This window comes from Telopea speciosissima, chromosome 4 (assembly GCF_018873765.1).
Source record: "Telopea speciosissima isolate NSW1024214 ecotype Mountain lineage chromosome 4, Tspe_v1, whole genome shotgun sequence".
Taxonomy (NCBI): Eukaryota; Viridiplantae; Streptophyta; class Magnoliopsida; order Proteales; family Proteaceae; genus Telopea; species Telopea speciosissima.
In genome coordinates this window covers 20408251-20479242 of record NC_057919.1, presented here as the reverse complement: position 1 = coordinate 20479242, position 70992 = coordinate 20408251, and the positions used below count along the sequence as shown (strand labels likewise).

The 70992-nt window shown below is 38.8% G+C and overlaps 5 protein-coding genes across 7 annotated transcripts; 2 read left to right on the top strand and 3 right to left on the bottom strand.

Annotated features, from left to right (window-relative positions):
- Window positions 1-4026: 4026 nt before the first annotated feature.
- LOC122659061 (patellin-1-like) lies at window positions 4027-5375 on the bottom strand. The gene is made up of 3 exons (XM_043854216.1): window positions 5280-5375; window positions 4327-5088; window positions 4027-4221 (listed from the first exon to the last, which is right to left on the bottom strand). The coding sequence occupies exons 1-3, from the start codon at window positions 5373-5375 to the stop codon at window positions 4027-4029; spliced, it is 1053 nt and encodes a 350-aa protein (XP_043710151.1).
- Window positions 5376-10217: 4842 nt separating this feature from the next.
- LOC122660124 (kinesin-like protein KIN-4C) lies at window positions 10218-33397 on the top strand. The gene is made up of 28 exons (XM_043855304.1): window positions 10218-10263; window positions 10530-10697; window positions 10916-11062; window positions 11153-11305; window positions 11385-11635; window positions 13759-13940; window positions 14036-14160; window positions 14974-15010; window positions 15123-15214; window positions 15299-15415; window positions 15502-15615; window positions 16032-16118; window positions 16193-16391; window positions 16590-16690; window positions 20051-20149; window positions 20230-20343; window positions 20413-20529; window positions 20613-20693; window positions 22311-22382; window positions 22500-22593; window positions 22680-22711; window positions 22917-23002; window positions 26649-26720; window positions 26839-27066; window positions 27518-27662; window positions 31459-31551; window positions 31764-32366; window positions 32854-33397. The coding sequence occupies exons 2-28, from the start codon at window positions 10539-10541 to the stop codon at window positions 33175-33177; spliced, it is 3924 nt and encodes a 1307-aa protein (XP_043711239.1). The 5' UTR covers window positions 10218-10263; window positions 10530-10538; the 3' UTR covers window positions 33178-33397.
- Window positions 33398-37036: 3639 nt separating this feature from the next.
- LOC122658478 lies at window positions 37037-42294 on the bottom strand. Its single transcript, XM_043853454.1, has 6 exons — window positions 41959-42294; window positions 41781-41876; window positions 40166-40206; window positions 39902-40019; window positions 39069-39149; window positions 37037-37292 (listed from the first exon to the last, which is right to left on the bottom strand). Exons 1-6 carry the CDS (start codon window positions 42139-42141, stop codon window positions 37236-37238), a joined length of 576 nt encoding a protein of 191 aa, XP_043709389.1. The 5' UTR covers window positions 42142-42294; the 3' UTR covers window positions 37037-37235.
- Window positions 42295-47529: 5235 nt separating this feature from the next.
- LOC122658477 (argininosuccinate lyase, chloroplastic) lies at window positions 47530-63311 on the bottom strand. The gene is made up of 7 exons (XM_043853453.1): window positions 62874-63311; window positions 62521-62784; window positions 61674-61790; window positions 60647-60795; window positions 49809-50100; window positions 48711-48875; window positions 47530-47873 (listed from the first exon to the last, which is right to left on the bottom strand). Exons 1-7 carry the CDS (start codon window positions 63216-63218, stop codon window positions 47622-47624), a joined length of 1584 nt encoding a protein of 527 aa, XP_043709388.1. The 5' UTR covers window positions 63219-63311; the 3' UTR covers window positions 47530-47621.
- Window positions 63312-63550: 239 nt separating this feature from the next.
- LOC122660278 (F-box protein SKIP22-like) lies at window positions 63551-65419 on the top strand. Of its 3 annotated transcripts, none has more exons than XM_043855513.1 (3): window positions 63551-63853; window positions 63971-65195; window positions 65247-65419. In XM_043855513.1, exons 1-2 carry the CDS (start codon window positions 63551-63553, stop codon window positions 65189-65191), a joined length of 1524 nt encoding a protein of 507 aa, XP_043711448.1. In that variant the 3' UTR covers window positions 65192-65195; window positions 65247-65419. The 3 variants fall into 3 exon arrangements, with proteins under 3 accessions (XP_043711448.1, XP_043711449.1, XP_043711447.1); XM_043855514.1 differs by having other exon boundaries at window positions 63971-65200; window positions 65253-65419; XM_043855512.1 differs by having other exon boundaries at window positions 63971-65419.
- The last annotated feature ends 5573 nt before the right edge of the window (window positions 65420-70992 follow it).

The window sequence follows — 70992 nt, the reverse complement described above, 5'->3', positions numbered from 1 at the left end:
AACAGAGGAGGAATTGTTTCACTTGGGTTTATCAGAGAGAAATTCCCAAGAGTGATGTTGCTCCTCTCTTTTCAGGATTTAGTTTGTCTACTGGGAGGCGTGAGCAACAAAGACCGTGTAATAAGAGAGGATAAAAATTAGCGCCCGGGTGTCGGGGGGCATCCAGGTTGGTGTCTTTGCACACATCTCGGCACATGCCTAGGGATGTGTGCGGTAGAGCCAACGGTGGCAATGCCTTGGGCATTCCCTGCTCCCTAGAGACGATCCTAATCCCTCTCTTCACCCCTTCCCACCATCAATGACTCCTTGTCTTGTGATAAAAGCTAAAATCATTAGCAACGATAAAACCTAATCAATAAGACTAGGGGGTGTCAACGGTAACCAAGCTTGAAGCTTGCACTATGACCACCCATTTATTGGGTCGAGCCTCGATGGGTTCGATCGGTCTCGGGTTATAATCGGGTACTAGAATCAGGCCTTAACTAGGGTGTGGGCCTGTTTAACTCTAGACTATCTTTGAACGGTGTAAGCCTAAAATTGGTCTTTAAAGTGGATTGGAGGGAAAAATAAGAAATGGTTGCCTATAAATTCTCATTTTGTAGCACTCATGGGTTTTAAACGGGCTCCCATGCCCTAGTCAAGAGCTGGGTTTCATTCAGAAATATAATTTCTGATATGTTCTAAATCACTGTATCGTGTAACTCTATTAACAATGACATATAAAATAAGGGGACTAATCTCCACAAAATAAAGGGAAAATTACATTGCCACCCCCTAAGGTTTGTATAAAATACAGAGCGACCCCCTGTGTTTCAAAATTATACAGTCACACCCCCTAAGTGGACGGTGAGCGAACAATGTTAAATAATACATTTTAAATACCAACTTTGCCCTCTACTAATATCCTCTTAATACTCAGTGAGAAATTCCAACTTTGCCCTCAGTTTTACATGGCTGTTCTTTGGAATTTCTAATGAAACAGAAGAGAGTTTTGACTTGGACGTATCTTCAACGATAGGATCATAAAAATCATCTTCAAGTTCATCCCCCCTACCAATGAAGTCACCTGCTTTCTTGGCCATTCTTCTTCATCTTCGCTTGCTGAAACTGAAAGAAGGAAAAGAGAATATATCACTTAAGCATATAGAATTGCAAGTTTTTCTTCAGCATTAAATTGGAAGTTTAAAACAAATGGACATAATAAAATATCTTTCTCCTCAGCATGCTGCTGAAGATTTTGTTGAATTTCTTCAAGGGTCAAACAAAAACATCCAAAATACTAGATGAGCACAGGCAGTGTATGGTGCCACATGGAAATCTAACTATAAAATCTAGGCAGTCCACCAACAAGTTCAAGGAAAGAAATTGATAAACCCAAAATCACACCGGTCAATCGTGAGCCACCACGTGTCCTGGTCAAAGTAGGAAGGGCATCCCAAGCCCGGCCACCTTACATCTCACTTGACTAGCCCGAAAGACAAAGGATCAACAAGGAAGTCCAAGAACCAAGTCCAAGTACTACACGCAGGCTACTGCCACCAACAACAAGATATACATCATCTCATGGGTAGGGCCAAAGGGGTACCACCTACCAGAGACACAGTTCCAGATGGACTCATGCACCAAGGACCTTATCCAACACACAAAGACATATAAATGTCTATATACCAGGAACATCCTCCGTACTGGGACTCTATCTCTCGTAGGAGAGCAACCAACCAAGAGAAGAATCCTACTACCTAGGAACGTCTATCTAGTACGAGGGTTACTCATCATCAACTGAGACTCTTCACACCGCCACACTCCACTATAAATACGAAGGTACTCTACCCCATCAACCCATCTTGAATTCATTCATTTGTTTGGTCAGAGAGATCTAATTTAGGCATCGAAGAGTCTTAGGCCGGAACCACACCAGTTCTCCCTTATCACCCAGGTCCTTTTGCAGGTTACGACACTCGAAGGGACCACCAGGCGATTTCTTGACGCAACAAAAATATATACATTTCTATCATTTTCTCCTAAGTCTCAACGACCAACACTATACTTCCCTGCTCTGCAAAGGGTGTGAATGAGAGGGACTCCTTTGTTCTGCAACGGAGATGGAGTAACGAGAGGATGGGAAGGGGGGAGAAGTAGTGAGGGACTCCTTTGTTCTACGAAAAAACCCTAAATCGAGATGGTTGGATGCAACAAATAAGAATCCTAACAGAGTTTCTTGCTACCATGAAGCTTCATAAATGAAAAAAAAGGGGATTACCTCCTTGTCGTCGCAGGTCGTCGTCGTTTGTCGTAGATCTCAATCATGGTCTTAGCAGATCCCTCGTCGCATTAGTGATGGTCTCAGTAGATATTGCCGGTACGGTGGTCGCAGTTCTCGGTTTGTGTAGCAGGCAGGGGATGGCGTTGAACACTGCCTCAGAAGATCGCCATCTTGAGAAGTTGCAGAGGACCAGAACCCTAATCTAATTCGAGTAACAGGGCAGGGAAGGGGGTGGGAAGGGGATGGTAAGCTCACACCCCTAATAGGGGTATATTAGTCATTTTAAGTCATGTATTACCAACACCGTACCACTTAATGGGAATGATATAACGGAGTGGGGCTGACTGTAACAACTAACCAAAACTCAGGGGGTGTGACTGTATAATTTTGAAACACAAGGGGTCGCTCTGTATTTATACAAACCTCAAGGGGTGGCAGTGTAACTTTTCCTAAAATAAAAAATGAATGAGACCAAACACAATAAGTGTTAGCATTAATGGCACATCTCATGATTATTGTGTTGTGTACTGTTCACAATAAAATATAACAGTGATGACCTATTCCCTTTTTCTAATTTATTTTAATAAGTACAACAACAATCACTGCCTTATCCTAACTTAATGGGGTCGGTTACATGGATTCAAACAAATAAAATAGAGAAAACATAGATATACGCACAAAAAAAAAAAAAGGAAAGAAAAGATTGGAGAAGAGGGATGGGGAAAGCGATGACAAAAGACAAAGAAAATGACAAATGTAAGATTACAAATAAATAGAAAGATGAAAGCTAATAAGAGGTAAAAGGCACAACCCAACACGTTCAAGATAATCTCAGCTAAATGGGGTCTGCGACATGGATCCTTGCCCTCCAATAGGCTCTGTTTGAGGTCATACTTGGGACCAGACCTAGATTATGCATGTCCTTCCTTATGTTTTCTCCTATAGTCATTTTAGGTCTCCCCCTAGCTCTTTTAGCTCCTTCAATCTGAATCATATCACTCCTCTTTACTAAGGCTTCCCTAGGTATCCTTTAAATGTACCACCTTAAGCGACTCTCTCGGAGTTTGTCACTGATTGGTGCAACTCCCAAGTCCGCTCTTATAAGTTCATTCCGTACTTTATCCTTCCTTGTTTTTCCACACATCCACTGTAACATCCTCATCTCTGCTACACAAAGCTTATGAATATGACACTTCTTAATTCCAACATTCTGCCTCATATATCAAGGTTGGGCGAACAACAGTCCTACAAAACTTTCCTTTAAGTTTTAGAGGAATACATCGGTCACACAACACTTCGGACGCACCTCTCCACTTCATCTAACCCACTTTTAATAAATAAATAAAGGAAAATTTACACATACCCCCCTGAGGTTTAACGAAAGGATATTTTCACCCCCCAGGTTTGGAAAATTCTGCGTACCCACCTGAGGTTTGCAAACGGTAACAAATAGGTCCATTCCGTCAGTTCATGACTAACACTACTAAAAAATAGACTTAAACTGACGGAATTGCCCTTCTAAGAAGAACCCCCAAAACAAAACAAAAAAAAAACCTGCAACTCATCTTCCCCTTTTGGGGAAGATGAGTTGCAACCATCCCAGCCCCATTGATTCGTTAATGAAAATGTTTGCCACTCAATCACTCCTCTTCAACCTCTTTGCTTGAACCAAATCATTTGCTCCGGCAGAAGGAAAGCAGCAAGCGTTCTCTTTCAACTATTCCAGTGTATTATTCAGAGCCACAAACATGGCCTCGTTCTCTTTAGCGACTTTTTGCCAAGTTTGGTTCTCCATTTCTACCCTTCTCAAGCATTAGCTCTATTGTTCTTTTGGCCGCTCTTACAATGTCTTCATCCTTCCGTTTCAGTAAGCTCAACGCCTTTGATTCCATCTTTTTTAGAAGGGTAGCCATTTGTTGATTCCTTTGTTCATGTAAAGCTGATCTGAGTATCTCATTCTGTGTTTTTTCCCAAAATAAACAGAACTGAAACATCAAAATAAGATACTGTAATCAGTCATTTACAGAACAATCAATAAAAAAATAGATGCAGTTCCTTTTTACCTGTAATAGAATAAAACGATCAATCTCCAATGCTTGCTTATCAATCTGAGCAGCTAAACCTAGGTCTTCCTCAAGAAGGGTCTCAATTCCAAACTCTTTCCTCCATGCCACCGTATTCTTGATCATGGTGAATGCGTCCTTCACCTTGAAATCCCTGGCATGAAGGAATTTCAGAAGGACCACATCGCTCCGCTCGTCGGCAAGCAAAGGGATTCCCCATATTGACACCTCCTCTAGTGGTGGTGGCAGCGCAGCAACGTTGGTTATCTCTTCTTGTTTTGTTTCAACAGGTGGTGCGGTGGCGGCGGCGGCGGCCTCTACCTCCCCTTCCTTTTTCGGAGACGCCGCTGCAGTTTCCTCAGCTGGTGCTGCAGGAGCAGAGACGGCTATGATGGTCTCTTCAATGGCTTCAACAGTCTTAGTGCCATCGTCATCAACGTAGGTTATCTTCTCAACCACCTCTGTAACCACCACATCTGCTAGTTCCTCAACTTCGGGTGCCGATGCCAGTGGTGTCACTTCACCTGGCTTCTTCGATGGTGCTTCTTTCTTCTCCTCCACCATGTCCGAGACCAGTACCGGCTCTGCAACTTTACTAGCCTCCGTCTTCGGGGGCTCTTCCGTGATCGTCAATATCGGCGTTTCTTCAACAACAATTGGCTTTTCCTCTGCAAGGGCAAAGGCTTCTTGAATCTCAGCCTTCTTCTCTTCCTCCTTTGCCGCCGGTGGAGGAGCAGTGAACTCGTGTTTGTTAAGTGCTTCCTAGATAAGCTGCTTTAACTCTTTAAGGGCTTTCTTCTCTGGGTCAGTAAGATTGGAAACGATGTTACTCTCCTCCTTAAAAGAAATAGATTGAGCAATGGTCTCCTCCTCAGCAACCTTTGGCTTCTCAGCCTCCTCGGTAGCAGTAGCAGAAACTTCTTCGATGAGGGTGTGTTTGGTTGACCCATGACCTCCGGCACCGATGGTGGTGCATCTTTCTCAATCGCAGTTTTCTTTGTCTCAACCACAACGACTTCCTCTGCTTTCATTTGGGTTTCCTCTGCCATGGTTGAGAGTAGAGAGTGATGGTGAAGATGGTGATGATTCGGTTCAGGCAAAGAGGTTGAAGAGGAGTGATTGAGTGGCAAACGTTTTAACGAATCAATGGGGCTAGGATGGTTGCAACTCATCTTCCCTTTTGGGGAAGATGAGTTGCAGGGTTTTTTTTTTTGGGGGGGTTCTTCTTAGAAGGGCAATTCCATCAGTTCAAGTCTATTTATTAACAGTGTTAGTCATGAATTGACGGAATGGACCTATCTATTACCGTTTGCAAACCTCAAGGGGATACGTAGAATTTTCCAAACCTGGGGGTTGAAAATATCCTTTCGTTAAACCTCAGGGGGGTATGTGTAAATTTCCCATAAATAAATAAACATCTATATATATATATATAACAGTGATGAGCCATTCCTTTTTCTAATATATATATATATATATATATATATATATATATGTTTATATAAATATATTTAGTTCACAAGGTTTCAAAACCAGCAAGTAGGTCGGGCTTTAACCACATGGGCTAAGTCGGGCTTTAACCGGGCTGGCTAAGTCGGGCTCATAATTGGTCGATATGGTTGGGCACTAGATGGGCTAGAATCCCACACCGAAAACAACCAATTATAAATGTGTCGGGCTTAAGCCCAACACGCTTAATAATCAGGCCGGGCGGGGCCAGGAATTAACACCCCTAAATAAGACGAATGATGATAGGATTATATTGGAGATTCTTCATAAGTGGGAGAAGTTGTTTCTGCTCCTCTCATCCTCAGGTTCGTCCATCTTCTCTTTCTTGTCTCTTGCCCTCTGTGCTCTCTCTCCTCTCTCTGGGGCACTCCAAGTCTCACCCAACCAAATGACCTGTGATGGGATGATGTAGTGAATTTTCCTCCTTTATTTTTCTTGCCATCTCACCCCATTACACGTGGAAATTCAAATCTCTAACTATCTCATCCTATGTGTTGGGCTCCTCTGTAGCACAACAGGGAGTGTAGCACACATCCAACGGCCCATAGTGCTTGGGCAAGCAGCCCAACACCCCTGTGTTGGGCTGCGTGCCCAAGCACTATAGGCCGTCAGATGGTGCGCTACACTGCCTGTTGCACTACTGAGGAGCCAAATCCCTCATGCTATGCTCTTTCTACTTTTTTTTTTTTTTTTTTTTTTTTTGGGTAAGAAGGCTCTTTCTACTTGGTCCGTCTGTTTAGAAGGGTTTTGATGGAGTAAGATTTAAGAAATGTAAAAATTATACTTAATTTTTATTACCATGGGAAATTGAGGTGTTTGGTTTGTTGACAAATTCATTTTTCTTGTTTGATCATTGATGAGGTGTCTTCCATTCCACCCCCCTTTCAAAGTCCCACTAAGTTGGTGAGACACTTCATTGTTCATAGAAGGGAAAAATGAATTTAATGGGAAAAAATCCTCTGTAGTGCCTTAATCTTGCGGTGCCTTGCAGTTCGGGTCTGAGAGCTCGACACGTGGATGATGCGACATCCAACTGTGCTGAGCTTAAAAAGAAAAAAAAAAAGAGATTAATCAAACTCACACCGTTGGATGAAGCATCTTCTACAAGTTGAGCTCTCAGGCCTACACAGCAAGACACCACAAGATGAAGGAATTGCAAAAGATTTTAATCCGAGTTTATATTCTCTCTTCCCATTTAATCAAATAAACAATTTGCATTGTTCATGAGAATGGATAAGTCTACTTTTCCTCTTATTTCCCATTCTTGTCTTTTACCCGAGCAACAAGTGTGACCTATTTGTTTGGTTTTCCCATTGTATTCCCCTCTAAACAATATGGGCCCTCTATTACGGCAAAAACTGTGAAAGAGAAAAATCCTCCATACTTGTATTGGATACTCAATGAGGGGAGAGTCTAACTAAAAAAAAATATATAGGGCAATTTACACATAACACCCCTGAGGTTTAACGAAAGTATAATTTTATTCCTCAATTTTGGATAATTCTGCGTATCCCCCTGAGGCTTACAAACGTTGACACTTACATCCATTCCGTCAATTTATGATTAACAACGTTAAAAATGTGATGTACATTGACAAAATTGCCCTTAGCAATTGGGTTACAAACCCTTTCAACCGTTTAGGAGTTTAGGGTTTGAAATTAGGAAAAAATCCCAAATTGCATCTGCAACTCATCCCAAATTGATGAGCTTTCCACAAATCTTCTCAAAGAAATAAAGATAGTATCGATGCCATGGGAAGAAAAGCCATGAATTGTGTACTTGGATTTCTAAGTCTGGGAAACCAATCTGATCGTAAGCATCATCACAATAAGCATAATGAACGTTAGCCTGTTGCATGAAGCTTCTTGGGTCGTTGCTTGAGAGAGCTTTCATGAGTGCGATGGCTTTAGAGTACTTAGCAATGTACTCATCGTCCACCAAGTGAGCTGCTTGCCTAACCCTCATCGGTGACGATTGCGGTGGTGGAAGCTTGAAATTAACAATCTTTAACTTCTTTGGTGGGCAGCAATTGATGGGTTTTGCACCTTCAGGCAAGTCTGTTGCACCACATGTAGGGATCACGAAAATCATTGTGTTGAGTTTGATCAGTTCTCTTCTTCAGATCTGTTTTTATAAGGGACAAATAATATCTCATTCACCTTTATGTGCCTTATTTGAAACCTTGAATTGAATTTCTCCTCGTGCATGGATTTATGGATTTCTGGCTTTTTTCTTTTGTTGGTGTCTTATGAGTTGCAGGTTCTGATTTGGGATTTGTTGAAGATGAGTTGCAACTGCACAAAGGGTTCTGATTTGGGATTTTTCCCCAATTTCAAACCCTAAACTCCTAAACGGTTGAAAGAGTTTTGAAACCCTATTTTGTCAGTTTATATCATATTTTTAACGTTGTTACTTGTTAGTCATAAATTGATGGAATGGATGTCAGTGTTAACATTTGTAAACCTTAGGAGGGTACGCAGAATTATCCAAAATTGGGGGGTAAAATTATATTTTCGTTAAATCTCAGGGGTGATATGTGTAAATTATCCAAAAAAAAAAAAAAAAAAAAGAATGAGGGAGAGAGAGTGATATTCCTGCTCAAAAAGAAAAAAAAAGAGAGGTGAAGTGAAGAGATCGAGCACGAGTGCATTCACCAGCTATTATTCAAACGGTTGCTTTATTAAATGCCTTTAATTTGGGGATTCAACAGGTGGGTACATCACTTAATGCCTTCTCCGCCCATTGTAGCGTGTAACCTCTGCCTTGCCGACATGGATGTCGACGCCGATGCCGACGATGATGATGCCGATGACCATGGCACAACACCACCCCTCCTGGGCTATCCCTCACCTTCAAAGGCCACTGCTCACCCTCTTCCCCACCCTCTCCCCCCGCCCCATCATTTCAAGTCTTCAAGTTGCTCGTGCATTCACCATCTGTTATTCAAACGATTGCTTTATTAAATGCCTTTAATTTGGGGGTTCAACAAGTGGGTACATCACTTAATGCCCTTCTCCGCCCGTTGTAGCGTGTAACCTCTGCCTTGCAGACGTCGATGACGTCGATGACCATGGAACAGCACTGCCCCTCCTGGGCTATCCATCACCTTCAAAAGGCCACTGCTCACTCTCTCCACCTTCACCCTCTCCCCCCAGCTCACCCCCACACTCACTGCAAAACCCCTGCGCGCCCTATCCCTCGGCTCACCCTCCTACTTATGCTCAACGTAAACCCCTATTCACCCTCTCCGTTGTGCTCACTCTCTCTGGCGGGAGTTGCAATGTTTATTTTGAGCTTACCCCCACTGCTCCCCCTGCTCATCCTCACCACCTTCATCGCACCCCCTGTTCATCCTCACTGTCCTCAACAACTCAACGCACCCCCATCCAAACTCCTACTCTGATTCCTTATTCCCACCTTAGCCCCCAGCTCACTCCTGTCCATCCCTATGCATCAGCCTGGCTCTGTTTTTCCTTTTCTTTTTTTGTTTGTGGCTATGCAATTTTTGCAGGTTCCGCGTTAGTGGCGTCTTGGATTTGGCCTGAATTGAAGCTCTTCCCCCTTCCGATTGGGTGGTCACTGTCGTCGACGATGGTGAAGCTACTCGGAATGTGTGCCCTGGAATTGATGCAACGACCATCAAGAATTTCATTGGGCCACGTGCATACTGTGACTTTCTCTGTCTCTTAGGGTTGTGTCTGGCATGCAGCATAAAAAATAATGTCTTCTTTTTGTTTATTGCTGATGTATTCTTTCTTTATGGCACGTTCGTGCATGCGCTTCATTATGTAAGCTGTGTCTACAACGAGTTTTCTTGAAATGTAGGTGTTACCCATTCCCTCCCCTGACCGGTCCCGCCTATGACATGTATGTCAAGACCATATGTCTCTCTCTGGTTTCTGAATATTGTTAATTTTGAAACCTTCTATATCACATGTCAACTATCTGCGTTATGTATCTTGTTTTCCTTCTTTTGGCATTGGACGCGGATGAATCAATAACCCTGCTTTCTACCAAAAAAAAAAACAGAAAAAAGAGAGAGAGAGAGAGAGAGAGAGGAGACACCGAGAAGCTACATGTACATGTATTGTGTAGTAAGTAGTCTGGAACGTATATTTTACCAAAAAATTTTGTCTGGAACGTATTTGATATTTCACATTCGCAAATGGATTAAGGGCCGTTTGGTCTTCCCACGTGCAAACACACGACCACAAGTGTCATTTATTTTTGAATTCAGACCCGGGCGCCTTTTTTTTCCATACGAATTAAATTTAGTTCCTCATCTGTTGCTGGCTTTCGTCTCCACGAGACCTGAGATTCTGAGAATTCCTTACCCCTCTCTTGTATTCCCCGCCGTTCCTCACTTTCGCTCTCTGAAGGTCTCTGCGATTCTGTTTCGATTTATTTATTCGCTATCACATCTCAAAGGTAATTTCAGATCTATTTATCTTTTGATTCCTATATACACCTTATTTCTTCAATTATCCAACAAAAATTTCGTTTTTTTTATTTTTTTTTTTGTATTTTACATTTTTCAATTTTTTCTGGTTATAGGTCGTTTCTTCTTCTATTCTAACGATTTTTGGTACAAGGTATTATCGGCAACAATTTTTTCCCCCTTTTAAGGTTGATCTGTTGTTTCTATGTTAAATTAGGATTTTTGAGATTCTCTCTATCCGTCGGACTGTTAATAGGAGCTCGATATGGAGAATGCAGAGGGGAAGATAGTTTCAGGTGGAAACTCACATGACAAGGACTCGTCGCAGTGTATTAGAGTTGCTGTTCATATCAGGCCTCTTATTACAACTGAACTTATGGTTGGATGTACGGACTGCATTTCGGTTGTATCTGAAGAACCGCAGGTTTGTTTTTCTTCTTTAGGCCCCTAATTTTATTTTTGGTTTTGGAGCTTGTAATGCATTCTATGACTCATTATAATCCTCATTTTGTTTTGAAAAAAAAAAGAGATATTTTAAAGGTGAGGGGTGATAATTACTTGATTTTGATTTTAAATGTTGTTTGGTAATTAAAAATGTTTACTTAATGTTCTCACTGTTTGTTTGGTGATTGCTACGCATAGGTGCAAATTGGATCTCATACATTCACATTTGATCATGTGTATGGGAGTACTGCCTCTCCTTCCTCTGCAATTTTCGGTGAATGTGTTACTCCACTGGTTGATGCATTCTTCCATGGCTATAATGCCACCGTTCTTGCATATGGCCAGGTATCACATTGTTATTATACATTTTCTCTCACGGATTCCATTCTTTTTTACTAGTTTAGTTGATTTTTTCCCCCTTTCTTGTTGATGCAGACTGGTTCGGGGAAGACTTACACAATGGGCACCAATTACTCGGGGGAAGCAAGTAGTGGTGGAATTATACCAAGAGTCATGGAAACTATATTCTTAAGGGTAGAGGAAAGGAAAGAAACCGCGGAGTTTTTAATTAGGGTGTCATTTATTGAGGTTAGATAATGTCCAGTTCCTATTTAAGTTGGAAGTTGCCAAAGTGCGTACACATAATTGTAATATTGTTGGTTTGCAGATTTTCAAAGAAGAAGTTTTTGATTTGCTCGATCCAAGTTTGCTGTCTTATTCAAAAGGTGAAGGGGCTGCTGTAAAGCCTGCTGTCCCTGCAAGACTCCCCATTCAAATTAGAGAGACAGCAAATGGAGGGATTACACTTTCTGGTGTTATTGAAGCAGAAGTGAGAACAAAGGAAGAGATGGCATCATATCTTTCCCGAGGTTCTTTGTCTCGTGCTACTGGAAGTACAAATATGAACAGCCAGTCCAGGTTGGAATTTTGTATGTAGTACTGAGTTATATTTGAGACTTGTCACTTCTGCTACTCTATTTATTTTTTGTTAATTATAATCTTTATATATCTCAATTTGCAATTACCACTTTTCCTGCATCTTAAGAATTTCTCATTTTCAACATTTTGGTACAAAAAACAAAGCAAATTCAGTATCTATAATTTGTTTCTTCTTGTATTCTATGACCTCGAATAGAGCTGATTGGAGGCCAGGGTTCCAGTAGCCGACCCCATTTAGTTGGGATAAGGCTGATTTGTTGTTGTTGTTGTATCTATAACTTGTTTCTTCTTGCATTCTATGACCTTGATGGTATTGCTATGTGCCCAAGGCCTTCAGTTAGCTTAGTTTTGTTGGTCCCTTGAACAAACAATACGTTTTGAAGATGAGTAAGTTCAAAATTTTAAATTCAGCTCTAAATAAAAGCAAATAATGGAATTGGTATTGTATGAGCCAGAATACCGTGGGGGTATTCTGGACTTTTTACTTATTTTATGATATGTATAGCCATGTCGGCTTAGTTAGGGACAGTTCTGTCCATGTAATATTTGCTATTGATTATAAATATATGGCTTGGGGTCTGCCTTAGATTATCCAAGCATTCAGCTCTAATTTTATTCCTGTTAACATCCTTGTTAGTTTGAATATGCATTTAACTGTTTATGAGGTTCTAGAAAGATTACCTTGTGCTATAACCAAGAAAGAAAAAGATAAAATTTGCAAAGGAAATACTGTTATGAATTTGAAAAACAATAAAACTCTTGAGTATCTGATGAGTTAATTTTTTCATGATTCTTTAGTCTAATAGTGATTATAACCTAATTAGACCAAGACACTGGTTCTTGGCAGATGTTAGAAGAACAAAAGGGAAAGAAAGAACTCAAAGTTAACAGTAGAACAAAGAGAATTTGAAAAAACAGGAGAATTACTGGATGTTAGAAGCTTCTTCCATCCACGTGAAGGTGGGGCGGGAAAAGTAAGTAGTAAATGATTGTTTTGACAGAACAAAATTTGTTGATCCAACAATCGGCTACCAATACATATATGCAATCTGCTGCACTAAAAAGAACCTAAAGGAGGAAAATTCCCTAACAAATAGAGAAAAGGCAAAAAGATTAGAAGGATGAGAGATACGGAACATCAATTCTTTATGCTTGCTTGAAGAATTACACCTTACATGATTAGCAAATAAGAAAACAAAATGGTTGAAGAAAGTTTGAAATTTCTAACATAAAGGGAAAAAGTTGTTGATGACAATAATTCCTTTTTTCCATTAATAGTGTTTATGTAAATATTGATTGATGGGGAAGACTATTTCAATCACTGAAAATCTAGGTTTCTGATAGAAAAGTTGAGAAAATTTCCTTCAGGTGCTGATTTGGGAAAACAAAGACTCATGAATTCAATAATCAGAGATATAAGATATTATGGTTCCAGTTTCCTGAATATTTTTAGAGCACCGATCTCCAGGCTTATTCTGTCTCTGTGCATTTATGATATAAATCACATTACAAAGAATGTCATAAGTTCTTCTCATTCTTCTTGGCTTGAGAAGAAATAGCCTTAAATTCATTTTGCATTTTTTTAGCATCTCTTTGAATTTTCCTGAACTAATTATAGGTGAAAGGCTAGGCCTCCCTAAAGGTGCTTTTTTTTAAGTTCCAAGCTGGAGTTGTTGTTCCCAAATTTCCTTTCCCATAATCTGATCACAATAAATTTAAAAGACTGTTGTACCACTTGATTTGAAAGTTTCTTAATTTGGATTTTGTTTAACTGACAGTTGATATTTAAACACGTGGTTTGTGCTAATAAAACCCCATAAAGACTCTAGTTATGTTGAGTCATGATTCATTGGAGAAATGAAAGGAAAAGTGAACTGGGGATGCTACATGCCTCAATAATTTCTGTTGAGCTTTTATTCTTTCTATCATCAACTTGCAGGTTATGCATACATTATGTTGTTTGATGATTAATTATCGATTTAGTAGAGTATTCTTGATATCTTGCTGTTAATTCTATCTATATATGTCATTCTGTAAGTTATTGGATGTTGGATTGCAAGCTAATCTACTTCGTTTGGTTTCTAACGTGGTTTTTGTTGTAGTCGTTCACATGCAATATTTACAATATGCATGGAACAAAAGAAAAGCACTCGATGCACTAGTACGTTGGTAGGTGATGATGATGATAGTGATGATATCTTATGTGCAAAGCTTCATTTAGTGGACCTTGCTGGTTCTGAACGTGCGAAACGAACAGGAGCAGATGGGTTGCGTCTGAAAGAAGGTGTTCATAAATTGGACTATTAGATCATTTCATTATGAATTTCTAGTCTGCTAAATAGGGTTACTGATATATAACACTATATATTTGGAACTCAGGAATTCATATTAACAAAGGTTTATTAGCTCTTGGCAATGTAATAAGTGCCCTGGGAGATGACAAGAAGAGAAAGGAGGGAGGACATGTTCCGTACCGTGATAGCAAGTTAACACGCTTGTTGCAGGCAAGGAAGCCTATCTATGCATTTATTTATTTTTTTATTTTGGTTGGGGGACGCTATCTTCTGGTTCAGGCTGGAGTGTTTTTTGAAGATGTAACTTGCTCTTCCCCCTAGTAGTTAAACTATTACACTTAGGTTAGTTAGGTATAGACAGTTGAAAAATTATTCTTATTTGAATCAGATTGTTCTAATCAGAACTAATGTGGGTGATGAAAGTGGAAGCACTTGTTACAAGACTGATGAAAATCTGTCTAATTTTGAAGGATAAGTGCTTCTTGAGATTAGTTCCATATGTGTCCTAAAAATTAGGAATTATTCATTAGATCAGTCCTTGCTTTCTCTATAAGCTCACGAAAACGACATTTATCTAAAGAAATAATTTTATCTCCTCTATAATTTGATTGAAAGCTTGAAACTACATAAGGCAGAGCATCAAGCCTTTAAAAGTGTGTTGTATGTCTTAGCCTAGTTAAAACACGTTTGGTAAATAAATATATCCTACCAATTAAATATTGAAGTTGTTTTTTTTTTCTTTTAAATGAATTAAATAATTAGGAAAATTGATAATTAGTGTGTTCAATTTATGTTTTTCTTTAATTGTTGGAACCTGAAACGCGATGGTTGTGTAAGAACTAGATTGATATATCGAATTGGTTTGCAATTGATTTACCATTTGTCATTTAGCAATATATGAACTTGAGTATTTTTTCAATGTGGAATGTGATAAAGGCATATAATAAATTTTGAGGTACTTTTAGTTTACTGCAGATGTAAATTGTATGGTCTCGGTATTGATTGATAGCTTTTTATTCACAGGATTCTCTTGGTGGAAACAGCAAAACAGTCATGATTGGTCAGTTGCTTTTTATGATTTTTAGTTCTCTTCATTTTTTTTTCATACATGTATCCTTATTTAGAATTTGATGTCTATTGTTAATAATTATTTTCATGCATTTTGATTGTAGCTTGTGTGAGTCCTGCTGACACCAACGCTGAAGAAACATTAAACACTTTGAAATATGCCAATCGGGCTCGCAATATTCAGAACAAGGCCATTGTGAGTTGCATTTTTTAGTACAAATCCCCCAATTTGCTTCATTTGCTAGTGAGTAGTGAGTCTTAACTGCTCTTGTTCATGTAGATAAACCGTGATCCATTGGCAGCTCAGATGCAAAGAATGCGGAGCCAAATTGAACAGTTGCAAGCCGAGCTTCTTTATTTCCGCGGTGAAGGTGGCACACCTTTTGAGGAACTTCAGGTACAAAACCCTAATAGATATTGTTGTAGGGATTATTCTGTTTGTTTCAATCATACTTATGAAATCAATATTTTTCTATTCATCAGATTCTTAGGCACAAAATCTCACTACTTGAAGCAAGCAATGCAGAGTTACACCGACAGCTTCAAGAACGCCAAGTCACTTGTGACCATCTGGCACAACGTGCTATTGATGCTCAGGTTTGTTTGTTTTATTTCAGCAACTGAACGATTGTTTCTTAAGCTTCTTGAAACAAGATTCAATGCAATGCTTCCATTATTTAACAATCTTTTATTTACCTTAGAACCCGTGGAGAGAGAATTTGAAGTGACAGTTAAGTTTGACAACAAAAAGAGAAAAAGTTGATTCCTTTTTTCCAATGGCATACACAGTGAAGAAATTACTCTGTTTATATACTATATTAGAGAAAAAGTTGATTAATTTTTTCCAATGGTTTACAAAGTGAAGAAATTTCTGTGTTTATATACCCTGATAGCATCTCTGATTCAGTTTTTAGTATTTGTGATACCCATGACAGATTAACATTGTTTATGTTAATATCAGCTTACTCATGTTGATTTAGTTATGATACTAATTGTACATGAATTGACCTTAGGTTGAAAAAGATAAACTGATTCTTAAAATTGAATCAACTCGCGACGGAAAACCCTGGGACAATATTGACTCTGTTGCTGTAAATCAGGTTTGTCTGAACTCTGAACCTGCTCTTTCATTGAATCCACTTAAATAGTTGAACTTTTTTGTTGGCTTTTGCAGGAGTTTGATTTAGTAAAGACATATGTGTCAAAAATTCAAGAGTTGGAAGGAGAACTTATGCGGTTGCAGAGCTTGAATAATTCTAATCGTAATAGATTTATTGATTCCCTTGATCTGGAGGATGATGGGCTACGTTCAAAAAGCCCCTATCTTGATGATTTACCATCTGTTTGTGATGGCAAAGCCACCAACGTTTCTGGTAAACTCTTGCTCATGTATTGCATCTTGCAATTGTCTTTATGCATTGGTGCCTTTTTGGCTACATGGATTGTAAGAGATTGCTTGTAGATGGCAGTTTGGTTTTAGTTACATGTTTATAGTACAATTGAAAGTTTTTTTGCCTTTCTCATCAAAGATTTTGAATGAGATGTGTGTGGTCTTGGTTGTTATTATACAGGTGAGATGGAGGAGGTTGAAAAGGAGCTGGAACATTCTTCTCTTCAAGATAAATTGGATAAGGAACTGAAGGAACTTGACAGACGGCTTGAACAGAAGGAGGTAGATTGTTGCTACTTTCCTGGTACTCGATAAAAAGAATTTAAAAATTTCCATTTAGAAAAGATGCTCTCATTTGGACATACTTTAAATCTCCGAACCCTTGATGATTGTAATAGTTTTTAGCTTGATTGGGTTGTGCTAAACATATCGGTTACATAATACAGAAATTTCTGTAAGTTTAAAACGTCATGTGTGTGTGTGTGTGTTGGGAGTTTTTGTAAATTTCCTGATCAAATAATCTATCTGCAACTTTATTCTATTTATTTTTTGTATCATGTAATTTCGTTAATATTTGTATTTGGTATGTATTTCCTAAGATCGATTTTTTGTTGCACGAATTTTTTCCATGGGCACATAAAGTTAAATTTTTTTGTTTGCTTTTCCTTTCATAATTAATATTGTTGGGTGTGTGTGTGTGTGTGTGTGTGTGTGTGTTAGGAATTAACAACGCAGCGGAACAGCAATTTGCGAAAGAAAAACGTAGAAGAAGATCACACACAAACAAAACTCACATGTATGTGGTTCACCCAAGGTGGGCTACGTCCACGGCTGAGCGATAAGTTGAGCTTCCACTATTTTGATGATAATGATACAAGCCCTAACCTCCTAGATATAGCGTCTCATGCAGTACAATGCAGAGAAACCCTAATCCCCAAAAGTACAAAATTGCCCCCAGTATAAACAGTTCCCAAAAAAATTCGGGACCGCCAATATTGGGGAAGATTCACTATTACTGCTTGGATTAAGTTGACATCATGCTTCACCAATAACGGGGGGGGGGGGTGTTCTACCCCATAAAAAATGGGGTAAAAAGGCTTTATCTCCCATTAGTGGACATGGGGTTCTTACACAAATCAAAGTAAGGCGTGCTGTTGCTTTCGGTCTCTTTCTAAAAGATAGTTCTCTTAGAGGGACTTACAGGCTTGTTTTCTTGATCTCCCTCCCCTCTTTTTGTGACTTTATCTACAAAGGAAGTGACTCTTTTTGTTATTTAAAATTTGGGAAAATGGCGTCAGTGGTAGAGCATGGCCCCTGTGCCAGACACAGGGGGGGGGGGGCGAAATGGCTGCCCGCTCATGGAAGGCGAAAATGCCCACCCTGTTGTTGCTTCTGTGTGCGCAGGGGCCATGATCCCCCCACAGAGAACTCTTCCCTTTAAAATTTTAATAATTTCATAAACTAACTTTTGAGCTAGGAAATTGCGTATTCAATTGTTATTTTAAAAAATTTCCAGTTACCTTTTTGTCATACATAATCTTCAGCAGAGGAGCTATGTTTCACAGATTCTCAGTTTATGCCTGTTGGCGGCTGACAAACCCCTATTATGAATTAAGGAATTAGGGGTAAAATTAGGGAAATAAAATAGGAGTTAACACAGGAGAGATTAGGGTTGGATCCAAGGTTTGGAATCTGCAATTGAAATTGGATAATGGTAATAAACTATCAGATCAGATTATGATAAAATAAGTGTACTTAGAATAGAATGTAACCTAGGGAAGAATAATACTAGAAAGTGAGAATTTCGATTACTCAAACTAGGGTCTATAATTGGTTGTAACAGGGGTTGATTCATCTGTTTGAGGGCGAACCAATGGACAAAATCTGGGGAAATTCTCTTGTTTACAGAGCGGTGCGATTGGACTGAAGATAACATGTAGCCAGAACAGAGCCGGATGGTAGAAGCGGTGTGAATTCAGGGTTGGGGTTCGGTTCTAAGGGTTGGATCTATGAGGGTTAAATAGAGATAATTGGAGAAGGTTTCAGGCTTAATAAAACAGAATTGACAGAAAAATATTATGTTGCTGGTTGTTAAAAAACAACTAAAAACAGAGTATCTGGTGGTACTATTAGCAGAGAATAGATCGAGTGATGATCTGACCTTTAACATTAGAATTCACTGCAGGAAATAAGCATCGAAATAATGTTTCAGTTGCAGAAAAACAAGCTCCAATCTACCAGGCCGGCCCGGGAATTTCCCACACAAACACCACAAAAGTTGCTATCCCTCAACACCTCCATTGCATAGCATGTTAGAACATTTATTTATAAACTAAATAATCTTTATATTCTCAGCAATGGTTAAACTCTAGACATCTTCCTAAATTTTAGATTGAGAATCAAGGAATCTGAAAATAGAAACTTTCTAGAGCTTCTGGAGTTTCTAGAACCAAATTCAACAGCTCTCTTATGAAGTAGGAACTATTCAGATGATAACTCAATATGGACCCAGTCTGTCCTAAACAGAAACAAAAGAAGAGCATCCTAGTGCACTAGGCTCCCGCTACTTCAGGGTTTGGGAGGGGCAAATGTACGCTACCTTACCCCTGCTTCGCAGGAGTGGCTGTTTCCAAATTTTGAAACCGCAACCCACAGGTTGCAATAGTGCAACTTAACCTTGGGATTCAATCCCCTCATACTTGTGCTTATAGAATTGGCCCATTATAACAGAAAACACAAAAACACTCAGCTCATGACCCATATATTGTTTGGGAACTTAAATTGAGTCTAATTATGCTCCATTGATGACTCAATTTATGCTCCATTGATCAGATTTTTGCAGGATCTACCTGCATCAATGCCTTTCTTTATATGAGCAGAAGTGCCTATCCTCTATTAGTCTTGTACATCCTTTATATTTTCCTTGCGTTTGCTTCAAACCTCCTGTTAGCTAGAAATAGGGGTTTTGAACATGATCCATTATATTAATCAAAATAAAATTATGTATTGGTGCAGACAGATATTCATTTATGAATATCTTCTTAAAAAAGATATTTTAGCCCTAACGGAAATGCTTAAGGACGCAAAGTTTAATTGCTACCACCATTGGAAAAGAAAATAATTGTGGAACTAATTTGCTTCTAATTAGAAGCAAGGCCTTTCTGATATCAGAGGGCAACAAAGCTGCTGAGCTCAGAATCTTTAGAGCTGTGGTGGCAGGAAAGTTTTCTATTAACAACTTTTGCTACTATTCACTGTATGTCATAAATGGATCCTAGCTGTGTTGAGCTTATCAAAATGGAAATATCTACTTCAAATTAATTGGTTCTTTGTTACTACTTAAGTTTAAATAATTGAGTAAATTTTTAAAGTTTTTTTAAATTCCTTTTATATAGATAGTAGCCGGAGCTTTCATGTGGTCATAACCAGCAAACAATGTTATTGAAATGAACTATCAACAGATGCATGAACAAAAATTCACAGTTCCATGCGACTTTATTTAAATTAAACAACTCTGAGCACCGAAAGACTGTTGATCTAATCCTTTTTAGTTCCCTTACTTGCTACTTGGTGCTTACATTGTTCAGTGATTCTCCATCGTTGTGGCTCACTCCATGTTAAAAATTTGTTCATTTGTTGAAGGCTGAAATGAAGCAGTTTGCGACGGATGATACATCAGTGCTCAAGCAACGTTATGAGAAGAAAGTTCAGGAGTTGGAGCAAGAAAAGAGAGCCTTGATGGTAATTTATTCTGATGCTTATTGTGGCAAATGAGTACTTTTAGGATTTTGGTTTTCCTGATCTTGTCTTGTGTTTGACAGAAAGAGATTGAGGACCTACGGTCTAACCTTGCGAATATTTCTTCTGCTTCTGATGATGGTGCTCAAAAGTTAAAGGAAGAATATCTTCAAAAATTAAATGTCCTTGAAGTACAGGTTAGTCCCCTACTTTGATGTTCTTCTAGCTTCCTCCACATGTTCTAGAACCAAAGTTTTTCCCTGCAGGTGTCAGAGTTGAAGAAAAAACAAGATGCACAATCTCAAGTTTTGAGACAAAAACAGAAAAGTGATGAAGCAGCAAAACGGTTACAGGAGGAAATTCAGAGAATAAAGTCTCAAAAGGTGTCTTTTTCGGTCATTTGAAACTTGTGCTAGTGGAGGAAATACCTATTCCATTATTTTAAACTCCAATATGCACTATTCAGGTTCAATTGCAGCATAAGATCAAGCAGGAGTCTGAGCAGTTTAGGTCATGGAAAGCAGCACGGGAAAAGGAAGTTCTTCAGGTATGTTTGGGTCAGACATTTTGCATCCTTTCATGTTATAATGGTATTCTTCCATCATGTGATATAGTTAATTGTAAGACTTCATTTAAATTTCATCTCCTGATTTCCATTTTATATACTTCAAATGAATGCCATGATCCTTGCTGATATATTTGGGTTATGCCTTTGGCACATCTGAGTGACCAAATCTTCTTGTCTCACACACTCTTGGCTTTACTTTCAATTATTTAATGGGTGACAAAATCATAAGTAAATAAAACAAAGAGCACACAGAGATATGAATTCACCATGCAAGCCTCAATGCACTGGCAAAAGGGTAAACATAGCAACCCCGTCATATATTGGATTCCACCCAAATATGCTTGCAAGTGAGATAGTTGTCTTTTCAACATTGCTTCTGTTTTCGGAAGACGGTTGAGTCTTCCCGCCCTTCATTCCTCTCTCAAGTATCTCAAGATCTAACATTACAAGACAGACTTACTCACCAGTCTACAATTAACTTGAAGAAATCTTACAGTGTTCATATCCCTGTAACACTCAAACAAAAACCAAAATAAAAACAAGAATTCCATAAGTATGGTCCAAATGACCTTGAAGATTTTCTAACTCTACTGGTCAAGAGAGAAATATATTGCTGTGTTTCAAAACAATCTAATGAATGAATAGCTAATGCAAGTGTGATATTCTCAAGTCCAATAAAGCAATTTGGATGAGCCAAGTGGCGACATTAATTATGGGTGGATAGGAAGAAGCTGTCGCTTTTTCGACGCTATTAGACGTGTCAGAATTGTAAGTTTTCTGTTTGGAGGTACTGAGTACATGTTCAGATAAGACCCTGGTCACTTTTCTTAATAAAAGAGGATCTTCTAATCATAGGGCTTGGGAAAAGATGAATAGTATTTTGATGGATGCCCTGAAGTTTGAGTTGAGTTCATGTCCATCTATTATGAAGCTACTATCTATCTGCTAAAGCTACCTTAAAATTGAGATGTTCTTTTTCTTCTTTTCTCATGCATTATTCTCCAGTACTAAGTTAAATATCTTATCTAATACTCAGGTTAAGGAAGAATCTCACACATGCTTTATTTTGTACTTTGCACATTGAAAACCTTGGCCTGGCTTTTTAGTTCTCAGCTTGATTTTGGATTTCTTGGTCTAGTTTTTGGTGGGTTAGGGAAAGAGATTTGAAAGAGTTTTCCCTGTGCCTGAAAATAAGCTTTTTCTTGGTCTAGTTTAACTTTTGGGACGAGCTGTGGCTGAAACCTTCCTGTCTTCAGCCTATTGCATGCTGAGACAAGATAACTTCTGAATCAAGACGACAATTTTGGTCCTAAAATGTTGAGAGAGAGAATCTTAATGTAAACCCAGAACTTAAGTTGTTCTCTATCTCTGATGTCGACTAAAGATTTTTGTGTAGGTAATCTAGTTAACTTTCTGGTCATATTTTGTTCCTGACCACTAACAGTTGATGACTGACTACTTTTTCTATCAGAAGAGATTTAAATATCTTTTGAACTAGAAAGCTACATATCTTCCTCCACCAATCCTATATTTCTATAGTTCATCCTCGATTCTCTCTCTTGTTAAGGAGTCTTATTTGACTTCCCTCATTGACAGCTCAAGAAGGAGGGGAGAAGAAATGAGTATGAGATGCACAAACTATTATCTTTGAATCAGAGGCAAAAGATGGTAATGTTCATGTTCTTGCTAGTTAGTAAAAGTGGGGAGGGGAGGGCAAGAGAAATCCTAAGCTGTGACAAGCATTGTAGTATTGTGTAAACTTGCTTTTACACTTGTTCATGTCAGGTTTTGCAAAGGAAGACCGAAGAAGCTGCTATGGCTACAAAACGACTAAAAGAGCTACTGGAAACTCGGAAAGCTGCTTCACGTGAAACATTTGGTATGGTGGTGTGATTTTTCTGTGCAATAATTGTTCATTTGTTCTTTTTGTGATTACAATTCTCTGAGTTCGTGATTTTCTTCTAGGTGCTGGAAATAGGAATGGTCCAGGAATTCAGGTAGAACAACTGAACCAAGTATTCATTTAACATTTATATGTTCCTGGGTGTTCATTTCGTTTGGTTGCCTGTTAGTGGGTTTGTTTTGTGTTTGTGTGGATGGGTGGATGCAGGAGTAGATTCCTGTGAAATTAGTTTATGTATAAGTTTATTGGATGTGTATCCATACCCTTCTTACTAACATTTATGATGTATGAATTAGAAGGCATTAATGCAGGCAATTGAACATGAGGTTGAAGTAACAGTACGTGTACATGAAGTTCGTTCAGAATATGAGCGTCAAAAGGAAGCGTAAGTTCTCAATTCATTAAATCTCCTTGGTTGGCTGTCTATAGCTATATTAGTATATTTTCTTTTCTATTTGTAAATTTTAAACAGGTTATAAAATGTGACTTTAACACAAACCTATTTTCTTTGACTGGTTAACATAGTGGCTGAAGTTCTAGGTGGAATTCTCAGTTATCAGCATGGTCCTAACTCCCAAGTCAAAGAACTTTTATAGAAATTTTCGTAATGGTTAATGTTAAGTTTTGATTTAATCTTGGCACGCAACATTATGAAAACTTATCAAGATTTGCCACCTTCTCTTAAAATGAATTGCCCTTGGCCCACAATGTGGAACTAGCCTTGGTTTGTTGAAGAGAAAAATGCTTGTGTTTTGAGTGCAAAAATGTATGCTGTGTTCATTTCATTTCCATCAAGTAATAGCAGAAATAATTTTACTACCTGAATTATCTTAAGCCCCTGCATTGAACATAGCAATTCTCTAAGCTTTTTACAATGATGCTCTACAAAGTTGCATTATTGAGACCTTGTACTTGGGCCTTGAGGACGGCTTTGCAAACTGTTTGCCTTTATTGAAAATAATGAGATCGTAGACATTGTCTTGAGCCGGGAATTCCTCTATTCTGTATTTAGTTGGACATTATGTCTTTTCTGATTCTACCTCATGGTTGGAGAATCCCTTAAATAGGCATCTCTATCATAATTGTCAATGCGACTAGACGACCCAAGGGGTTGGAGGGGTGCTTAGGTATTGCCTAGGCGCTCTAGGTGTGCAGTATCTGACTATGTAATTAGCAATGATAATTTTATATAATTGTACTTATATGCAACATAGATGCCATATCAATGCAACATAGTTGCCAAGGCAGAAGGCAACCCAAGTCGCTAGAAGGGTGCCTAAACGCTTAGGCAACAAGGTGCTCGCCTAGGCGTTGACTAGGCGCCCAAATGTTATTTTATATTTCCCCTCTTTTGTATGCTACAATGTATACCTTATGTCATAAAAATCAACATTAAGCCACATCAAGTCATCAAATATCAACATTAAGTTACATCAAGTCATAAAAAAATCAATATTAAGCCATATCATGTCATTAAAAATCAATATTAAGTCACATCAAGTCATCAAATATCAACATTAAGTCACATCAAGTCATAAAAAAATCAATATTAAGCCATATCATGTCATTAAAAATCAATATTAAGCCACATCAAGTCATAAAAAATCAACATAGAACTGAAGAAACAAGCTATTGGATGTTTAAAACAATCAAAATATACATTTGGTTCATACTGTTCATGGAATTGGTCATTGTCTTGGCATACCTAGTCTCACATTTGGTTTATACTGTTTTAGAAAATATGATCTTATCTATAAATACTTAAACTGCTATTGATTTAGAGAAATGCTTTTGTTCTCTAAGAAGTTTGACTGGTCATATGATTTTATTTTTACATGAGACCTTTATATTAAGTAGAACACAAAACCAGCTTTCCAACAAATTCAAGATTGCTTAAATTTGATTTATATTGAAGGAGTGATGTTCCGGTTAAACCTTATTTGATGTGCCCGAATGCTGTCAAAATCGCTCTGAATGAATTTTTTTTTAATATATCAAAACAAATGAATATTTTACCGCACTTTTGGTTTTTAGCAATGTTTACCATATTAAGATTTATGGAATTTTTAGCTTTAAGAAAAACTCTAGCATTAGAAAGTTGAAAATTTCACCTACTGCCAAAAATCCAGTTTTTGTTCTTGAACTGGGGGGGTTGACTTTTTATCCTTTTGGAATTTATTTTTTAACTATTTTTATTAGGTTCAAATAGGGGGGGGGGGGTTGCTTATTATGAATAATATCTTAAGTAAATGAACATTTACTTAAATGCTATTTGGTATAAATAAGGGTAGATAACACTAAGGCGTTCAATACCACTAAGGCGGCAGTCGCCTAGGCCCCCAAAATTCCACCTGGACGCCTAGTTGACGCCTTGACAACTATGCAATGTAACATGAAATAATTATGCTAGTATTGACCTAATATGAGAAAATCAACATATTATAAGTAAAGTATATGATATAAAATAGGTATATTCATTTAAAACCAAAAGCAATAAACATACTTCAACGTAAACTCGTGAAGTGTCAATAAAGCGTGCTGTTGCTCTGGACCCAAGAAGGAGCCTGGACGCCTTGACAACTATGACCTTTATAGAGGGACATACCTAAATTTTGTACATACTTACATATTTACATACATCAATATTGACTGACGCATGTAAATACATATATAAGATCTACACCTATATACATCTTTACATAATTTCACTCAGCAGACAATGACAGACAAGGCAGTTTTTTATTTCACAGTTCTCAGCATAAACAATACTACAAAAGTGAACCTTGTGGTGTCTTGCATGGATAGGAAGGACATCTAGGAATCACTTTAACTCAATAGCTTGTTTATGGCAATACAGAGAAGAGAAAAAGATATAAAATGTTTTGTAGATTAGAAGTATGTAACTCAAAAATATGATCTTAGGCCGGAAATTTCCGTAGTTGAAAACAAAGTCCAGTAAATTTCAGATTTTCAAGTGTTATTTAAGAATTAGTTTGGTCAAAATGTTGGCACTTTTGTACTACACCTGCTTGCTATTTCGTTATTCACCTTCACTTTCATGATGAATTTGGAAGTTTTTTTTTTTTTTGGGAATTTGGAAGTTTAATCATCTGGAAACCAAATATGCTTGTTCTCCTGATAGCTCGTACATATTTTCACGTTGTTTAATAGTGAAGTTGTAGACGTCAATGGATGTAATAATATATCTCCCTTTCCAAGGAAAGATCAACCAGGAGGCTGTCACAACTCCCTTGCTTTTCCTCTTCTGGTAAGAAAAAGGATTTCAGTAGAGGCACGGCCTTAGTATAATATACTGGCCTGTAGAACTATTAAAAAGAAAGACATAATTTCCATAAGCTATAGATATGAGAAGCTGAGACTCCGACATCACTGCTTCAGAGGGCCCACTAAGATATCTTGTCTTTAACCTTTTGGATCATCTTATCAGCAGGTTCTCTTGTACTTTCAAAAACTCTGAATTTCCTTGCTCTCCGTAGGTTCAAGGGACTGCTTCCTTTAATCTTTCCATCTGTTGGTTCTGCTTCAGACTATTCCAACAGTTAAGAAGGCATAGGCTAGTTGAGTCGCTGACATTCAGTGCCCTCATGATTTTATACTAGAATTCTTGAGCTAAAAACTGATGAAGCCTCAGATGGTTAATGACTTGTACCGTGGCAAATCAAAATATGCAAATAGAGGAAGATACTGCCCTAATGAGATGCTCTATAGTTGAGGTTATATCCTAGGCAGCTGTCCAAACAAAGGTTCTGCATTTGAAGAATCCCCTTTAACCCTTTTAAACATAAAAGGAAAACCAGGGCTGTTTTCTTTTGTCCAGAACTTGAAGTATGATATAAATGTAAAAGAGACCAAGCTCCGTGCTTATCCACTAAAAGAGATCGTTGTCTGTTTAGTTTTCTGATGGGGCCTGGTGGTGATTCATTTTTACATAAGTTTATGCATATCTAGTTTATTAATATAGACTATTGCAGGCTACAAATCTTTATTATTTGTCTTGATTATTTTATTAGGAGGGCTGCCATGGCAAATGAGGTGTCAAAGTTAAAGGAAGAAGTTGAAATGGTTAAGCAGAAAAATGCCAGGTCAGCTATTTTGTTTCTGTGTGGGCTGGTGTGCTAGTATGCTATTCTTATTCTTGCTCCTTTCATATGTATGACATTCTCGATAGTTACAGAGACATTAAATTATGATCCTTTGCAGTGACTGTCTCCAAACAATGTCTCCTGGTGCAAGAAATTCAAGGATTTTGGCACTTGAAAATATGTTGGCTACTTCATCAAGCACCCTTGTGTCTATGGCTTCACAACTGTCAGAAGCAGAGGAGCATGAACGTGTCTTCAGCAGTAAGGGCCGCTGGAATCAAGTACGGTCGGTTGCCGATGCAAAAAATGTGATGAATTATTTGTTCAACTTAGCATCCTCCTCAAGGTACTAATGTTCATTAAATACATCAGTTCAGAAACAAGGAACTTTTGATGTGGTAATGCAGGGTAATTTTATTCACTAATCACTTTGTTTCTGTAACATGCTATCTGCAACTTTCTTGGGTGTACACCTTGTCTTAGACAATATATTAGTGGTTTCAACTTATTTTCCTCCTGTTTTTATTTGATGATTAGTTTGATTACTGCTCTGGTTACCAGAGATAGGCATTTTTTAAAACTTTTTCTCGTCTGACTTTAGGATCTCACTTTGCCATCTCTAGAGTGATATACTGTAAATATCCTCCCTGTTCTTCAGAATGATGTGGAAACTAATAAAAAAACAAGGGTGGATTGAGTATCATTCTCAAATAGAAATCGTAGAATCTTGTTGAGTCCTTTGTGCCTAACTCTGTGCTGTTTCCTTTTTGTATGTCTGCCCTTGATGGCTTTATCAGGTGCATATTGCGAGACAAAGAAGTGGACTGCAAAGAGAAGGATGCTGTAATACGGGAGCTAAAGGAGAAGGTTGTCAGACTCACTAGTCTGGTCAAACAGATGGAAGCACAAAAGGCAGAACTTCTTCGTCAACAGGAGTTGCAGGTTAGTGGACTTTATTGTTATACACAGTTTTCTTATGATTTTCTGTATGTATCAGAGTACAACATTTTCTTTTAAAACTGATAAATAAAAAGGATTTATTATGAAAGAGAGAACCAGGGCACAATTTTTATGCTACAGAAATATCAAGAAGTGACTTGTTTACTATCAATCTATTATTACCCTCAAACTTTCCTCTCAATGTTTTCTCCTTACAAATGATTGTGTATATCAACTCAATTGAAATCCGTTTGTTCACTCCTTGGAGAAGCTTCTTATTTGTGTAGTGCCGTTTTGATGTATTCTGGTTTCAGGCAGTATATTTGTTTGGTTGTTGATGTATGGTAGCCCATCCTTTAGTCTATTTTAATTAAAATAATTTGACTTGGTATTTTCTATTGTTGTTACAGCATAGTTGTCATGGCATCTAGATGACCCTAGGCATTGGAGGAGGAAAAAACCAAGGCAAAACCTACAAGGCACATACGCATCAACTTGACAACTATGGTTACAAGACATGACCAGATCCTAGATTGTAAACTATGCTTCCTTTTTTTTTTTTTTTTTTTTAAAGAAAATAGCTACATACAACCATGGTTTGAAATTTTGACTGAAATATCAAAATTTCAGCCGCCTATTTTGGTTTTGACATTGGATGAAACCATATGGCATGTGAATCGAGGGGTCTTCAATGTTTTGGTTTTTTTTTCACGATAATGGACTTTATTTTGGTGCCGTCCCAGCCATTGCAGTGGTATATTTCGGTTTCAACCAGGGTTGAAATCCCAGTCGAAACTGAAATCTTGAACCTTGCTTACAGTTTATGCATGGAATATCAGGGGCACATTTGGGAAAACTAGAGAAGATAAAATAAGGAATGAATAAATTAAAGGTATGTTAGGTGTAGCTCCGATACATGATAAGTTTAGAGAGAATCATTTGAGGTGATACGGGCATTTGCAAAGACCTTTTAATGTGCCAGTAATGAGGAGCAGTGTGACTCAGATTGGAGGAGCTGAAATGACTTGGAAGTGGTGAGGAAAAAAATGCATGTATTAGGGTTGACAACTATAGCATTGAACGGCGAAAGAGGATCTATATAGCCAACCCCACTTAGCTGGGAAAGGCTTAGTTGAGCTAAGTTGATGATACAGTCAAGATTGCCCAATTGGACCTAAGAAGACTTCATTTTGGGCCGTGGATGGGTTCTATGGGTCTTGGGCTACGTGTTTGTTGTAATGCGCCTAATTTAAAACCCCTTACATGGGGTTTATTTTTGCATATATGAATAATATTAAGTCTTAATTTGCTAAGCTAATGGAGATTGAGTTAATTTATGATACTTATTAGCAAGTATAGAGTTCTATTTTGAGTCTATTAAGTTATTTTAGTGTGGGAGAGTGAATAGGAGTCCTGTCTGTGATAGTTTAGAGAATTTAAAAGCTTATATATATATGTAATACTGGCCCAATCAAATGACATTTAGTTTAGAAAATTTATGTAATACTGCTGTACTATGCACACGTGGATGGAGTCTCCTTTCCTGGCCGACTGCTTTTCTTCTACTCTTCTTCTTGCAGTTTAGGACTTATGGTTCCTATGCAACCAGGTGACATCTTTCCGTTACTCATCATTTTTTTTCTGCTCTTGATTTTTCTCCTGTTCTCCCTCTTGTTTTTCTATTCTTTTAAACGACTTCAATGCTATACAATTATTTTGTGGGTGGATAGTTCTGTTCTGCAAATCTGAATACCTGTGACTTATTAGAGTACTTGTAGATCTGAATCTGAGGTCTGATCATTGATCTCTTGATTATTTTCTGAGTTCTTGGAGTTAGCTTGAGATATAAGCAGTCTGGGTTTTATCTCTTTCTTGACCAGACTTTCAAGATTCTAATATCGATCAATAGATCTGATTAGACTATTTACTTGATCAGAATTTCAGAGTATTTTGACTGCTGGATTCCGAGATAATCATTCGTCTAATCTGCCCAAATATTTTGTATGGCTGCTACATTGGTCCTTGTCATAAACTGTAGTTCTTGCTTCCTGAGCCTTAACTGCATTAGTTGAGCATTTAGGCTCATGCAGTTTCACTTCTCTGGGTGATTTTGGGGGTGGTTTCTGGTTCTCTGGAGTGATTCCAACCAAAAGCATTCCAAGTGTTCTTTTGAATCTTTGCTCATTTGGAGTTTCAAAGTGAAAAATTTCCAAAAGTATTGTCTCCTAATTTTTTGTGGGAATCATTCGAATAATTATTTGTTTACCAGAATTAGATGTAAGAATTAATATGCTGCTTCTTTCTTCTAGAAGTCCCTTGAAAAGAGCCAAATTCTAAAAATGTCTTGGTGTTGCGAAAATGTGAACTAGTCATTAGACTTAGTTATGTATTCATCTGGTGGTTTTGACTAGTCAATCTATGTATGTCAAGTATTCAAACTTGGCATCAGCTAATAGCAAGTCATTAGTGGACTTACCAGGTTGACTATTTTGATATGATTTTGACTTCCTGTAGTAACTTGATATTCTGGTCCTTTCTGTGTTGTTTCCCTTTGTTCTATGTAGCCAACCCCATTTAGTTGGGTAAAGGCTGAGTTGCATTGAGGCAACAGCTAGTCAGCAAGCAATCAGCTAGGCATGAAAAGATGATTAATCCCATGATAATTATAAAATATTATTAACCATTTGAGATCAGTGCATGCGAACAACGTATAGTGGAAAATCATAATACACCATGAGCACTGCTGAGTGAAATTTTATAAGTTTCTTTCTAATTGTATGGATGAGAAATTAATCTATTTTGCATCATTGTAGCTTAGTAAAAACAATAATGTCCTTAGTAAAGTTCAAATCTTTAGTACAGATTGAATGTTAATGTTGTTGGTTTGTTGATTTAAGACCAGAAATCTGGATCTACCATGAGGTGTAATATTAACCAATATTCTGAAGCACATCTCATCCACCACCGAGTTTAGAGTACAGGTTGACAGATCACCTAGCCAACCAACAGATCCACAGTTGGGTGGAAGATTTCTTTTAAAGTAATGAACAATGTTTTAACTCAGCTGAAGCTGTGCAATAGTGGCTGAATGTGTCTAATGCATTACGTATGTTTAACTTTTCTATTTACAAATGGATCATAATAGGTCCAAGATGGTGGGTTGTTAACTGTTTGACCCATCCTGACCCCGAGTCAACAGGTCACTGACAAGTTGGTGGGTTAGGTTGGTAAACCCGTTTTACTGACCAGGTGATTAGTCTACATGTTCGGCCTGCTGTTTGCGTTCCAAGCTGGGTCTCAAAATACTGTAGCATTTAGCAACAAAAACAGTATGTCTAGAGCTAAACATCTTATAATGAAATATAAGTGTACTAATTTTCTTTGACGTTCAAGGAAACCTTTAATGTATTACTGTTCTTGCTCTTACATAGTGTACACGCATTGCCAATCGTTATCAATATCTTCTCCATGGATATCTGTACAGCTCTTCATTGAGAAAATATCGTCATCTGTTAAGGTACAAGGATCGCAGCTGGTAAGGGCCTTCGCTGGTTGCTGCAAGGTCTTGGGATCAAATCCTGCCTTCACTTCTCCCCTTTCACCTCCTCCACTCCCCCCCCCCCCCCAACACGCACTCACACAAAATAAATAAATTAAAAAAAAAAAAAAGCATGCTGTTTGGAAATTGGCATTTTATTGGGTATTCTTTGCTCTAATCTAGTTCATATTTTCTTGTTCATTATACTCCATTATACAGTAAGCTGACTGGTATTTTGGTTTGCACTGCAATCTTAAGCAGAGATTGACTTTGAAGAACACCATGGAGAATTTATCAAATTTTGGGGTCCAAATCCCGAGCACTAGGGATGGGCATGTGTATGACCTGCGCAAGGTACCTTCCTCATTATTACTAGGGTAATGTGGGTTATTTATGAGAATGTTTTCTTATTATCAGATATTCATACGTCAAGTTGTCCATCTATAATAACAAAAAGCATACTTTAGTTGGCTACCATTGGCTAGATTTTATTTAATTAGTTATTCTCATCATGGTTATGATCCTTGGTATGTATAAACTGAACACTATCATTTGCTTTGCTCAAGGGGCCCCGGAACTCCATTGTCTTTAGCAGCAGCAGAGTTAACAACGAATTGTTGGAGGACATGGACATGTCTGAGTCAGAAGGCTCTGAAACTGAGGCCATTGATGATGAGTGGGTGAACTCTGAAAAACGACCTGTTAAAAGGAGGGCATCTAGAGCTCGTCTATTAGTAGCATCCCATCCTGTAGATATCCGAATTCCAGAAAATTTGAGCCCAGAGTCCCTGAGTGGGGAAACAAACTGTAAATTTGTGAACCCTTCGTCAGGCATATGTTGCTCCTGTTCTAAAAGCTCCTTGTGCAAAACTTCAAAATGTGAATGCCGGGCTGCTAGCGGCACATGTGGGGAATCTTGTGGGTGTAAGCCGACTAAGTGCTCAAATAGAGAGGCTGGTGTATTGAACAAAGAAGTGGGTGACCAATCTCTATCAGAAAGAGCTGAAGGTGGCATGAACAGTGCTGACACTGGTGAAATTGGGAGGACTAATGTTCTTGCATCACATGGGGCAATGCTTCTTCAGAGTGCATTATCTGAGAAGCCTGTTGAGGTAAATGAAGATCGTGGGGCACAGAGGAAAGCGTTGTCTGACATTGGGAACACACTGGTATGTAGTTTCACCTTTAATTGTTTTTGTACTTAAGAGTTTTGACCATGCAACCAGGAAACTTTGTTTTTTTTTCCAAATTTTGCAGTGTCAGACACCACATGGGTACTGGACACAAATACTAACACTATGGTTTCTGTAAAATTCTTTACAATGGAGACAGACAGCATATTGGTTTGCTTTTCCCATGATCTTTGGAATTAAAGAGAATCTTGTTGGTTCCTCGTTTTATATTAAATTGAATTTGCACCAAAGATGCTACCAACACATAAATGACTAGAGAATCAGAGATATGATGATGGCAACTCATTTCGGAAGACGACTCTCTTATATTTGCAACCATGAACTTTTTGAGCTTTTTACATATTGATTTCAATGTCATTACATTCCATTCAGAATTTGTAACTGAAGTAATTGGACTTACTTTTGTTTCTCATTATTTGTGTACACCATATGACTTCTTTGGGCTTCTCTTGGTCACATGCAGGCCAAGCCAAATGCACCAAAGCCAGACCGAAGAAAAAAATGGCGAAAATCGGTCATTCAACTTGTTCCGGAAGCTCCACCTTCCAGCCTACTGGAGAGCACTGAACCCCCATCAAAGCCTGAGAACAGTCTGGTGGAGCCAGAAGTTCCTCTAAAGCTACCACGTGCAATGAGGCCACCAACGGTGAATAATAATCTCTTGAGAGAGAGGAATTCCAACCAGGCACATGAATCCATTGCTAACAAGGATGTAATAGAAATGGTTGCTCCAAGAAGTCCTCGACAGGCAAGGAACTCAGAAGTTAAAGAAAACCATGGAGTCTAACTGACGTTAGTCATTTGTTATTAATGTTAAAATCCATCATTCTAAGATCATTACTACTAACAGCCTGACATGTTACCAGGAAATTTTCTGGTGGATCCAGGGAAGTGATTGTGGGATTTGAAACTTGTATCCATAGAGGATTGACCAATGTCTCTGTCAATCCTCTTGATCAGGTTTTTATCTGTTTAGGAATTGGAAGGTGGCATTCATTTTTTTATTACTCGTTGCTTTTTCTTGCATACTTGAGATATCTTCCTAGATACAAGATATCCTAAGGATTTCTCCTGTGGTTTGGGTATGACAGTAATTTTTTTGGGGTGGGGAGGAGGAAAAATGAAAACCAGAAAAGAGAAACGAGAAATATGAATGTGGGGTTGGCTCATGTAATCAATTTTAGCAAATTAAGAGGACGAACAAGTTCATACCGCAGTTTGAAGTATGTAAGTGGAAGTTGTGGAAAATAATCGCCCACTGCACACATGGGCGGTGCTGCACCGCACGATGCGGACAGCACCCCCAGTAGTACTGGGGGTGATAAAGGTCCGGAATTTGTGCATCAGTTGAGATGTTAGCAACAAATTGTTTCGGAATTTCAGGATCTTTTCTCACTGTTGACTTTGAAGTGTCTCTTTTATCATGTGATATGAATCATGCTCACATCCATACCCTGTTCTTCAGAGTTGGCAAACCATTGGGCCAGTTCAAGGCCTGGTGCCTTTGGTAATGACTGATCGGCCAACTAGACCTAACTCAGAACCTAGTGGGTTTTTTTTTTTGAGTAAATTATGTCACCCTCTGATTTTTTTAAAAACTTAAATCACCCCCTCTATAGTAATTATATTAGCCTGATGTTAGTTATTGGTATGAAAGGATTATTTTACCTTTATACTAAAACATTAAAATTAAATTTATAATACTATCCTTCCTTCATCTTCAACTTAAAATATCCCACCCTTTTCCTGTAACTCCGTTGGCAGCCACCGCCACTGCGCACTTCATGGGGAAACGGTGAAGATTGAAAGAAACTTGTGACTCTTCTCCTTTTTCTTTTCTGCGGTGAACTCCCTCTGTTCTTTCTCACCAAATCAGAATCCTACTAACTGCTTAGCTCAAGCTGAAGAGAGCAGGGAGAGAGAACGGAAGGCAATGGTATTAGTGAACATTGTGACTTACGGAATTGGGGAATTGGGTACTCTGTCCAAGTTGCTATTGAGACACTCGACAAAACTGAAAACGCTGAAGGACACTGCCCTCTTATCCTATACGATAGATTCCCCAATCCCCAAGACCAAGTGCCTCGTTTTTGAATCTGTGTTATTTCCACCGTAAAACTGAAAACCAAAACCCAGAAAACCGCCCCTGGGTTTCTAATTTCCCTTCTCATTCATTAATAAAACAACCTATAAATATATCCAATCATCCAGATCTTTACTCTCATTTCACAAACCGCAGTCATAAATTCTCAGATTCCCCCGCTAAAACGATCCCTCCGATTTCAAAGAAATTAATCATCCAAACCCTCTCAATGCCCATTTCTCGCTTGACTCTCTCAAATATCCATCTCATCCATCTTCATTAATTTTTATTCTCTGGTAACCATCTTCTTTGATCTACTTTCTCCTTGTTTTGATCATTGATTAGATCTTAGTTGATCATCAATGGAAACCAAGATTGTTACTATTGATTCATACAAGCCCGCCTGCAATGACATGGGCAGTATCCCTTCCTCTGGCGTTTCAATCGTCCAAAACTCGATGGTACCGTCTTTGGTAGCTTCTTCCGCCGCAACCATCGCTTGCTGGCTGTGGAGCTTCTTCATTGTGACGATGTGCTGGTCGGAGAGCTGGCCGATGTAATAGGGGTTTGTTTAAGAAGAAGGTTGAAGATGAAGGCGATGTTTGAGTTGCAGGTCATGTGAGGAAGAGCATTGATTTTAGGGTTTTTAAATTAAGGATAAAATAGTAATTTTACACTGGTCAAGGGTAGTTTAAGGATTTAAATTTATTTAACTGACTGACATCATCACTTAATAACATAAAACTAATGTTAGGAACTAAGTTATCATTGTATGATCTAAATCAGGGGGTGATCTGAGTTTCGATTGAAAACCAAAAGTGATGTGTAATTTATCTTTTTTTTTTAATTATTCTTTTGACAAAAACTCAAAACCTAGTGGTGATCAGGCCAATTGGTGTCTTCTTATGCTTTATTGATAATTATACTTTTCAAAAATAACTTTTGTTTTCCTTTTCCAATCAAAGGGATTAGTTTACGAAGTAGTAAAGGAAAATTTAATAATTTGATTTTGAATGTTTTAGAGTTTGTTGCATTGTACAACAATTTCCGTTCTAGTATTGATTTGATTTCCCTTCCCTAACCTATGCGAGAAGAGGTCAATTGGGTTGATGCTGAAATGGATCAGGAGGAAGTAGGGGTGTCAGTGGTTTGGGTTTTCAAAAACCCCAGCTTAGCCCTAAGTTCTTTTAACACAGCCTCAGCTCCAGCCCAACTCTAATGGATCTTGATTGGATTGGGTTGGGTTAGCCTTGATTGATCCAGTTAGTCCCTAATATTGCCATTTCAGGATCGGGCTAGCCCTTGGTTACTCTTGCATTTTACTATTTGTGTTCCTGTATGCAGTAATGCACTAAAAAAAAGAAAATAAAACATCACCAACACCAATCTTTCTCAAGAAAACATTTTGTTTTGGTAAGAATAAATCAAGAAAGCATAGATCCATGAAGAGTGTGAGTGGTGTGGATTAAAAAAATTAAGTATTGGTGGTGTTTGTATTTATTTATAATTGATTTATGGGAAAGAGAATGCTACTTGGTCGCGTGCAGTGTGTGGTTCTTGCGCCTAGACACAAGGCTGTGTGAAATGACCGCTGTATCCTCAAGGATTTCTGCCTTTTCATAGGGTGCATCGATCATTTTGCACGGCCGTGTGTCTAGGCACAGGAACTGTGCACCACACCTGACCAGGTAACATTCTTTTCCCTTTCGTTTATATACATTACACAACGGGTCGATCAAGTTGGGCCAGGCTCAACCTAAGATCTCAGCCCAAGTCCGACCCAGCCAGGCCCGCCCTGCAGGCTGAAAGGTTCAGCCCAAACCCTGTCTGGAATCGGGGTGGGCTAGGGCGTGTTCTGGTTGACCGGGCCAATTTGACGTCTGTAGGTGGAAGAGAACATCTCAAGCCCCAGGCAGTTCAAAGGCTATGCTTCTCATTCTTTGCTCCCCATTGGATCCTCCATGCACATTTTCTATGCAAAAGCTCAGCCCTAAGCAACTCATGGTTCACGAGTGATTTGGGACGGTTTAAAACTATAATTGTAACAGGCTAATGCACAATGCATGCCAATTTACCAACCCCACCCCCCCCCCCAAAAAAAAAAAAAAAAAAAAAAAAAAGGAGAAAAGAATGCTACCTGGTTGCGTCATGCGTGGTTCCTACACCTAGACACAGAAGCGTGCGGAAATACCATCTTGGCTCCCATGAAAACAAAAAATGGCATCTGAGGTTATGCCTCTGTGTGTGATCTCATTGGCCCATGCGCTGGTGCGGGCAACCCCAGACAGTGATATATAAAAGGACCAAAACAAGGAAACTTCTATCCTTTTTTTTGGTGCGAGGGGGGGGGGGGGTGGGGGTTGGGGTCTGGTACGGTTAAAAAGAAAGCAATGTTGAGACCAGACACATTCGACTCATCAATTGGAGACCATAACAGGATTATGTAAAGCGTTATGTGAACTTCACAATACTATCATACACACATTTAGTAGTTACTCCCGTTTTGTACAGTCACATCTCAAATCAAATTCGTGGCCACCAGATCTATTATTTACATAAACTCGCAGAAGAGGGAGGCTCCAAGGTTTCAAATTCTTCAAAAGAAGAAATGAATTCAAGACAAGAATCAACCAAAAGAAACATTAGTAATCATACAACAATGGTACTCATACAGAGGGATCCACAGGACTCTAACTTCCTTGCCCATTGGCTGAGGTTGACAACTTGGATGGTCCTTCACTACCTGTAGCATGAAAGTTGTCTCAAGACCTCTCATTGAGGAGCAATTCTTCAAGCTCCTCTCTTCGCCGCTCCAATTCCTGTACCATCCATGGATGAGTCTTATACCCAAACCGTAAGCAAATTACATTAACACTTACAAATCCAGATAGTTCAGGCATTTATACAACATGCATCCTATGATTAGATAAGGACAGTATTTTGGGATCATACTTGTAAATGTAACAATTCTGGGAGAGAAATCACATTCAGCCTACGGCCCCATACCTATGATCAGGATGTACAATGAGTCCTAATTCCCATGATTTACTCCATGTTTATCGCAGAAGCGGCAAAGGATGAGGCCTTACAAAAGCATGGCTTGCACCATATAACTTCTCCCTCCCTTTCCAATAACAAGAATCTTCTACTATTCGGATTCCTTGGGATCTTTCCTATTGGGATTCCTGATTTTCTTTGGTCTAGGTGTCTATGGAAATTGTGGTGCAGATATATTTAAGTCGAGGGGATATGGATCATTTGGTTGGAGTGCACCAAGAGGATTTTTCATGGAACTTGCATGGACCGGTTAAGATATTGAACACTGATGTTAAGGGTAGCTTGGTTGACGTCTCCCCTCTGCTTTCATGGTATAACTAGAGCATATACTCTGAAAGAGTGAATCCCTTTTCTCAGAGTATTGTTTGGTTTTGGAAGTCCCCTCCTCCTGAACTCATTAAGACAGTAAATTTGATAGATGCTCTACTCTCTGGGGCCAGCTGGAGTGGGAGGTGCTCTAGGATAAGCTTGGGAACATTACAGTGATTTACACGAGGCCAATAGGGAAATTTGACCCCTCAACTGTTCGGTTGTGGAGGGTGATTCTGTGATTCAGTGGATGACCACTCCACAATGACCCAAGGCTCAATCATTTAATAAAGGTGAGCAAGATTCTTGCCTCATTTATAACCATGTTGTTCCGGTAGAGGCCTAGATCTGTAATGCATTATCAGATGAACTTGCCAAGGATGGAGTTCAGAGAGTCAATCTATATTTAGTCTGTATCTCATATTGTACTTTGGTGTATTCTTCATTATTTCATTAAATTTATTCATTGAAAAAAAAAAGGAAAAAGAAAAAGAAAAATGTACTAATCTTCCTCTTATGGCAATAGTCAATGCTCACTAATATTTTAAACCTGGAGAGAAGTCTGATCAAAATAAGAAGTAATTTTCAAGTTGGATCATTGCGATTTGCAATAGGCTGTCTAGATCACTCTCCCAACTGTGAGGGTTGGTGGCTCAAGCCAATTTTGATGGTCTGAAATTCGACCAAATGGTCTAGGGTCCAGTTGTCAGGTCAAAAGTCCAATAGATTGGTGACTAGTCTGGTCTGTATTTGTGGACTTATTTTAAGATCCTAAAGTCCTTCTGTATATCTGATCAGTGCTTCCCCTCCCCTTGCCTTACTACTTTTAGACGGTTGATTTTAAATGAGAACAGTTCTATAAAGGTAGCTTTTTCTCAATAAGCATGAACATCCTAAAACTTACAAATAGAGAGTGCAAACAAACCTACAATGACAATTTCTGAAATGTAAAATAAGAATCCTGGCTGAAGCCTAGGTTAAATCAAATGTCAACCACTGGACGTTATAAAATTAAGTAGGTTCTCATTACCAATAATATGGAAGCAAAATCACATCTAATCCAAAAATGGAATTCGAGCTCTATTTATTTATTAGTGATGAATGAATGAATATGATTTTATTTATATTAGCAATATCACACATGGCTTCTCAAACTATGGGTTAAATGAAAGCTTACTTCATGTGCTCCCCCTCCCAAAAAAGATAAGAAAGAAAGAAAGAAAGCATACCTCCAGATCTTTAACTGCTTGCTCTCTTGAAATTTCTTTTTTCTGGCGAGCACGTTTAAGAAAACCAATGCAAAGGATACCCTGGGTGTAGATAGTCAAAGTCAAGCAAAAACTGATGTTGTCTTCATCTTGTCATCTTACAAACAACAACTCAACTAAAATATGACATCTATATAAATCAAGAGAATTCACATACATAGACGCAAAGAGAGTGAGCAAGTGAGAGAATTTGCTGGCTAATTCAGAAAATCTCTATATGGTGTTTGGGATAGTATAAAGGGAAAAAACCATTTTTGAGAAGCCCATCCTTATCTTGCCACTTGGAATGAAGATGTGGCAATTCCGACTATTGGGTAGATAGTACATGGTCTGAATTATTCACTCGTCAAATTTCAGAGCCTAATTCAATCGAATACCCTCCCACATATTGGCATGCATGCCTACGGTACTCTAACCACTATCATGCACTCTCCCTTAGTCCTGAATTTTAAACCTCTATTTTTCCACTGGCCAAATTATGTTTGGGCTGAAAATGTACTTGTGAGCAAGGAACCTTGGGGTCTACATGTCCACAAAATTTGGGCTCCATTCAAGCTTCCACCTGGTAGATATTTGGGTCATATTAATAAACATATCAAGGGTGGGGGGGGGCGTTCAGAAAAAAATTACCCTAGGATCATATACAGAAAATTTGTTGTTACAACCTTGTGATGGGGCATTACACCCTAGATAGTGCAGAATGGAGGAACAGGATTTGTGTTCATGACCTGGAAAAGTTGGGGGTAAAGCTAGTTGAGTTGTCATTGGGGGTAGGAGACGAAGACGAATCTTACCGAAATAGTATAGATCACACCACATCCAAGGAGCAGATAGCTTGCTATATTTTGACCCAGCACTAGGTCTTTCTTCTCTCCAGTAGTATCAGGGAAAGCTCTTGTCATGACAGCTACACTGAAAGAGAATAATCAAGGCATTGCATTTTAGACCACAAACTACTAGATGGAAAAGATTTTAACACCTTTAAGGATAAAGGTTTTATCAGGAACTAATACACTCCAAAAACTAAAACAGAAATGTTACTGTAACAACAGACATACAAGATCTGCAGCATGCCCCTCCCAGCACAATACTCCAATATCTGCAAAGTTAGAGTTGAGTTTGTTAACAAGCGTGAAGGAAAAAGGTTAAATAGTTCAGGAATATAAGAGACTATGTCCACAGAATATCAGAGGTATAATCGAACATGTTTGTGGCTAAAGGATGAGATTTATAGGAATTTAAAAACCACCCATGTTTTCCTCTCCAAGTATGTGATTACCAATTGTTTTTGCCTATTTGGTAATGAGGTGCTAGGTGCCAAGGTCAACAGACAGCAAATAATGTGGCCACGCTCCATATAGTAGGCTGATGTGGCTTCTTAACCATTGGAAAATTTATTTTATAGCTTATATGAAAGAGGTTATTCAGCAATGACTTCCAATTCTGTCCTTAATGGTCCGGTTGCAAATATAGTGTCAATAAAAACCCATCAATCATTGCAACTGTAGAAACAATATAAAATGATCCCTAACTTTTCCATTGGCTTAAGACAAAAGGTTCTTGCAACAGCCTTCCTCTTAAGCAAAAGTATGAATCACTAAATAAAATTTGGATAAGATAGCCTATGGTGGTCATGTGAAAGAATTCTTTCTAGGTGCACCTAGTGTGACAGTACCACATCTTCAATTATGGATGACACAACTGCAAAGCATGCTCAATTAGACAATTAGATGCATCCTTAGATGATTTCAGGTCATAACATTAATTTCTTTAGAGAGGTTTTGGATTTAAAATGGATATGGGAGACCTGCAGCATGCTTCGATGTAAACTCAAAGGCTTTTCCTTCCTTCATTGCAAAATATAGTTTGGAGCAAGCTATAAGGAAGCCACAATCTGGGATCTTCCCTTACAAATATCTTAAAAACCATATCTTCATCAAAATTGGTTACCTCTCAAAAGGTGGTAAAATTACTCATAAGTACTCTAAGTAATAGTGTAATATGACCCTTGCAAGTCTTCCTACATATTCCCTTTCCCTCTGCACAGGCCCTGCTTCTGTAGTGAAAAATAAAAGGAAATCAGAGATGTACCAGAGGAGCTTCTCTTTGAGAGGGTGTGGAGATCACTTCTAAATACAACTTTGGGAATTGAAAGTGATATGCAAACAGTAGAGACTTGGCAGACAGGGCTTTAAGCTAAATTGTCAAATGAATAAAGCTCTTCTTGATGAATGGCTTTGGCGATAAGGTCATGAAAGGTAAACCATAATGAAGGAGTTATTGGAGAATGGTTGAGACAGAAATAAGTAAGTACCATCCACAGGAAAGAGTTTGCAAGGGCATTACAAAAGCTACGAAGTATTTAATAAAGGTATTCAAGCATAAGGTAGGAATAGCCCGAAGCCTTTCTTGGAAAGATTATTGGAGTGACAAAGGTCCTCTAAAAGTCAACTTCCAGATATTTACTTGCAGGTTTCCGACAAGGAAGTTTTCTGAGTATGTAGAAAGCGTTAGGTACTTTGTTGTTCCACATTTATGCCCGCCATCTTAAAACGAGGAAATCTTGATACAGGGGTCAGCCAATAGCAATTTCAAAATTCGAAAAACCTTCAAAATGGTTTGTCAATAATAGAAAAAAAAAAATGAATTTCCATTTAAGTGAAAAAAACTCACTCCCCAGAACTTGTAAATGAATCCCCATTCTGTTTCCGCGACAACAACAAAAATTGCAATAGCAACAGCGTAGCAGCGGAAAATCCCATCGAATATCTACAACAACAAATGATCTGACATGAAAATCAAAATCAACAAAAAGAGACGTTACAAGGAAAAGCTAAAGATCTTTTCTTACATCGGATCCATTCTTGAACGATCTGACAGCGGAGAGAACATTGACGAGAATGCATAGAATGGCCGTTAAGGAAGTCACGACACTGAAGATTCTGCAGACGATCAAGAAAGGGTCCGTTCTTGACCTAAGTATGTCAGAAGCTCTCTTCGAGTTCTCAGCATTTCCGTTGCCGTTCCTCGGCATCGTAGAATCTAGAATGAGGGTTTTTCCCGGTTCAGAATTCTCGTCATTCAAGTTTCCGTAACCCTAGAGTTGTAGAACTTTTCTACTCTTTCTCGTCGAAGGTCCTCCCTCTTCTTCGATTCTTTCTTTCTGTAGTACTCCAAGTCCAAGATGGCTTCGCTAGAATTTTTTCTTGTTTTTTTTGGCTTTTGGTGCTTCGAGAGAAGCCGAAAGCCACAAAGAGTAGTAGTTGTTGTTTCTTCCTGGAGGGAGGCTAGAAGCGCGGGATGGATTCTTTACCTGCCGTTCAAAGAAATAGTTGGACATGACACGTGTTGATTTTCTGTTGATACAAGTGGACATTACGAAGCTTTGTGCTCTCTTCTTCGTCTGTGTTGGTGAGGTCGGTGGTGTTACTTTCAGTTGGTTCCTTACTTGAGAGTTCGGAGTATTCAAAAGAATGTTGACTGACCGTTGCTTGTCTGCCATCAGCAAGGACTCTTTGTTCAGTTACGGTCAAAGACAAATATAACCTTGAGCAGTGTTTGGTTAGCAAAAAAAGAAAAGAAAGCAAAAAAGGGAGTGTTCTGTGGGGGAGCGCAGGAGGAATTTTTATCCTCTCCTGGTACAACACCGTGTTGTACTGCATCGTGCGACGGTTATAGAGGCCATATGCACCATGTGGGGTCCATTGTGCCACATCGCCTCTGCAGCTCCGCACGATGCAGTACAACACCGTGTTGTAACAGGAGACGATAACGATTTGCACAGGAGTCATTCGCACATGGCAGCTAATGGGAGTGGGTGCGGACATCTGGGGATGGGATTTCTACCTTTCATGTGGTTGGGGCTGTCATTTCACCCTTATTATGTCTGATGTGGCCTAGCCATGGTCTCTGTGTCTCCCACGAAGAATTTTTCTTTAAAAAAAAGTATAAAAAAGAAAAAAATTGAAAAGAATTGAGAAAAATTAAGAGAAAAAACAAAAACTCATCGTTGGTGGTTTTATCACTATTTTATTCTTATTTTATTTTTTTTCCCATTTTTATTCATCACTTGTCAAAACAAACAGACTTTATCACAAAAGAAAAATGTCTAAACAAACAGACCCTATAGTTAGGGGGTAACAACACTATGTGTTGCGAAATACTCTACTATAGTTAGGCCAATCAAACCAAATCTCATTACAACTCCCAAGAGTTCCCGGAAGTTCATGCATCTAATCAATAGGCTAGTGTTACTTTAGATTCTGATTTTTTTTAGTGAAAAAAATCTTCATCAAACTAAGAGAAGCAACGATTAACAATATCATGTGTAGAAGGAAAGAAATTTCAGATTTCTCTATTAGTGACATTGTTTTGCAAATCTAAAGAAATATGAGGGTATTCTTGAAATTTTATAAAAAAAAATTGACACTTCTGTGACTCAGTCTTATGAAATATTTATCCCATTTCGTAGGAAAATGATAAACAAATAGGACTCCTGGATACGAAAATTAATGTTATTCCCTTTTTTTTTTTTTTGTTTAAAATCACTTTATTATCCTTGTCATTCACCTCTCCAAATGAATGACCCAAATTTTCAATTTCTCCCTCCCCCCTCCAACCCACTCCCTGCTAAACAAGCAGGCCCTAAATAGCCTAGCAGGGGACAAGACAATGGCAATATATAGTTTGATACAACCTTTAGAATTCAACATCAAGTAGCCTTGAGGCTTAGGTCTTATCACTTCCTTGAAATCTGAACTAGCACACTATACCATTCGGTTACAAATTGGCTATTGATACAACCAATTGTCTTTCTATGACGGGTAATCATTCTGATCTAAGGGGATTTATGTTGGAATAAATTACATTTGAGGTATCTAACGTTTAAAGAAATTATGTCTAGCGTACTTATTTTTTTTAATTAAAAAAGCATATTCATTAAGCAAAGAAATTGAGGAAAAAACCGGATGGTCAAGAAAATATTATACTTCATAAACATTATGTTTAGAGTACCTCATGTTACATAAATATTACCTCATGTTACATAAATATTATGTTTGAGACACCTTATGTGAAATAGATAATATGATTGGGATACTTCTTTTTTCATATTTCAAATTATACCCATAGATATTTATATGTGGTTTTTTTAACTCTCCTTTCTTGTTGATATGAAGTGAGAGCAAGAGAGAGGGGAGAACCACCTTAGGGATTAGACCAAGAAGCTCTTTAATCCCTCAAACAACAATCTCTTGTAGTCTACCTACAGTCCATGTCCAACTATGGCAACAAGTGGAAGCAGATTGCCTCTAAAGTCTCTAGCCGCGTAGCCAAGTGACTCGGCAAGTGGTGAGATGTGTTCAAATAGAGACAACTGAAACAACAAGAAAACCCATCAATCGTACCTCTCCCCTCTTTTTACCTCTTCAAATTCTTCAATCCCAAACCTTTCAGCTCCATTAACAATTTCACCAACAACAACCCGTCTTGTGGCTTCATCTAAAAAGGTCGTACCTAGTGTTCAAGGCTTCCCGCATTTAGCAGGGTCTAGGGAGGATTAAATGTACGCAACTTTACCCCTGTTTCTAGAGAGGCTGTTTTTAGGACTTGAACCCGTGGCCAAGCGTTCAGCAAGTGGGCAACTGACCAACGTGCCAAGCACGATCTTCTTGTCGCTTCATCTAAACAAGGCAAATACGATCGTAGTTGGACTATAGCTGATGTTGTTGTCATTGTTGTCAACACAGCTAGTTGAACAACACACTCGCAAATGGTATAGTGAGCAGAAGAATGACAGTGATACAGTTTGTTTGGGTACCAGTGACCAACATTTCTAGAGGCTGTGGAAGTGTACTAATTGAATTGGTGTAGTTGTATTCATCAAATAGATCAGACATAGATTGGATCGTGTACTAAAGCTTCTGGGCATATGTGGCAGTTTTTGGAAGTGTCTAATAGTATTTTATGATATTTGACAGGCTAAAAGTAGTAGAGATGTAGATGAATAGTCGAAATTCGTTTCCATATCCGTGTCCGTATCTGTTTAGCAGTATCCGAATCCGTCCGAAAGCTAAACTGATACGGATAGGCTATAGCTATCTGAAAAGCTATATTTACATGTAAACAGATAAAATATCCGATCCGTATCCGTTTAGCACTATCCGAATCCATCCGAAAACTAATCGAATGCGGATATGGATATAACACTATCCGAGTCGAATCCGATCTGTTTGCATTCCTAGCTAAAAGCAATAGGGTTTTGGTTCATGTCAATCCATCTTGAAATGATCAATTACTTAACAGAAGTCTTCGTTGCTCTCTTTATCCACAGTGCTTTATGTGATTGATTTGAACTCCTAATCAGTGAGGATCATCATTAACTCCCCACTTCCTACTAACCACCATCCTAAAGTCTTACGTCTCTCCTATTTCAAATGGTCAAACATACCCTCTCCTGCCAATGATTCATAATCTCAGAACAGATCAGCCAGATTCGATTGGTATCGGTCGAAATCGATCCATTCAGGTCTTATTGGATCGTTCCTTAAATAAGATAACTCGGTTGGATCAGCCGATTGATACTTGCCATTTTTTTACCAATATTTTAGGGATTTTCATTTTCTTTTCTTTTCTTTTTTTTTTTTTTTTTTTTTTTTTTAAATTTGACCGATTCATATCAATTTTACATATTTTATTAATATTTTTGACCAATCCAAGCCTGATCTAGTAAAACGTAGACTTTGACCAATTTTTACCAAACCAAATCAGTATCAACCATGGAATCAAAACTCGGTTGAAACCTGTCGAAACCGTCGAGACAACTCGGTTTCTACAGGTTCTAAGACGAGTTGAGCCTGTACTTTTAAAAATCCCCGATTTCGACATAGTTTCGACATGATTTTGGTCGAAACCATTAGGAAACTATCGAAACCGTGGCTGTCATTTCATTTTTCAACGGTTTTTCAATAGTTTTTGAAGAATAATAGTACACAGACATCTGTGTCGACTCCACCTTACACTCTCGGTGAACTCTTCCCTAAATTGAGATATCTTGGACAAGTTGATGATGGGGCTTATCATTGAATAGTAATGGACTATCAGACCAATTGGTCCCATAACATGTCATGGGATACATATCTTGTGCATTCCAAAGAACGGCTTCGCAATCTTCAGTGATACGCTGCTCGTGGATTAAACCCACTAAGAAACTCTGCATGGAATTGAAGAGGGACATTTTAATGTTTTATTTGGATTCAATGTATTATTCAAGGTTCAAGTACTTTATAATTATGTGAACTAATTATAAATTTATAATATCACTGTAATGTCTGTATCGTATCAGCGTGTATGTTAGTAAACTTAGGTCAATAACCACAAGTATTATTTTCAATGATTTTTTTTGTCAATATAATTCATGGATTGTGTTTAAAATGTGAAAAATAGACAACCTGCAAAAAAAATCAAACCTAAAAAACCTTATTTTAGAGTCGAAACCTTAGTTTCCCCATCAATGGAAAAAAATCCCAAATTTCAATTGAGATATAATCGAAATCAAGACGAACTCAATTTCTGACTGGTCGAAACCTCGTCGAAACCCAAGTTTTAGAACCTTGGTATCAACCATGACCAATCCCAAGTCTGATATTTGGATTTTGAACCTTGCTCCTGCCCATCCGTAAGCCACGATCAAAAGAATCCCTTTCACCATGGCTTAAGGAAAACTCGAACCACAAATTAATACTTGACAAATGGAACATCCTGTATCTAGGTACTATCCCAATATTTTTTTCTGTGCAAAGGTTATGGAAATTTTCCAGCTAGCTAAGCGTGGAAACTTTTGCGCCACATAAAAAGCTAACTGAGCACTTCTCTTTCATGAAAAAAGATCCTTCAAATAAAATACCACTAATGACAAGCTTGCATGTCTTGATACTAAGGACATGTTTAAGGACCCAGTGTCTCTGCACCAATGGTAAAAATAATCTTTTTCATCTACTTCATCTGACATCTGATTGGACTAGAGTAGATATTTCAAACCATGAGGAATGACCGATAAGTTGGGAGAAACCAGAATTCAGTTATAGCATCAGATCACCCTTGGTGAAGTGAAACTTAATCCTAAGTCTACAATCCAAAGAAAGAACCACTCAACATTTCCTATAATGAAACCTGCCGGCTTGAAGGTGACAGTAAGGCCGCAACGCAGCTAGTAAGGGCCTCAGCTAGTTGTAGTCAGGTTTTAGGATCAAATCCCACCTTCACTTCTTCCCCTCTCCCCCAAAACCCGTCCAACTACGTCACCAACCCCAAACCCCACCCCCCCACCCCCGAAGAAAAACCCGCATGTTTGTCCCAATATATTATTACCAGAGCACAGACGATAATACCAAATGATGATGTTCTACACCTGCCAGTCCCAACCCTCCCTGACCTTTCTTCATATTGGATAACTCTGAATCCACAACTTCAGAATGCACCACCAATCAGAAAAGATGCGTAAGAGTTGCCAATAGCTTAGTTGCGGATGTCAAGCTTGGCAAGCCAAAAGCCAAGCTGATCAGCTACACATTTTGAGCCCGTCGACCCATATGAGCAGAATTTCTTGACTGCATTTTCAACTCCGAGAAAGTCATAAACATCCTCTTCAAATACTGGATTGATACTTTTCAGCTCATCAAGCGTCAACTCTGAAAGCTGGCAGTTTTTCATGACGCACAATGCAACCGACCTTCCAACTATATCATGTGAAGTTCTAAATGGTACTCCCTGCATAATTAGAAAAAAAAAAACAGAAAATATTCAATTGCTACTTTCAGAGAACTAGAAATAACCAACAGGCCAAAAAAAAAAAACAGATGAGGATTTAAACAGAAATTCAGTGCATAACGGAAAATGGGGGAGATGCAAGGAAAACATCATATGAATGTCCTTTGAGTTGCATGCGTTTGTGAGCCTTCATTGTCAAACCATCCATGTGCAACTACAAAGTGATGTTGGTTTTTGGTCCAAGTCTTCTGCTGCCAGAAGGTCATGAAATGGAGCAAGCTTGATCAAATATCTAATCTAACTAGTATCGATATACTTAGTATTATTAAAATATGTAGCCCCTGAAATATTTTGGTGGTTTAGAACTGGTCTCCACTAACCCAGCCCCGCCCCCCCCCCCCCCCCCAAAAAAAAAAAAAAAATGCAGGTCCTAAAGCACAACATGAAGACCAATATCCCACTGGGCTGTTACCAAACTTCTGTTCTCTTTTTCCTCTACTTGACCACACCAAATAATCACGATGGCACATTTACCAATAATTTTCTGACAGCAAATGTTTCACAGTTTAAGGCCTGTTCAAGTAGGCAATTTGATCAGTGATCTAAAGTTTGGGATCGGATTCACGGGATCACTGATTCAGATTGAAATTGGCCCGTCAATTCTAACAAATCTGGAGGATCCCTGTATGTAAACTAGGGTTACGGTTTATTGGGAACGATTCTTCACCGATCCTGAAATTTCACCATGTCAAGAGTTTAGACAAAAGTAATGGAAACTAATTCTCTGTATGCAAAGTAAATGAGAAAAAACCAAAAAGGTTGAGGAACAAAGATTGCCTTCTTCACTAGATAATCTGCAAGTGTTGTGGCATCCAGATGACCAGCTGGCAGAGACTTCTGTATTCTCTCCCTATTGAAAGTAATGTTCTGTGCAAATTCTGCAGTAACTTCAAGCATCCCTATGATGGTTTTAACACTGTCAAACAGAGGTTCCTTGTCTTCCTGTTAAAAATGAAATAACCATTAGGATCAAGTCCTGGAGATATGATGTTAAGACTGCAAGAAACTGCACAAATCAAGTCTATAAAGGCTAATTTATTGCAGTCATAACCTATGCTGCATGGATTCTTTAACTAGGTAAAATCCCAAGTGGGATACCACCTTCAACCAGATTCATATATATCTGGATCAATTTGGTTTGCATGACATAAACTAATGTTCATCAATAATTTTGACTTCCAACTTCTCCTATGCCCTCTCCCAGTCTGTTGAACATTATTCAAATATATGTAGTTGTATCAACAAATTTACATCTTATGTTTCAGTCACTTCCAACACTTGATACCCATGCCAGGTGATTCTGACACTGTCAACATAAATGCAAGCAGCATACCTCATAACACCCTAGAGAGGCCAGAAAGATAGTGCACCAACTACTAAGCAGGCATACACGGAAAATAAAGAGCTAAAGTTCATTTGATATTTAGATTTGAGGCTTGTCTGCCTGCAAGTTATGTTACAGGGGTCCAGTACAGGGATCTGCTATGGGTATGTGTCAAGAAGTTGAGTCCATCTCTCCCCCAAAACATAGGGGGCATAATTGTCCAAAATGGAATGGGTATTACTTGTACTGCTCAGATAAAATGTGTCAGAAAGGAGGTGTTAAAAGAAGGGGGGTTAAAATTCTTCTACACAACCATGTTCAAGTATCTGACTTTTGTGCAAACGTCTAATACATATCCCATATCCATATCCATATCCAGATTGTGTCATGACAACACACGTACATTGGGTACACATTAAGTGTATGGGGAACAGAGGCAAAAGTACAACCTAGAAAGTGCTCATATCTACCAGTATTGGCCTGTGCACCAGATTGGTGAGCTTACCGAAAAGTGTCTTCATCATCCAATGAATTCTATGAAAAATTCCTACCTGTAGATCACGATTGTAAGCATGAGGGAGGCCCTTGCACAGTACAAGAACAGTGATGAGGTCTCCCACAATTCTAGCAGATTTTCCACGAACAAGTTCCATTGGATCTGGATTTTTCTTCTGAGGCATTATACTACTACCAGTGGATACAGCGTCACTTGGGGTGAGAAATCCAAACTCCTCTGAAGCCCACAAAACCCATTCTTCGCCAAGACGAGATAAATGGATGGCTGTAATAGAATTGGCAGACAGGAACTCCAAGGCAAAATCTCTGTCTGAAACTGCATCGATGCTATTTGAAATCAAGAAACATCCAATCATTAATAGAACAAGATAAAGGCATGAAGGAAACAAATACAGACAGCCTACTCTCACTATATTGCTCTTTGAGCAAGACAATGTCCATGCAAAGCACAGTCTCACAAAACGAAACAAGGGTATTCTTGAGATGACAGGTTCTATCTTCTCTATCTGTACCCCCATCAGTGATTCCATCTATGATATACCCTGGATACAAGATGAACTCAAACAGTCGACAGAAACCACATGGTATACCACATTCTTTCATCATAATGGATCAAATATAGCAAAATGTCCAGAGAATATGCTTTACACTGGATCCCTTTGGTCGGTATTTTAGATAGGATTGCCATGATGTAAAAGTATATTTCTGGGCATAGTTGTCAAGGCGTCCTAGCGCCTTGGTTGCCTTGATTTTGGACCCTCTCCAACGCCTTGGGTTGCCAAGACACCGTGACAACTATGTTTCTGGGACTCCAGGAAATTGAAATTTAATAGCCAAGACCAGTTGAATGGAAAAATATTTTATCCCAGAATGTCTTCCTCATGCATGTAAAGGAGGGAATATGGAAGATCCAATTATTGCAAGAATACCATGGGTTTCCTCTTTTCACAAATAGCATTTTCTAACAACCTGCTTTACTACATAATAAGATCACAATATTCACAGTCTGGTCATTTCCAGGATCAAACATACAAGGAGATGAGATTAATATAAACACTTCAAATCAACTAAGACTTCTTGCAGCTCCTTCAGGTTGGGTACACAGATTCTGCCCTACTTTCTTTAAACCTATTGTGATGTTTGGGACATTACATTTTCTATATTTATTTATATATTTTTTTGACAAATAGAGATAGAACCAGTTCTGAGACTAAGATTTCATGGTGGAACCACAGTGAATCCTCCAATTAGGCTTAAAGATTGACACATAAGGTGAAAAGAAGACAGTTGATTCCATTCTGTCCCTGAGAATGATATTATCCATTTTTCACTTAAGAGGTGTACTGCTGGAGCTGTGAAGACCTCAGCCAACTACAGCTTATTATTCACAATGATCATAGAAAACTCACGAAGGTGCCTCAAAGGAAGACAGGTACCCAAAAGATAGACAGAGGAGTGTCTTGTGTGACGTGTTTTTTTAAGATTTACCATGAGAGTTCAAAATTGCTTTAACAGTTGCTCAATCTTTACGTTTCATGATTCAAATCCTAATATCCTAGTACCCTACATTCAATTCAGAGTCTTTTTAACTCCAAGAAGTGAGATTTGGGATATTGAAGGCTATCTTTCAACCCCAAATTTCACAAGCCGAAATCAGGGACTTCTCCCTCAATCATAACCCGAATTCAACTCCAAAACATGCCATAAATTTCTACAAGGAAGATCAAAGACGTTGAAGACACACAAGCTTTCATGGAGATACACTTCAAAGCTACAACAGATGTGATCCCAGGTTCAATAACATTGACTATGGGTTTGCTATAGGCCCGCAGGAATAATAAATGTCTCAAAATAATAGTTAAGTGACAATTCTGTAATTATATGGAACAGTATAGGACCTAAATTAAGACCAGAACCTGAATATGTCAAATCCCAGGTAGGTTCGAAATTGAAAACCAAAAGTGATTGAGATAAGAGAATAATAGGATCTCACAAATCAGTAACCTGTTGAGGCTGCAACTTGGATCGAGTGGTCCCTATAGATGTAGGATGAAACCTCCAAAAGATGAGCACAAACAGAATCAGTGAGGAGAGAGATCGATCAGCCTTCAGGATTTTGAAACCCTAATTTCTCTGAAAACCGATGATGAGGATTGATCCCTGATGTGGTGAATGATAATAGACTTAGCAGCAACTTGTAAACTGATAATGAATACCCAAAAGAATGATGTGAATAACTTGCAGAAAATTTCCAGCAACTCTTGAAGAACCTCCTGAGATCGATTGGATAGTTACAGGGTTTGAAAACACTAAAAACTTTGAGATTGATGGAAGGAAATGGGGGAAAATTTGATAGGTATCTCACCCTAGGACTCTCACCTATCCTATCTCAGGATTTCACAATTGCACAAAGCAAATAATTGTATTTATTCAAATCATGGGTATATATATATAGGGAAAAAGAACTGTGTCAGGGAATGTGGCCTACGCCAGCACTCCCATGAGTTTATCTCTCTCTTCCCCATATGAAAAGATAGCTTTGCCCCCTGTTTTAGGGAGGAGAGAGATAGACACATGGGAATGCTGGCGTAGGCCACACTCCCAGACAGAAAACTGCTTCCCATATATATATATATATATATATATAGCCCAATGGCTGAGAATAAGAAAGTAAAGTCTAACTAGGATTCCAAATTAGGAGTACAACTCAAACATAACTAGGAAACTAAAAGCCTAATTATAAAAAGAAATAAAATAAACATCAGCCCACGATTTGTTGGTAGTGTAGGGTAATCTCTACACCTATCCCAACACCTACAGTGCTGCTGGTGTAGGAAGATCCCTACACCTGCAGCTGTATTTCTTGGTATGCAGCCTAGATACATCAAGACCCCTTTTAGAGCAAGAAACTGAATTTCTGAAAAGTTTTTATTTTTTTTTGGGGGGTTTTGGGGGGGGGGGGGGAATAAACCAGAAAAGGGCTCTTTCTGAGAATCGTAAATCAGAATATGGACAAATTAGAATGTGACTTGCGAAACAATGGGCTTTGGCTAGTTTTGACATAAACTGCCCGCATTCGTAATTAAGAAGAATTAATTCTTAATCTCCCTCACGATAGAAGAACCAGGCGGAAAAATAGATTCTGTGAGATCATTCCAGCAACCAGAATACTCAAACTCTATGAAGTTTCAGATTCATGATGCTATGCCACTGACCTCAAAAGTCCAACAAACATTAGATTCAGCCAGCTAAAAATAAAAAAATAAAAAAAATGCAGAAACCAGAGGACGCTGTATTGTAGCAACCAAGCTTGATTTCAAGCTGAAATCTCATAACAGAGTGAATTAGAAGGGACAAGACTCTAGGGTTTAGGTTGCTTATGGAAGAGCTTCCTTTGCTAAAAATTTCAGGTTAAACCGATTGCTCACCAAGGACATCGATCAACTGATATGGGGACTGTTAGGTCGCCCAGAAAAAGAGCACAACCAGTAACCGCTGTGAAAATTAAATGACAAAAAGAAGAAAGAGAAGGAACAGAATAACAGAGTAATAAGAAAAATCATAAAAGAAGGAAGATGATAATAGAATAACAAGGGACAACCGTCCATCGTCCCTCCCCCCCCTTTTTCTTTTCTCTAAACTGCATGTGAGTTCTATCTTATACTAGACATACTGATCAAACACATAATACTAGTGAGAAACCCAAATATCTGGCACGTGGTAGATTGGATGGGGCCTATATTTTGTTGACAGGTAGACACCAAGGTCTCCTTCCTACATGTCAATTTTCAGACCAAAAGGAGTTTGCCAAGTGGAAAAATAAAGCTTTGAAAATCTACGGACGACAGGAGGGTGCATGGACAAACATGGATGAACAAAAAATACAAGGATGCATAGACATTCGTGGGAGAGTATTTAGTTGAATTTAATTCTGAAACTTGACATGTGGCTAATCATAAGGTGTACAACTAATCCAACTGTCAGTTGGCCAAAACCAACTGTCCACATGACTCAAAATGCTGGAAATGCTGGACCGTGCTGATAAGCTTTTCAGAACGGTTCTGTGAAAAAACTGCCTTCAGCAAACATAAGAAGTATAAATCTTAAGAACCATGGAGCAATGTTCTTCAGTTAAAAGCACGCTATTTGTTAGTTTTAGCGATGTTGTGTGGTTATCACGTGGGAGGTATTCACCATTCATAATGTCTCCTATTATTTTATGGAAATGTGAATGAATATATTCATTAAATTTCTGTTCGTTAATGGATCCGTCTGTATTAGACAGATAATTGTAAAGAAACCCATGATTCACAACTCACTTTAACTTTCAATTCAAAAGTCCCCATTCTGATTTGATTCACTTTTCAAACAATATTTAGGAGCACCACCAACCAGAGATTTACAAAAAATATCACAATTCAACCCACGAGCCAGCCCCATGTAGTCGAAACTTGGAATAAGGCTAGGATGATGATAATAATGATATGATAGTTATTATGATGCAGATCACATCAATGGAAGATTATCTGCTGGTGGAGGGTTTCACATCTAAAAAATCAGAGAAGGAAGATGGAGATTGATGGACAATCCAGGGCTATTTGTCTGCTAGTTCTTTGTTTTAGCAGTCAGCAATGGGAAGCAGATAGGTTAATAAAGAAAAGAAGAAGGGAAAGAAAAGTTAGGGATGAAGGAGACTGTCATTGGGGGACGAAAGAGGAGGGAGAAGAAAAGAATAGAGAGAAGATTGTTGTGGGGTGGGGGTGAGGGTGGGGGGGGGGGGGGGGGAGAGGAGAGACAATATCTTTCAAACAACTACTTCAATCCATTCCTCAAATCATACCCTTAAGCCATAGACCTACATACTTTATAAAGACTCAAGACTGGACATCAAAAAAGAAACAAAAATTGACCCAATCTCTCACTCGCAAACAGTATGGGAGGTTTCATAAACTGACCAAACTACCTAATCTATTGAAAAACTGAAATAAAATGACTGGACATATCCGTAAACCACTTAACAGTAATAAAATAAAAACAACTAGAAATCCTAACACTATCTCACGATTAGATTGTAGATAAAGTTCCTAAAAACTTGGAAGTCTAGAACAGCAATCTACCAATGGGCCACTCAAGACAGCTATTTCACTGCTCCACCTAATACAATTCAGATCTAAGACCCAAATTGCATCTCAAAGTGTTAAGATCATGCTCCTGAATTATGTTACCATCCGATGACACAAATCATTTGAACGGGGCAGGAGAGCCTTCTTGAGGCCCCAAGTAATAGAGATGAGACTTGGATGATGATGATAACAATTACACAATAGTTGCTACACTCCATGACAAAAATGAATAGAACTAGGCAGGAAAGCCTCCTTCAGTACACTCAGTCCATGACCATAGTTGTCACCGTGACGAGGTCACCCAAGGCAGTGGCCAGCCTCTTAGGTGTGCACTGTCCACACATACAAAAAAGGGGGCGTAAATGTGTGACATACAAAAAGGGGGTAAATGTAAATATGGGACTATAATCTTTTAAGATTTAATTTTTAAAAGAGGGTTATATGCAAATTTTAAAAGCTTTTTTTTGTTGTAAGATTAAAAAAAACATAGTTCTAACCTTCTTCGATAACCACACCCCTTTTTTTTAATATTGGTGGTGGCCGCTGCAATCTGTTTTTGTCAGCGGCAACTGCTATTTCTGCTTCCCTCTTATTTGGGAAATATGGAGGGAACGTAATTTCAGACGGTTTGAGGGAAATGCAAATCCCTCAAGCCGGGTGATTAAAAAAGTTCTACAATGGTTGTCCATTACCAGATGCCTAATAATCTCTTATCTCTCAAGAGGTTTAAATGAACAAGATTTGCAGCTGCTGTCTTTTTTGAAGATTCCAATCGCCAAAGTGAATAAAAGATGTCTTTTGTTAAATGGATACAAGTTAAGGATCATTTCTTCACGCCAAATGTAGATGGGACGGCTAAATGTAATCCTGGTCCAGGTGGAGGAGGAGGTTGTATGAGAGATGAAATGGTTCGGTGTACTTCATCTTTGCTCACTACTATGGTACTTGTACCACTAACGCACATCCAAGAATCAACGGATGAGCAGTGTCCCCAGAGTTTGAGGTAGTTTCTTGTTGTTTGCTTGCTTGCCTAGCTCTTACTATTGGTTGGCTACTTTTGATCTCGTATGCTATCTACCTTCCCCACCACCCATAATGTGACTGAACTAAGGGCAATCTTGGATGGTATAAATATTGTATCTTTTTGGGCATTACCAGATTTTTTATTATTTCAGATTCTAAACATACTGTTCAGTCTATTTCTGCCTAAAATAATATTCACTGGAGGGCTTGGTATTGGTGGACTTCCTTGAACAAGCTGCTGCAGAATATTTCTATTTGTGCTCATCGTTCAGTGAGTGAAGCTAACAGAGTGGCAGATGCTTGTGCTAACCATGCTGTTAGTGATTGGATTGTTACACGGAATTCAGCTCTTTTCCCGACTTCATCAAGCAAGCGACCTGGGATGACAAATTAAGAGTTTCTTTTATTAGAGTTAACTAATTGTATGCTAGGCTGGTCTATAAAGCCCTCTTTGCTTTCTTTAATTTATCCTTTGTATTGGGAGGGTACTTGGTTTCTTTTCAGGTATGGTTTTCATCTTATGTTTAGGATGGGCTAGGGGTAAGGCGGGCTACGTCCCCCGCTCTCCCCCTTTGTTTTCTTAATTATCTTCATTTTCTTAATAAAAATTAAGGGACCGACCAGGGCACCCAGATAAGTTCCTGGTTTAACAAAAATAAAAGCCCAAAGGAAGAATTCTAAGGGCTTAGGGCTCTTTCCCTTTGTTTTGGATCTGAGAAATTTATCAATGTTTTCAATAGTGTTTAAGTTATTTAATATAAGATTTTGGGAGTTTGAATCTCAGTTTTTGATCTTCATTAAAATGCACACTCGGCTTGGGGTTATATGGGTTTTTCTGCCAGGACAGTTCTGTCCATCTATGAGGAAATTATTATAATTATTATTGGGAATGAATCTGAGGCTGTCTTTGGTATAGTTTAAATTTATGTTTATTTGACACATAAATATATGTGTTTGGTATGATTTATAACCCCTATTTCTCATGAAAATAAATTATTATAAGCATAAATTCATAAACAGCTTAAATTATTATGATTTATCACCATAAACTTAAATATTTGTTTATGCAGGTACCATTAATGAACATGTACAGAATTGTTACTTAAGTAGGGGTACATTGGTAAAATTAACAAAATTAGAACAAAACCTCTTTTTCTCTCTCTCCAACCCCCACCCTGCCCCCCACCCTCTTTCAACATATATTAGGGGTGTCAAAACCTAGCCCGAAACGATGAAACTGAGCCGAACCGACCAAAACAAGGTGAACCTACCAAACCTATATGAGCTTATTGGATCATGTTTCAGATTGGGATTTTGTGAAACCAAAACCAAACCAGACTGTGTTGAAGCCAATAAGACATCGAACCGAACTTAAAAAACGGGATTGAAACCGATATAAGCCGGTAAGAAACCGATACCTGCTTGAAATTCATTAAAAATACACTTTTTGTTCACGCTTTTAAATATATTTACAAGGCAACCCGATACCAAACCGATACATCTGAAATCGGTGCACCCTTGTTGGATCATGTTTTGGACTTGCTCATTCTCACTGAAACCGAACCAAAACCGGTTCAAACTGACCGATTAACACACCTAACATATATCATATTTTATATATATATATAGATATATATAGATAGACATAGATAGATAGATAGGGAGAAAGTTCTCTGTCCGGGAGTGTGGCCTATGCCAGCACTCCCATGAGTCTATCTCTCTCCTCCCCATTTGAAAAGACACCTCTCCCCCCTTGTTTTGAGGAGGAGAGAGATAGAGACGTGGGAGTGCTGGTGTAGGCCACACTCCCGGACAGAAAACTACTTCCCATATATATAAATATATAATACATAATATATTCTTCACTTAAGTATACCAAACCTACTTTTTATTATATAATCTATTATGTCTAGTAGTAAACCAAATGATTATTGTTTATAGCCCATAACTTATTATCATAATTGATTATTCATAAATAGGTCATAAATATGAATATAAACTATGCCAAAGAGAGCCTGAGTCTAAAATTTTTATGGTATGAGGCTAACTTATGGATCTAGGTCTCTGTCAAATTTGAGCATCTGAAGACTAGGGCAAATAATTAAGTTTTTATGATTGTTTTACAGGAAAGGTCTATTATGAACCTGAATTTGACAAAAGGGTTAGCCTTACCTAGATATTTTTCTTGAGTACGATTTTCAGTATGCATGATGTTTAAGGAGTCTGGAACATGTAGAAGAAAGCCTAGAAAGGTTTAGTTGGGATGAATTTATTTGATTTTCTACTAACAGTGCTTAGAAATTGATCTAAACTGAAGAAGGACTGTATTACTGTAAAAACAAAGAGCAACCTAGTGCACGAGGCTCCCACTACTGCAAGGTCTGGGAGGGGCAAATGTATGCAGCCTTAACCCCCTACTTTGCAGAAGAGGCAGGTTGCAATAGCACAATTTAACCGTTGTGCCAAGGCTCACCAAGGGACTGTATCTTTTGTAAATCCCTAATAAATAAGTGATACCTGAGCATGGGTGATGCGGATCCAGGGTCCGAAAACCCTACTCGGATCGCTTATGGGCTCACCCAATTAACAAAAGTCTAAATAATAGAAGGGCAATGGCAATCTTGTAATAACCATTATTTTGTAAGGGTTAAATTGGTCGGTAAAGAAAATAGGACCTAATAGGAATTAGATTTATTGTGCAAGGACATACTTGGAAGCAAAGTTAAGTTAATGGACAAGATAAAATTATTGGGGAAGACGGGGGTCATTATGGAAAGTGGGTAAATAAAATAAAAGCACAAAAGGAATCATGGGAAGGAATTTGTCTTCAACCTTGGAAAAGAGTTGCAGACGGTGGAACCAGCATAACTTCAAAGGAGAGATCTCCTTCGATAGTCCTTTGTTTGGCTTCAGATTTTAATGGGAGATAGACGATGGGCAGATTTCTTGAATGCAACTGAAGTTCAGCCAAAACAGTGAGTGAAGAGAAGAAGTTTGCCCTCTGAAATCAGACCTGGGTGGTAGCTTGAAGCAATATGATTTGCAGGTTCGATTTCTCACAGCAGAGTTAATCAATTGCCATGAAGCTCTAAGGGGTTGGTTGTCCAGGGAAGAGCTACCTTCGACACAAATCTCAGGGAGAAAGGGATACGGTTTGAGGGTGATTAACTTCAAGGTTGGTGATATTAATACCATGCAGAACACAATATTAATCTGACAATGAAGAAGGGAAAGAATATGGAAGAATAGAGAAGGAAGAAGGAGAATAGAAGAGGGAGAAAAGAAAAGGTCGCACAACCAGATTCATTCTCACCACTCTGGTAACAAACAACTCAAAAATCCATTCATCAAAATCTGGAAATAAACGATGATTACAAGAGTATTTAAAGATAAAATAAGAGACTCCTAACCCAAATAATCCTAATCCTTAACTAAAACTAAAAAGGAACTCTAACTAATAACTCTTTTAATGCTTAGCTGACTAAAACTAAAACAGAATAAATCTAAAATAAATAAATAATTAAATATCCTATTAAACCCAAAAACCCAGCTGGACCCGGTTCATCTTCACATGTATTACACAAAGGGTTTGGGCCAGTCCAAGGAATTGCTCCTGCATCAATGGGATTTAAATTTAATATTCTCCTATGGGTCTAGTTTATATCTGTACTTGTAGGGAGTAATTTGGAATTCAGAGCTATTTATTATGAAACTTATTGTGTAGGTGCTCAGAATCTAGAAAATTCTGGACATAGAACTTGAGGCATATAGGTGGTTGCCAAGGACCTTGAATATTGACCTGAAATTTATATGTGAACTCTAATAATGTGTTGACTACATCCCTGATAAAATTGGTATACCCAGGGTGTGTATAATTGGGTGAACCTTAGTATTTCCGGAATACGACAGATGAACATTAAAGCTGGAATTTTAAGAGTATAGAATGAGTTTTAAGGGAGAATAAATGTTTAAACGATATGCTATCATCTTGAGAAAGGTGCTTAGGAATACTTTAAGAATATGTTTAGGAAGCAAGTGAATGTTTTTGATCTTCGACGAGACCATTGTGATAGGCGCTGTTGAGGTGAGTGCGACATTTCTTTAAGGTTAAGGGCGTTGGGGGTGTGTTCCCACAAACATGATAGCTGTAAAACACATCATATTCTAATGTATTCAACCAGAAGCAGATATGGTGCACAAGATCTATAAAGGGTGGACCCACTGTGAAAGTAGAAGCCTGACTCTTGACGAAATAACATCATCAAATATGCATTCAGGTAAACAAAAAGAAATATAAAATGCAGGCAGCTTATAACATCAAGCAGAAAGAAGGGTAATGCTTTAACATCCTTTAATCATCATGTATGTTGTTGCAAACTTGCAAAGCATCAACTTAATGGGTCAACATGCATGATTCCAAGCTACATTCAGCCCAAAGGTGTCTCTTCACCATTCAATGGATGACTCCCAAACTAAAGCATCTACTCAGATAACTACTATTATCCCATGAAGCTGATCATTGAGGAATTGATGAAAGCAGTTGCACACTGATTGGATGCACAAACCAAATCACATGGACCATAAAGAGACGAGCAACTGAGCAAGCACGAAATTCATGCAGGGTTGCAACATGAAGTTAAAACCATAAATGGAGATAAGGGTTGTAAAATCAACATCCCTTGGCTGCCATTCAGTGAACATAAGCCAGGAACTTTTAAAGTCCATACCTGTTCCTCATGGGTGCTGTAAACCCTAGAGCATCAGAAGTCATAAACCTATCAATGGGGAGGCCAGTCCCTGCCAATGCACATGCACCTAGAGGGCAGAAGTTCAACCGAACTTTGCAGTCTACCAGACGACCAGCATCACGTTCAAGCTACAGTCACCACTATGGATAGAGTTAATTTCTCCTAGAAAAAACTAAACAAAACTACAGCAGCAAACTTAAATTAAAATCAAGAGGTGGTCAACCTTACTTTTGCAACGAAATTGATAAAATAGAGGTGGCAAAAAAAGCAAAACCATTTCATGCAGGAAATTCACATTTGCATTCTTTTCTCAATTAATCAATAATAAAGTTCAAATACAGCTACCACAAATAAAAGGATTTTTAAAATAGTAGCAACGAAATACAATGACATGAAATAATTGGGAGCATTTATAATGAAGAAGAAAAAATTATCTATACAAGATGGTTCAGTTCATTATTTAATGTGGCCCCCTGTATTTGTTCATAGAAGCAATTTTTAATTGCATTGCCAATTCATTGAATGGACAAGGGGTTGATAGCAAATAGTTGCATGTACAACAATATAGTCCTTGATATTATTTTTTGTCATAATAAGTACAAGTAGTTTTCCTTTAGTACCCAAAAATAAGTGCTTTTCCCACCAAAAAAGAGCGAAAAAAGTACCTGACAAATATATAGAATGGTCAGTAACAGGAAACACTACCACAAAAGAAAACCTCTATCATTTTGTATTTACATGATTAAATTCACGAGAATAAATTGCAAAGAAAAAAAAGTAAAAATCACTAAAATATTTTGGTTTTGGCAGTGAAAAATATCAAAATATTTCAGTAGTTTGGTCCAAATCAACCTTTAAATCACAAAAATTATGGGCAACTAAGTCTGATCACCAAAATATTTTCCCTGTTGACCAGGATCAAAGTCCAAATTTGATTCCATGGTCAAGACAAAGAGAACATAATCCTTGCTCAACAATATAAGGAACATATAAAGAATTGACTCACCTGCTCAACATATGACAAAAGAAGATGTTGCAGTAGAACAGGTTGGGCTCTTTGTAGATGCGTATATCCAGGAACAATCAGCCCTTCATTTTTTGTAGCCAAGGTCACTAGTGAAACCTTTATGTTTCATACCATAATTTGTTAGTACATGAGAGAATGATGGGAAAACAGTTTATAATAAAGACAATAAAAGGAAAGGCCAATCAGTCCAAGAAAAGTAATTTAACATCAATATCAGAAAGCAATTTGTAATCAATCCGAAAAAAAAGAAAAGAAGCAAGACCAAGAAAGCACAGACATTCTGAACAAATGAAATTGTTCACACGCAACATCTGATAACATGATCTTTCTGACTGCAAGTGCCTACAAATGAATGGCATGTTCCAGCTGCCAAAAGCATACCTACAAGGGGCATCTTCAACATTTTACAATGGAAAATTATGTTACCAATTGCGCACTTATACAGCGTCTTCAATCAACATATACTGGTTTATATGGTTTATGTGAAGATGATCTGTTTTCAACATGATATTAGAAGAGATAGACTGGACCATGCAGGAAAAAAATAATATAAAGTCCGAAGTGACTACTACTTGTGTAATCGTACAAGCCCTCTTTGTGATAATTGTGCATGCAAAGGTAAAAGGTAAGGCCTGGTATACGTCCTACACTAAGCAGTAGAGTCTGTATATGACAGAAAGAAGAGAGGAGGAGGGGGGGGGGGGGGAGATAAAATTATTATGCCGTAGAGTCTGTATGTGCCAGGAAGCCCGAAATGGAGCATTTGAATAGCCGAATTGAAGTAGTAAACAAGTGCCAATAAAGAGTGCAGAGGGATGTACACAACCTGAAGACGTTTTATGTGGGCAAGGATTTCATCTATGGCATCACGGCACCAGAGACGGAAATCGGTCAAAACTTGATCATTCCGGCTCCTAGCAGTGTGAAGCTTCTTTGCAGGTTCTCCAATCAAATCAGTGAGTGCTGCTTCAATGTTCATGTGTACGTCCTCCCTATCCGCCCGCCACTCAAACTTCCCAGCTTCGATGATCCTCTCAATCTCATCGAGACCCTTCAGTATACTATCCCTATCACTGTCACTGATCAAGCCCTACACCACCGAGATGGATTAGTAAATGCGAACTCAAGCATACAACTCAATAAGAGTACTAGAAACTACAAGATAAGAAGAAGTGTAACCTGATGAGCGAGCATTGTAGCATGAGCCCTACTTCCCATAATGTCCTGCTTGTACAGAGCCTTGTCATACGAAATCGATTCAGTGAACCTCTCGACCGCATCAGTGACGTTTTCTTCGAATCGACCACCCCATAGCTTCACCTCTTTAGAATTCTTCACTGAAGAGTCCGTATGGACATAGCTCATGGTCTCAGGGGCGCACGACACAACCTGTAATCTCTTCTGGATTTTCCGGCCGAAAACAAGACGAAGTCGAGGTTCACAGGAGCTCCGCCTCTGAAGTGACGACGAGGAGAAGCGCGAAATGATAGAATTACACAGGGAGCGTTCAGAGATAGATTCCATTACAGCTTCTCTGCTCCTCAAGGAGAGAATGTGAGTCGGGCGAAGAGAAGTGTGTGGTCGTTCTGTGAGCGCCCCTTAAATAAATGCCCATGACATGCCTGCAAGCAGTAGCGACTAAGCTAGTAAGAGGAGCCCTAACAGCAGACAGAGGGTGGTGGGACCCACACACACCCGAGTAGGAGACTGAATCGGATCGGGAATCGGTCGAGACTGAATCCGATTTTCCCGAACCCAGTTAATCCACTATAAATAGCCATCAGTCGGTTGTCGATGTTCACCGTGGAGGTTCTTGTCTGCGAAGTTTACTTTCCATCAAATTCTCGTTCTGCAAAATGAAATTGAGAGTGAGAGCTTTAGAATCGAAGGAGACTCTAAAGATCGAGACGCCATCTCCATGTTCTCTCCAAGACCTAAAGAATGCTGTTGCTGAGAAGATTTCTTCTCTTCCTGAAACCCTACATCTGTCTCTCAACCGGAAAGATGAGATTCCCGAGTCTTCTCCTGAGGAATCTCTCCAGTCTCTCGGCATCACTTCTGGGGATTTGATCTTCTACACTCTTAACCCTAACGGGTTCTCGGGAGGAACCTCCACTGTGACCCAGCAGACCCAGGCGGGAGAGGATCGTCAATTTCAGGCAAGTTATAAGCTTTCCGATTCTCAATTTGAGGTAAGTAATACTATTTCGGATCTACAATTTGAAACCCTAACGTAGCTGGATAATTCTCACGCAATTATGAATCCTCAATTCCAGGCAAGTGATAAGCTTTCCGATCCCGAATCGGAAACCCGGAAGCAGCCGAATGATTCTGACCCCCTGACGAGGAGTTTGAGTTCTGAAGGTACCTCGTCAGCCGTGTCCCTGAATCCACCCCAGGAGGAACCTATAGGTATTTCTGAGAATGCTGATGAAAATATGAATGAAATGGAAGAGATGGATGTAGATGTAATAGATGAAGCTACACCTGAGATATTGACGAACTCCTCTTCTGTGCCGTGCTTTATGAAGAAGGTATTCAAAGAGGAGGCGGGAAATGCTGGGAGTAACAGCAAGCTTCTGATAATTGCTGTTCATGCTGTTCTTTTGGAGTCTGGCTTTGTTTGCTTCGATTCCGCGACGAACCAGAAGATAGCCGGTTTTAGTCTTCCACAAGGATGGGCTTCAAGGGCTTGTACGGTATCCGTAAAATACACAGTCCCTGATCTTTTCGGCTCTGGAGGCGAGGTTGTAGAAGCTGTTGTCTTGAAGTTTCAGAATTTGGGGAAATTAGTTCATGTTTATGGGTCTTTAGGGAAAAAGGGTTCGGATATCTATGCGCTGTCTTTGGATGAATCTCTTTTCATGCCGTCGATAAATTTCGTGTGGACAAATTGTGATTCTTTGGCTGCTGTAACTGACAAAGATGAATATGATGTTAAATCGACCCATGAGAAAAAAGTATTTGAATTTTGGAAAATGGTGAAGGACAGACTGACATTGCCTCTCCTTGTCGATCTCTGTGAGAAAACTGGATTAGTCTCTCCACCATGCTTCATGCTGCTCCCGACTGAACTTAAGATTCAAATTCTGGATTTTCTTCCAGGTGCTGATACAGCAAAGATTGGTTGTGTTTGTTCTGAACTGCGATACCTATCATCAAACGATGACCTGTGGAAGCATAAATTTGCAAAAGAGTTTGGATTTTCTGCGGCAGAGGGAATTGGAGGGAGCTGGAAGAAGAAGTTTGCTTCACTTTCTGAGAAGAAGAAGATGAGGAAGAGGAGGATGGGTACCATGAGGCCAACGAGATTAGGGCCATACCCATTTGGGGATCCTTATTTTCTTATCAGAGACCCTGCAATTCTTGGACCTTTTGGTGGGCGCAGTGACGTTTTACCAGGAGGTGTTGATTTCCCTTATGGCTTAGCTGCTCCCCGCTTGATAGGGCGTCGACATGTTGGTACCCGTTGTAACCTGGGTGGTTTTAATATCTAGCTTCGCAACTTGAAGAATCCAGCTTGGGAGGACGGAATTCAAATATGCTTCCCAGGCCACTTAAATGTCTGTGTTTGTTCTTCGGTAGGTAATGGAAAAGAAAGTTGAACATATTCAGTTTCAGTTTGGAATTCTCCATGGGATTCTGTATGATGAGTTGATCTGTATTTTGAGATTATGTAAATATTTGTGATACACTGCTTTGTGGTATATAAAGTAGATTTCTTTCTGGAGTTTTTTTTGTTTGTTTTTGGGTAATCTCGTGTTTATGTTCTTGTGACCACGTTTCAAGTTCTTGTTATTTTGAAGTTTATTTCTATTGGACTTACTATTTTTGTTTGTCAAGAGATGGGATTGATTTACTCATTTATAGGCTGTGCCTAGAATATTTCTTAATCACTCATTTTCTTTTCCCGAAGGAAATAATTCTCCCATGTCAGATGGTGGATGTCTTCTCTCTGCTTCCCCCCCTCCTCTCTTACTCCTCTGCACTGTACCTTATTGGCTTTCTTTTTGCTATTTGAGTCTGAACTCTCTCTCTCTCTCTCTGTCTTTCGTTCCTCTGTACTGTACCCTATTGGCTTTCTTTTTCCATCTCTCTAGTTTTGTGTTGCAGGTCTGAGATAGGTTTCATAAAGTATTTTGCACTGGTGGAATGGATGCTTTTCTTTTTTATGCTCTCTCTCTCTAACACAAACACACACCTCTGCAGATCTGCTGTAGGAAGACTGAAAACTGAAACAATTTTGGCATTTAATAAGCCTGCTTCAGGTTTGAACCTGAATCAACCAAAATCCATCAAGTTTTGATTGGAAGCATGGTTCCTAATCTCGGCTAGGAATATTGGCTGGATCGGTATTGGTCATGAATCAAGTAGTTAGGTTTCTATTTTGGGTACTTGGTAGTGTCTCTAATTTCTAATTTTATTTCCTTGATTTATAAGGCATACTACATGTGTGGATCTATTCTTCTAATATTTTCTATTTTATTTTAGTTTCCTTTTGGAGGGAGTAGACTCTTCTATATATTATAATGGGGCCTTAGAGCCCAACCTCACGATTTTGATCATGAAAGAATATTCGCTTTTGCCTTTGGTGTGAGAAGCAATTGTGTGGTGAGATGTCTCATTGGTTAGTGAGAGACTGACCTAGGTCATTGGTGAGATTGCTTGGTCTTATCCTCTTTATTCCTCTCTTGTTCTTCTTCTTTCCTTCTACTTTGTTTCTATTTTGTTATTCTTTAACTTTGGGTAATGCTGAAGCCATCTGGTACCTTTTATTGGAGTTGTAGTTACTGTTCTACTGTGATATTATGGAAGGAGTTACTAATGGGGACTAGGAGTTCTGTTGGAGTCATTACTACTGCATTCATATACCGTGGGACATCTTATATTTGAAGTTTTATTACCACAATTTTCTTATCTTGAATTTTCATTCTACCCATCAGATTTTCATGAGGGTTTGAAGATGTTACCAGTCATTGATCCCTACTTGTGGCTACAGTTTGATGTTGATCTGCCTAACAGAATGAGAGATCTTAATTGCTATTAAATATGTTCTTGAGATACCATTTTGGAGTGTTTTTTATTTGAAGCTTCTGTTCATTGGAATACATTGGGCTTTATATATGTTATTCCTTATTTTGAGTGGCTGTTATGTTGTTAATTTGAAGGGGAGTTATTATGCTGACATGAAATGATAGCTAGGTTATTATTTTTGAAACTCATTTACTATTTAGGTGATCTTGCAATATCTCTCCAACCTACCGTTGGATTGAGATCAATTTTTGGAGTATTGAAAACCCTAGGGAGACCCATTAGCACTATTAATTTGGGGCTGATTAGACTTGTAAATTGGGGTTAATTGTAAACCCTCCAATTCTGTTGATAGGCTTATGTTTCTATAATGACATTAGATTGAATCCACCGGAAGATGGTCAATATAGGTGGATCGGTTACAACAATGGCTACTGCCACCCTAGCTACTGGCTTTCCAACTACTGCTTATCCTCAAGTACAGTGTCATCCTTGGGACCGGATTCTGGGAAAGTATATAGAGCATTCTCGGCATGAATGATTGCCGTCGTGATTGCTGTGGTTAGGGAAATTTGTTTGTCATAGGCATCACAAATGGCCGGATTGAATGTTGAGCGAAGTCTCTCTCCCTATTAGATAGGGGAGCTAAAAAGGAAGAGGGCAGTCCACTTCCCCTGGGTTGCGGAATGAAGTCCCAATGTAACTTGCCTTAAGTTTTGTGCCTATGGACGGTTGGGTAGGGGTGTCAATGGGTCAAGTTGGGCCGGGCCTGTCCTAAACCCTAATCCAACCCTAGAGGCCTTAACCTAAACCCTGATCCGATCCGATCTTGCCAGGGCCAAGAAATCCTCAACCCAGTCTTGACCCTGCCAGGGTTTTTCTTGATCCGACCCGGCCCTGATTGACCCTGATAGGGTCGGGTTGGCCTTGATTGACCCTGTCTTGACCCTGACCCTAATTTTTTCTGTAATCCCATGTCCCTTCAGGGCTTTTTTTGTCTTTTGTTTTTTAATTTTTTTATTAGGCTATATATATAAATAAATATTAGACCAAATATATATACTTATAATTAATACAGGGTCGGGTTGGGCCGGGCTGGGGCTAAGCCTGGGATCTAAACCCTGACCCGACTTGACCCTACCAGGGCCAAACTATAACTAAACCCAAACCCGCCCTCAGGATTGAAAAATCAGGGTCAGGTCCAGGGCGGGTTCGGGCCAGCCGGGCTTTATTGACACCCTACGGTTGGGATTCTGTTGTAGATTGAGTTTTGGATGGGGCGCAAGTCTGATCCTCGAACTCCCTTCTTAGTGTTTGGATCAAGTTGAACTTATTTTTGGATTACTCTTTAAAGCCTTGTTTTTTTTTTACCAGTTTTTGTACATGGCATAGTGGCGATGATTATGTTGAGTGTCCATGCTCTTGTTAATGATTATCATTATGAATCATGATCGTATTTAGATACACTAGGACCTCGAACACGAGACACAAGACTTCCACCTTGGATATTGACGTATTATTGTGGTATCAGTACTTATATCAAAGCTTTCTAATGAAAATTCATGTTGGGTCCTCCTCACGAGGACACACCACTTATTTAAATGAGGTAACATGTGAGGCGGTTCAGATATGGTCTTTCCACACCATTGTAGTTCTTTTTATATAGGGAAATTTATGTTTACCATCCCTTGGGTTTCAAATGATTATGTTTATCACCCTTAGAATGTCATCTATTTCATAAACCTTCTGGTACTTTGAAATATTTTTACAAACATACCCTTATTGTTAGATAAAAATAGTTAAGTGATGATGTTATCACCCCAAATATTAACTAAATGTCTGTAATACCCGTAATGAAATTGTTTTTACATATTTACCCCCTGAAACAAAAGAGAAATGACAGGGTTGTCCCCATCTTCTTCCTTAAGCCACCGCAAAATAGAAACTTGCGAGGGTGACTGAACTTCAATCGTTGCCGGCGGCTTTTCCAGGCCTCCACCAACCCCCATAATACTCAAGAAAAGACGCAACAATGTTGGAGAATTTTCCAATAAGTCAGAACAACCCTTAAGATCCCTTTACTATTCAAAAGAAATGAGGAATCTGAAAAATAAAATCAAATTCAGATATTCAAAGCACCCATTAATGGTGTTCAAAACCCAGCCCTCCATAGTTCCGTTTATGGCCACATCTGTGAATCCATTTTCGTCACAATATCCAAAAGCATCTCAATCGGTCAAAGTGCAATTGGACGGAAAGAATCAGAGAAGAGTTGGGGGGGGGGGGGGGGGTTTGTTGATTGGATGGAACAAGCCAAAACGGAAGTTAAAATTCTCACAATATCCAAAAGCATTTCAATCGGTCAAGGCTCAAATCAATGTTCGAGTCTAAGCTGTTGCACGTGTTGCCTGAGCTTCATTCTGTCAGTAGGGCTCACCGCTCTCTTCTTGTGGTTGAGCTTGCGTCCTTCCCCACCCACCTACATCCAAAACTTCTATGTCTCTGCCCTAAACACCACCACCACCACTGCCACCGCCACCGTAGTCATCGCTTTCATAATCGAGAATTCCAACAAGTCCAAAGGACTGATGATGCTCTTTTCCGACCTATCAAACCCAGCATGTTGATCGTCGGTAATTTCCAATGCCACCAGCCTCTAATTTGGCCGCCATAAGAGGCGGCAGTGAAGAGGCGGCAGTGGAGTTTTTGAAACCCTAAAAGGGTGTTGCCTTCATTCATGGTAATCGGTTGTTTTACCGGTATTTGAGGCCAGCATCGTGGTGGTCAAAGGACGGGGGACATTCTTCGGTGTCTTCCTTGGTCGTCGGCCCCTGTTATGGCCTCCTCTGCGATCATGTTTTCAAATCCTAAGTGGGTTTTTTCCTATTCTGTTTCACGATTTGGGGAAGAATGAGAGGGAATATTCCCTCTCCGATTACTAATTCTTTTAATTAAAAAAACTTTTTTCTTTACGAATTAAGAAAGGGTAAAATTGCCATTTTCTTCCAAAACTAACAGAGTTAGCACTCAGGGGTACGGACATAAAATGAAAATTTTTAAGGGTGGTAAATATAAATTTTCCTTTTATATAAATAAGGTGAGGGAGATTGTGAGTTAGTGAGATGTTTGTTTTTCTCTCTCTTTTATTCCTTCAATGAGTGGAGAGATATGGTAGAGCCATAGAAATGAGTTCTTTGTGAGGGTAAACCACAAAGAGATCTAGCCTCTTTAAAGAGTGAAGGTCTTTGTGATAGAAAGATGTAGACACTTGTAGGAGTGTTCCTCGTATGGGGATTCCACGCAGTAGACGAAAAATAGTCCCACATTGGATATGAATGGGGATGTGGGAGGGTTAATAGGTACTTGGGCACCCTATCCTTAACGTCTAGCTTTTGAGGATGAGTTCTACCCATGTCCCTAACAAGTGGTATTAGAGCTAAGGTTATGGCAGGGCCAAGGTAAGCCAAGGTGTGGGAACCTGGTGTGATCTCGGATGATCCGGTGAGGAGGGGGAGATGGGGAAGATCTTGGTAGCTCTCACGTGGAGGGGAAGATTATAGGGATTCAACGAGGTAGGCAAAGAATAGTCTCACATCGGATATGAACGGGGATGTATGTAGGTTAATAGGTACTTGGGCACCCTCTCCTTAATGACTAGCTTTTGAGGATGAGTTCTACCCAAGTCCCTAACAAGTATTGTTTGGCTTGGGTGTGTCTTGTATTCTACGGGTCCACATAATTGTAATTGGTCTGTATTTGTAATTGGGATGAGTTTTTGGTCAATTACATGTAAAGGGGGTAACATTGTAATTATGTGGGGATTAGGGTTTTGGATTCCCTATATATTGTCTCTATGTGGAAAACCCTGTGAACAAGCAAATGGAAACACTTTATGAGGTGAAGAGTGGTGTAGAGAGTTTTTTTAGAAAATAATAAAAATCTTTGGTTCTCTCGGGTGGATGTAGGCAACCTTGCCAAACCACGATAAATTCCTTGCATTGTGTGTGGTTGTTTGCTTGAATTCTTTCTCGTGGTTGTCCATTCGTCTCTAACAAGTGGTATCAGAGCCAAGTTCGGTGGATCATCGTAGGAGGTACAAGGAGATTTAGGAGAAGAACGGTGCACAAGGAGAGGAAGAAGTTTTTCGAAGTGCAAATTGAAGGTACGATTCTATGAAGAAATCAGATCGTGGTGTTTGTTTGATTTGTTTTCGAGAAAAAAAAAATTTAGATCCGTGGTGAATTCAAGTGAAGGTTTGCGGGTTGTG

Coding starts and splice junctions, on each gene's coding strand:
- LOC122660278 (XM_043855513.1), top strand. CDS start 63,551: ATGAAATTGAGAGTGAGAGCTTTAGAATCGAAGGAGACTCTAAAGATC. Junction 63,854..63,970: donor GAGAGGATCGTCAATTTCAG/GCAAGTTATAAG, acceptor CCTCAATTCCAG/GCAAGTGATAAGCTTTCCGA.
- LOC122660124 (XM_043855304.1), top strand. CDS start 10,539: ATGGAGAATGCAGAGGGGAAGATAGTTTCAGGTGGAAACTCACATGAC. Junction 11,636..13,758: donor AATATGAACAGCCAGTCCAG/GTTGGAATTTTG, acceptor TTTTTGTTGTAG/TCGTTCACATGCAATATTTA. Junction 15,616..16,031: donor AACGTGCTATTGATGCTCAG/GTTTGTTTGTTT, acceptor AATTGACCTTAG/GTTGAAAAAGATAAACTGAT.
- LOC122659061 (XM_043854216.1), bottom strand. CDS start 5,375: ATGGCAGAGGAAACCCAAATGAAAGCAGAGGAAGTCGTTGTGGTTGAG. Junction 5,089..5,279: donor CACCACCATCGGTGCCGGAG/GTCATGGGTCAA, acceptor CAGCTTATCTAG/GAAGCACTTAACAAACACGA. Junction 4,222..4,326: donor ATCGTTTTATTCTATTACAG/GTAAAAAGGAAC, acceptor GAAAAAACACAG/AATGAGATACTCAGATCAGC.
- LOC122658477 (XM_043853453.1), bottom strand. CDS start 63,218: ATGGAATCTATCTCTGAACGCTCCCTGTGTAATTCTATCATTTCGCGC. Junction 62,785..62,873: donor CTACAATGCTCGCTCATCAG/GTTACACTTCTT, acceptor TCGGTGGTGTAG/GGCTTGATCAGTGACAGTGA. Junction 48,876..49,808: donor CTTACAATCGTGATCTACAG/GTAGGAATTTTT, acceptor CATTTTTAACAG/GAAGACAAGGAACCTCTGTT.
- LOC122658478 (XM_043853454.1), bottom strand. CDS start 42,141: ATGCCGAGGAACGGCAACGGAAATGCTGAGAACTCGAAGAGAGCTTCT. Junction 40,207..41,780: donor TCATTTACAAGTTCTGGGGA/GTGAGTTTTTTT, acceptor CTAACTTTGCAG/ATATTGGAGTATTGTGCTGG. Junction 40,020..40,165: donor AGGGGCATGCTGCAGATCTT/GTATGTCTGTTG, acceptor ATTCTCTTTCAG/TGTAGCTGTCATGACAAGAG.